The following is a 72089-nucleotide window of genomic DNA, read 5'->3' as shown; positions in this document are numbered from 1 at the left end:
CTAACTTTATTCATTATTTTATTGTTTCATTATCTAATAAATAAACACCTGCTCTGATTATACAATGCAAAATTGTTTCTACTGAAAACACTCCTTTGTAACAGCTCCTTATGCTAAGGTAAACTTACCACTAATTACTGATCAGACAAAATTATCACTTAGAAAAACTATTATTTCACTGTATTCCACCAAACTGCTTGAGATTCAAGCCAGAAGGGTGATATATGTAGTAGTAGTAGTAGTAGTTTTATTCATCCGTAGATCTCTTTTTACAAGGATATAGGACATGTCAAAGTATTTACAAGCTTAGATCAATTTACAATAAGCTAATTCGTATACACATATATTTACAGACTTCTAGTTAGACACAATCATTAGATTTTACTCCTGGTATACAATAATTTATTTACAAATAACTCATTAAATAATGTAATGCCACACTATTCACTCATATTTCACTATCAGTCACTGCACACACTATACACACATTGTTTCATAACACTTCACTCACTACACACACACACACACACACACACACACACACACACACACACACACACACACACACACACACACAGGTGATCCTTGGGCCATATGAGGGTAAGTCAATTATCTGCAAAGTAGTTATAAAGTTTTATTGTAATCAAATAGGAAACTTACAAGAACATCATTTTCCGATATAGTCTCCTTGCATTTTAATGCACTTGGTCCATCATTGTACAAGCTTCCTGATGCCCTCATAAAAGAAGGTTCTCGGCTGAGACGCGAGCCAGGAATGCCCCACTTCTTTCACTGCTTCAACAGAGTCAAAGCGACGGCTCCTTAATGCCTGTTTGAGTGGACCAAACAAGTGATAGAAGGGGAAAGATCAGAACTATGTGGAAGATGATACAGTACTTAAATTTGAGTTTCTGGAGCATTTCAGTAGTGTGGGCAGCAGTATGCAGACAGGCATTGTCGTGCAACAACACACCACCTTTTGACAGTAATCCTCAATGTTTGCTTCGAATTGCAGGCTTTAGCCTGGTAGTAAGCATCTCACTGTATTGTACACTGTTTATTGTTGTGCAGCTTTCGCCATAATATTCCAGCACTGGATCTTCTGCATCACGAAAAACCATAAGTGTCAATTTTCTTGCAGATGGTTGGGTTTTGAACTTTTTCTTGCCTTGCTTGGCGAATTTGGATGTTTCCATTCCATACACTGCTGTTTACTTTCCGGCTTATAATGATGGCTCCATGTTTCATCGCCAGTAATGATCCTGTCTATGAAGTTGTCCCCTTTGTTACCATAGTGATCCAAATGATTTTTGCAGATGTCCAAGTGCGTTTGTTTATGCAACTGTGTGAGTTGTTTTGGGACCATCTTGCACATACTTGTCTGTTGTGGATGATTTCAAAGGCAGAACCGTGACTAATTTGCAGATGATGTGCCACTTTGTTGATAGTTAATTGTCTGTCTAACAAGGAAGAGAATCATTTCACGTGAATGCTCTATGGTTTCATCATTAGCAGGGATAAATGGTCGTCCAGCTCCTACATTGTGCATTACATTTGTGCAACCATTTCAGAACTTTTGAATCCATTCATAGACATTCCGTTGCAGCAAAAACACTGTTCCCATACTGTATGAAAACTCATCAATGAATATTGGACCCTGATACGCATTCCAACAACAAAAAATGGATCAATGAACATTGTTCTTCTTTGGTGCAGACAGACAGTGGAGCAGCCATGATGCACAGTACAGCACCAATAACAAAACTAACCTAGTAGCTTAAAAATTGCAAAGATATAATAAAAAATAAACAAAGCATGCATCATGAGTGTAAAATGATAGTACTACCAAAATAAACAAAAATGTAGCTATATTGTGGATAATAATTGACTTACCCTCATACATACAAATCTTGCTTATTCTTTCCACATACACGTTACTCCAGGCAACTATGTTTACAGTTTTATTTCGTTAATGTTAAAAGAGGCTGTACCGTGACACACTTCTATAGGTAGATTATCTCCATATACTGATTGCACTGAACAAAAAGACTTGAATTATACCACATTTAATATTGAGACCTAGTATTAAAGATGGTTTTTAGTGCATATTGCCTCTGCTGTTGCACCAAATTATACTAATTTCAGAAATGAACTGATTACTTCAGATGTTAATTATAGTTTTCAGATAATCTGTACCTTCTTCTCTACATATGCTGACACCTTTCACTTTCTGTTTACCTTACCTCTTTGTCTGACAGAAATTCTTTAACCACAATACCATTTCACGTTCATCATTTTATTCTTCCATCCTCTTATGATTCCATTACTTATCATTAACATAACATAATACACATATAGCTAACACTGGAGAAACTTTTTCTAAAACATTCCTAAAGTATCCTGCTGTACAAAATCACATGAAAGTCTAAGACAGAATTTTTGTGATTCACTTATAAACAACATATAGGATAGACAACAGTTTGGCTACCTCAGGAAACATAAAAAATGAGACAGACAGCTGGGGTAAGCATTATTGTCAGATAATCAATCCAACACAGAATGTTGAACCCCCTACTTGCTTTGTAGGTTTTACTTCTGGTTCAATGACATTCTTCCAACTAAATCAATACAACCCAAGCTCATAAATATTTTAAGCTGTCATGGATTGATAATCAAACATCTGATTGGTAATACATAGGGTCTCAGGTAAATAATATTCTTAATCCAAAAATCCTGTTAGTCTTTGTGCAAGCCAATTCATAAAAGTTGTCATGGACAGTTCATACCACTCTGAAAGGATCATGATACACATGCAAAACCTCCTTTCTCTCATCATTTACTTTGCTAGATTTTTCTTTTGTTTGGACAAGGACAAGGTCAACTATTTTGAAATTAGTCAAATTCACTCATTTGTCATGCCTTCTCTTCCTTCCGGCTGCTTTCTTTTGCATAATCTCTTTAGCCAATCTGATCTTTTCATCCTGTACAACTTCACTTACCTGAGGGAAATCCACTTCTTCTCTGATGATGTTTCTGGGCCTCTCATTGAACATAAGCTCACATGGGGCTTATCCTGTTGATTTGTTCCATAAGTTGTTGATAATATTTTCAAAATTTGAATATGACCCACCCAAGCAGTGTGTTTCTTACTACAAGAAGTTCTGTGCAGTCTATTAGTCTCCTTCGTAACCCTTTCACTCATCTTACCTTGTGGAAAATAGGTAGAAATCTTTGTGTGTTTTATCTTGTGTATTGCCATACAGTGTTCAAACTTCTCAGAAACAATTGTGGACCATTGTCAGACAAAAGTGATTTTGATACACCTACATTGCAAAAGTAATCAGATGTCAACTTCTCAATTATAGTATTAGTATTTGCCTTCTTAACTGGATACAGTTTTACATACTTTGAGAATGTGTCCAAAACAATGAAAATGTATTTACAACTTCCTGTAGATGCAGGCACTGCTCCCAGAAGGTCAACTGCTAAAAGCTCTTTAGCTTTACTAGGAAGGACAGAATACATTAAGCCTTTTGATGGCACACCAGTTGTTTTTACTCTCTGACATTTATAACATCTTTCTAGTCTCTGCTTAACTCTTCTCCACAAGTAGTTAAATATTACTGTCTCCTGTATCTTAGCTACTATCTTCCTGGTCCCATAATGTCCATAAATCTCATGCAAGTAGTCAATAAATTTATCACCATGTTGTTCAGGAAAGCATAACTTCCAATCTTGACCATTCAAAGTTTTCCTCCTAAACAACAAACCTTTATGTATTTTTATAGTACTGTTTCACCTTTGGCATGTTGTCTGAATTGTAATACTGCTTAACCAGCCTTAAATTTGGATCGTCATTCTGCTCCCTTCTCATCTGCTTGCAAATTTTTGTAACGAGCTTCTCATCCTTCATTCCCTCCAAACAAAACAACCTTACTTGTTGTTCACGGTTCTCAAATCTGTCAGTAACCTTTGTCCCTGCTGGCATCCTACATAATGCATCAGCCACAATACTGTCTTTTCATTTTATATACCTCACCTCCAAATCAAATGGTTGCAAATACAAAGCTGAGCTAGTTAACCTGTTGTGTTTCAGCCTGCACTTCTGAAGGTAATTCAAAGCCTTACGATCCTTATTGACTATGGCTGTAAGTCCAAGCAAATAGTACTCAAATTTTGGAATCCAAAAATAATTGGCAAAACTTCTTATCCTGAAATGTAATAATTCTTTTCATGTGGCTGTAATGTTCTACTAGCAAAAGCAATAGTTTTGTGTTCAGCCCCATCTCAGTAGGTACTAACTGGAAAATTCTATCCCCAAACCACAAAAACTTGCATTGGTACTCATACAGAAAGGCAGTGAAAAATTTGGATTTCCTAACATCTTACTATTTACTAATTCTTTTTCCAAACAGTGAAATGCCTCTTCACACTCCTCTGTCCAGTTCTACACCACATTATTTTTCAACAAAATTATCAAGGCAGGGATTGTTAAATGATTGATCTGATACGAACTTTCGGTAGGAGCCAAACAAGTCAAACATAGCTATAAGATCCCTCTTGTTCCTTGGAGGTGGGAAATCTGCATAGCAGCAAGCCTTTCTGCATCAGGCTGTGCACCTTCCTTGTTAATACTGTGACCCAAAAATGAAATTTCCTTCTTAACAAATTCAGATTTACTTACTTTCAGTTTCATACCTCCCGTGTACATAGCTCTCAGTACTTCATTCAGAATCTTACAGTGCTTGAACCATTCTGCACTCACTACTAGGATATCATCTACATAGACCATTATTTCATTAGTTAATATCTCACCTAGCACCTTGTCAATTTTGAAGTCAGAAATTTACATCCATGGAACTTTTGCAAAATTTCATCTATGTTAGGTGGTCTGTCACTCTCCCCTACTACAATTTCATTTATCTTCCTGGCATCCAGAACCACTGTTCTTCTTCTTTACAATCACAAGTGGGTTATTATACCAGCTGGTTGACCTTTCAGTTATTTCCCATGAGACCATCTTTTGAATTTATTTTCTCACCACCTCCTTTTTTGAAAATGGAATAATATAAGACTTCTTGAAAAATGGTTCATGGTTCTTAAACTTTAATTTCCACTCAAAATATTTTACCAAATCTGGCCTGTCTGAAAATGCCATTCAGTTGCTCAGGAGAATACCTTTTAGCTCCTCTCTTTGATTATTTGTAATACCTTCAATATCCTCAATTGTCTTTATTATTTCCAACCTTACTCTCTCATCCTCTTCTTCCTCAATAGCCTGCCCATGGGTCAAAACTGTTAATGGCAAATCTAATTCAGTCTGCACACACTTGTCTATACCTTCCAAAAATGGTACTTCATACCTACTTCTGTTGCACTTAAAACTAAACTTACCACTAGCAAAATGAATATTAACACACAAGAAATTGGTCCCAAATATTACATCAATGCTGAGATTTTGAATCACCAAGAAATTGCACTAAAAAAAGTGGCCCTGCCAATTCTACAGTTAATAATACCTCCCATTTCACACTCTTTGGTAGCTTATCAGTAGCACTGATAATTTTTATTCAAAAAACATGCATTACTATTATACCTCCTGTGTTCTTATTAGATTCAAAAACTGCCTGTAAATTGCCATTCAAATAACTACCACTGTCCAGTAAACACTTAACATGTATACCTTGTACACTTGCTCTTATTACAGGGTGTCACACCTCCTTTTTACATACGATACAAAAAAATCCTCATTATTGCTTTCTCTGGAAAAACTATCATCCTCCTTACTAAAATAATTATCAGACACAGTCAAATGATGGCATGGTCCTCCCACTGTGCTCTTAAATCTGTAATACTATTAGACAAATTAAAAAATGCTTCCCCTCAGGTTTAATACTATTTGACAATGCTTCTGTGGTGGCTTTAAAAAAAAAAAAGATTGGGCTGTTTACAGCTCACCTAATTGAGTGCACATCAAGCTGCATTGCACTGCTGATGCATTCCATATAGGCTAGGTGAAGTAGTGATGAGCTGCCACATACTTGTCACACAGCCAACTGACTGGCTGTTGCACTGAGAAGCAGATCTGTGCTGTTGTCTTACTGAGTGGCTGCTGCAGGGATAACTTTGGAGATCACTGCTGCAACTGTAGTCTCGAAATCACAACACAGAAATCTTCTGTTTCACCTATGAGATTGTTATTCACATAGGCACCAAAGGTTGCTTAAGCACACAAATATCTATCACTGTTGACCATGGTCAACTATTCTTCTTGTCTCAGCTTTTAGCGAAAATTTTTCTCCGTGTAAAAATCTTTGCAGATGCCTCTTTATTACATTACATTGTGCACAGAAATTAGAGTCATCTTAGATTTAAAAATCTAGTCAATTGCTGTGCTTCATTTCTGACTGTATCACTATTAGGCATAAGAATAATACAAATATAAACATGACATGAAATGTATATTCTTCCGCCTATGCTGTTGTCTCACACTAGTTTCATAGTTTATTAGGTAGACAGAATTTAAATGAGATAGCAGCAAACATGAAGCAATAATGGCAAAATGTTTATATTTGTATTATTCTTATGGTGAAAGGAATACCGAATGTGATTCACAATTCAAGAAAGTGCCTATTAGCAACCATCTCTTCTCACAGGTAGGAAAAAATTCAGAATGTAGAGTTGGCCATATTGACAAGTAGAGTTGGCCATATTGACAAACATCCCAAACAGTCTTGCCAGTCGGATTTTCGTAGTACATTGAAATGCTGCTACATTTGAAGATGAACAAATTATCTCTGGCAGTACTCTGCAAGGTGGAGAAGAAGCAGAGGTGAGGGAAGTGTTGGGGCCAAAACAGGTGATGGGGAGGTGGGAGAGGATGTCAGTATGGAGGGTAGGTCTGGGGGAGGCAATGAGAATGGAATCCTGTCTAGGAGTGAGGAGAGAGATGGGGGCACCAGGGAAGTGTTGGCGGAGGAGGAGGGAGAGATTCCAGGCCTCAAGAAGGGAAGGATCGGGACGGGAGAGGAGGTATTTGTATAAAGAGGGGGTGGGAGGAGGAGGAGGGGGAGGAGGAGGCGGAGGCGGAGGGAGCAGGTCCAGGCGGGGAGACATCCATGGCATCCTGTAGGGGGGGAGGAGGGGGGGGGGGGCTTTTTGGGAGCGGAGGAGGTGGTGGTGCCACTAGGGTGGACATTCAAGTGTTGCATAAAGAAGACCTCAGTGCCTCAGTAGCCTAGATTTTGTATGGTGTGACACCATTCCTCCCCACTCCCTATGCTAACGTCTGGCATAACATTGTCAACATCTCCAAACACCTGGCCACATATAACCATGTCATGCCACACTACAGCCCCCATTCTCAGGTCTGTATAGAGTTGTCCAATGCAATCCCAATACCTAAGACATTCTGCTTAACAGCAAGCCAGTCATGTTCTTCATCAACTGCCTGGTATCTCATTGACAAGCCCCCTGATTAGGAATCCACCATCATGGTAACTTCCCCACCCCCCACCTACTCTCGACCCTCCCCCCCGACACGATGACTACATGGTCTCTGGTAGACCATTTTCTGAAAGTCCTTACCTTACTTAATAACATTGCCCCATCATTGACCGAGCGAGGTGGCACAGTGGTTAGCACACTGGACTCGCGTTCAGGAGGATGATGGTTCAATCCCACGTCTAGCCATCCTGATTTAGGTTTTCCGCAATTTCCCTAAATCACTCCAGGCAAATGCCGGGATGGTTCCTATCAAAGGGCACGGCCGATTTCCTTTCCATCCTTCCCTAATCTGATGAGACCGATGACCTCACTGTTTGGTCTCTTTCCCCAAACAACCCAACCCATCATTGACCCTGCATGCACATTTCACCGACGATGGACACCTGGTCATCTTCACTACTCGCCTGCCTCTTTTGACAGCAAGATTCTCACAGACCCATCCAATGTGCTCATACCCATGCTCACCCATATGGGCCATGTCATCATTGTATCTGCCCACGTCCATTACTATCATCTCTACACCCTGCACCAAACCAACCTCACCAGCATTTCTGCCCTTCCATCCTTCTTCCCCACCCCCACCCTGGTGTTCTGCACAACCAGGGGGTAGGGGGCAAGGAGGGGGGCTCTGTGGGAAAGTTAGCATTGCTGTCCAGAGAAATAGACTCACAGTCTTAACTCTGATGGTGTATGGTAGCAAGGCAGGTTGCTCTGTGACTTGAGTGTGTTACGTCATGTGTCCTTGTATGTACTCAGTTTCTACAAGACAAAGTGTGGTGTGTACTCCATATCACTGTGTCATCTGTTGTTTGCTATCACTATGTGTTGGAGTTCCTCAATCATTCTCTGAATTTACTTATCAGTTTCAGTTTTTATGGTGACCACTGTTTGCTACTGTATAGGTCAATCTGTGACTACAGCCTTTATTTGACAGTTACATTCACTGGCTTCTCCAACTCTCAAATAATTCATCACATCTCCTCCTGACTCAGACTTGATGCAACACTATACAATTTCTGGTGGTGAAGTGTGTCCAATATCACACTTCACACTCATATATGTGCTCCTTCCAGATATAACACCAAGTGTAAGCCTTTCTCAGAACAAATTAGCTTCTTGGTTCATTTCTTCAATCATGGGTAGATTATACTTTCATACCTTAAGATGGTTCAAATGGCTCTGAGCACTATGTGACTTAATGTCTGAGATCATCAGTCACCTAGAACTTAGGACTAATTAAACCTAACTAACCTAAGGATATCACACACATCCATGCCTGAGGCAGGATTCGAACCTGCGACCATAGCGGTTGCTCGGTTCCAGACTGTAGCACCCAGAACCGTATGGCCACTTTGGCCAGCTATACCTTAAGACATAAACTCCTTAAAATGAAGTACAAATGTAAGTTAACAGATGTCACGTGACATTGAATATTATAATGCTGGATTGCTTCTTCCAGTTTCTAATTTTGAGCTAGTTGTGACTGAAATCAAAGCCATATGCTGCAAAGCTATTATAGTGAAAACTGCAACTTCTCAATCACTGACATATAATAAATATCTGATTCCTTGCTAACCCCTAGTATGAAAGTTGTATCAGTAATGAAGAAGACACTGAATGAGGCTTGTTAGCACCAAATATGGCTAGCAGTTGGTGGTTTTAGTTCTACTCATACTAAACATATATTTGTTAGAGGATTTCATGTGCAAGCAGCTGCTGTATTGTGTGTAGAGGCAATGTGTCAAGATGTATCATTGTACTTGTTAGATGATTTCTATAAAATGGTGCAAAAATGGTGATTTTTCTAGTGACTGTATCTTGCAGTTTTAATGTTTTGCCTTTTTCTGAGTTTTTGAGCTTCAAATTCAGTCAGAATTGCATCATTTTTGTTTGGTGTAGCCAGTCAGTTCCTCTGTTTCCCCTGTCTTCTCTCAGTGGAAATTCCAGCAACAGCTGCTCCATTCACTCTTGCCACCTATTTTCACTGAAAAATGATGACACTGTCAAAGCTGTCACATTAAGCCTCTCTGTCACCTGTAATCTTCTAAACTGTCAATCCAGACTCCCAATTTTTTTTACTGTTACTAGTTCAGTTTATTTGCCAACAATCTCCAAGTGTTCCATGTAGGCAGGTCTCTTTCATGAAGGGTAGAAGAGCAAACGAGCTGTCTTGTTTGTGCTTAGCAGTAATTTATTGTAGTGTAGGGTGACCGGATTTCCAGTATCAATAGATAGGACAAAAGTTAGTAGATGTAAAGAATCACCATTTTGTGGAAACTTTTGTTAATACTGTATCTGTATAGTAGATTTGTGTTAAAATATTGGGTTTATACTAGAACCAAATAGATCATCATGTAATTTTCTTAATATCTGGATTAAAAAACTATCAAAATACTTTGCATTACTTATCGAATAAATATTTTGTTTTGTTGTTGTCAGATGCAAACACAATACATCACTTTAATATAATGATGTTTTAACTAGGGCAGAAATTGTTTATAACTTAAACAGGTTACTTATTTCTGAATTCCAATTGGCCTGGAACTTTCGCCATGATTATTTTCTGAAAAATCTTTGTTATATTTTGCAGAAGAAGGTATGTCATTCACAGTTTGATATTCTCAAATGGATTTTTATAAAAATCGACACTTGGCATATACTGAAAATGAATCTTGGTTAATATTATTATCTTTGCAACTTCAGTGTTAAACCTCTTCTTTTCCTGAATTCATAAATCATTTGTGATTGAAAACACTATTTCTGCAGTAACATTAGTGCAGTAATGAGCTGTGAATTCTTGCAACAGTTATCTCAATATGTAAGGAAGTTGAAAATGATAAACCTCATTCACTTCGGTTTAATCAGATTGTATTTTCATTATACTTTGGGAATGACCACATTTGCTCTTCAGTTTGTTATGCTACACATCACTTAAAAACACAACATTTCAAAATATAGGAGACAGTTAATGAGATGCAGGACAGTATATGTCCCATATTTTGACAGGACAATGCGACATTTAAGGTAAATAAGGGATGAGCCTGTAAAATACAGGACACCTGGTCATGCTGTTGTAGTGGAGCTATGAGAGGAGCCTTCCAGTCATGTAATTAATTTTGAGCTTCAATTGCAGAGCTGAGACCAACTGGAAGAGCAAATCTGAAATTGACACAGGAGAAGTATTAGGTAGATTTAGAGGAAGATCACAGATGAATAGTAGAATGGGGTGAGGGTCCACTAATAAACCTTCTGGGAATCCACAGTGTATCAGGGATTTCTCAGAAAATTTTTTTTAGTTTAAGGGCTTGTTATTTCTACCACTTTATTTTGGTTGTTCTACCTCTGATTGTATATGGTTCCAGCTGCTGAAGCAACAGTGAACAATTAATCTTTACTCATTTAAAAGAAAAGTTCAGAAGAAAATATCCTTTGATTATAGACTTTAAGAATTTGGTCAGTGAAACTGAAGAGTGGATCATTAACAGATCTGTTTTCTCTAAATCCATATTGGTGTTTGGTCAACAATTCCAATTTTTTCTAGAATTTCTGTGATTCTATTGTGCAAAGAGTCCATAACTAAGGTTCAAGTTTCAAAACACTGTAGAAAGAGAACTGCACAAAATAGTTTCAAATTTGGCCAGCTGAGGTGGCCGAGTAGTTCTAGGCGCTACAGTCTGGAACTGTGCGACCACTATGGTTGCAGGTTCGAATCTTGCCTCGGGCATGGATGTGTGTGATGTCCTTAGGTTTGTTAGGTCTAAGTAATTCTAAGTTCTAGGGGACTGATGACCTTAGAAGTCAAGTCCCATAGTGCTCAGAGCCATTTGAACCATTAGTTTCAAATTTGAACAGCATATTATTCACACAGGGGTAAATGTCACATTAAAAAAGTAAATAATAATAATAATAATAATAATAATAATAATAATAATAATAATGGAAAATGAACATTGATGCAAGTGAATAAGACCCACCATACTTGCAATGGACACTATGAGAGGGCGGTGCATGCGATGACCAAATGCTCAGCACTGCGGACACACCAGGAACTGCATTATTATTGGCCATGGAATGCTGCTGGTTGCACTGCAGTTGGTCACTGCCATAGCCAGTGGCAGCCAGTTTGCCACAGCATATGGAGCTCTGTCTGTGTCTGCAACATTGTTAGGATGCCGTGACAGCATGTAGGTGAAACATTTGTGCAACTAACAGAGTTTGAGCAAGGGATTATTGTGGGCTGGTGGAGGAAGGGTGGACATGCCACAGAATTGCACAACACATGGGGTGTGAGTGCTCCACAGTGATTTGACACTGTAGCCAGTGGTCAGCAGAAGGTGCACATGCCCACCAACCTGGGTCCGGACAGAGGCAACACACAGATGCACACTAAGACCGTCCCGTCCTACGAATTGTCATACTGGAATGCACCATCACTTCACAGTAACTTATGGACACACTTGCTCCAGGGGTATCAGTGAAAACCATTTGCAACCATCTAACCATCTCCATGAAGCACAGCTACAATCCTGCATACCGATAAGGTGTCTTCTGCTCACACTGCATCATTCAGCCCACCTCCAGTGGTGTAGCGATACATGTTTATGGAAGGATAAATGGAGATGTATCGTCTTCTGTTGTGAGAGTCCCTTCTGCCTTGGTGCCAATAATAGACATACACTTTTGTGGCATCATGCAGAAGAACACCACAAGCAGGAGTGTATATGACAAAGGAACGAAAGGCCAACAGCTGACATCATGGTGTGGGAAACAACATCCTACACTGGCCGTATTCCTGTGGTGATCATCAGAGGAACACTGAATGATACAAGGTACATTCAAACTATCATCCAGCCCACCATGTTACCATTCATGGAATGGCAAGGTGATGTGCTTTTCCAACAGGACAGTCCACATGTATCCCCTGCCACCCAACATGCTCTTGAAGAGGTATGTCAACTACCCTGGCCAGCATGATCCTTGGATCTGTCCCCCATTGAGCATGTTTGGGACTGGATGAAACCTCATCTTGCGTGGTCTGCATGTCCGGCATGAACTCTGGCCTATCTGAGGCACCAGGCGGGAATTGCATGGCAGTCCATTCTGCAAGACTACATTCAGCACCTCTATGATAGTCTCCATTGCAGCCTGCATTTCTGCAAAAGGAGGGTATGCACAGTACTAGCACTGAAATTTTGCACACTCTGCTGACTGTACTCACAAGCGTATGGCTCTGACTGTGTGATTGTGTGTTGTATACGTCCTCAAGAATGTGTCAATAAAATTTTCCCCTTCTGGGGCGACAAATTTGTGGTGTTCATTTTTCATTTTCCAAGAATGTAATAATAATAATAATAATAATAATAATAATAATAATAATAAATCCTGTGGAGGCCCAGGAAAAGAATAGGCCTCCGGTATGTTCTACCAGTCTTAAAAGGCGACAAAAAGAACAAACCACTATTAGGGGTAACCCCCTTTTAGTGTGACTAGTTGGTTCAGGACAGAACTAATGAAGCCTCGGACAAGTGCTGTCATGGTCAGGGACGGCCCTTGAACCCTATGCCCGTCCACAGTGGTAACGACACTGCTAGCCACATGGAAAATGATTTAAATCCAAATAGAGGTGTTTTGCAGGATATGCTTCCTGCAACCACCCTAGAAGGAAAACAAAGACAGTGGATGAGATCATCAGATGAATTTAACTGACACCTCATGTTCTGTTATTACCAAGCAACAAACTTAGGAACCAACACAACCGGATACAGATCACAAGTATATACAACATTTATAACCAGATACCCAGAATTAAAATTTTTAACAGAACAATGACTAGCTGACCAGATCCATGTAATAATCAAAAATAACAGGATACCCCAGTCAGAATTAGAAAACATCAAACAACAAGTACAACAGATATTGGAACAAAATAAAATGCAATCAGAAGAAGAAGAAAATACAGTAATGGACTCCAACATCCCAGAGCAAACAAACAAAGGACAACACACATCAATTAAACAATCAGAGGAAAACGAAATCTTATGACAGCCACCAGAACAAGCACAAATAGAACACGAAGTGGCACACATGTTAGATATAGAAGAAAAATTTCAGCTGTCATATATAGAATACAAAGACACAAATACAGACATTAGACCATTCTTGCATAGACCACCAAATAATCCACAAGTCGAAACAACAATAACAACTATCAACACAATCATACACAACAAAATAAATGAAAATACAACTATGGAAGAGTTACAACTACTGGTTTATATAGGAGCACTCATTACACTAAATATACACACTAGGCAGAGATCAGAACCAACCAACGCACAGAAGAAACCCACAAAACCAGCATGGTGACACAGGCTACAGATCAGAATAGAAAAACTGAGAAAAGACATCGGACAGCAAACAAAGCTTATAAGAAATGAAATATCAGACAAAAAATGAAAAAAAATGTTAAGTAAAATCTCACAACAAGAAGCAATAGAGCAATTAGATGAAAAGAAGCAGAAATTACAAGCATTGGCCAAACAACTTAGAAGATACAAAAAAGGTGAAAATAGAAGGAAACAAAACCAAACATTCAACACAAACCAAAAGAAATTTTACCAGACAATAGATAACACACACATTAAAATAGACAATCCACCATACATAAGAGACATGGAACACTTCTGGAGCAACATATGGTCAAACCCGGTACAACGTAACAGATATGCACAGTGGATACAAGCAGAAACAGACACATACAAGATGATACCACAAATGCCTGAAGTGATAATTTTGCAACATGAAGTCACCCGAGCAATTAATTCTACGCACAATTGGAAAGCTCCTGGAAAAGATAAAATAGCAAATTTCTGGCTAAACTTCACTCCAACACATTTACATCTAACTAAATTATTTATCAAATAAATGATGTAAATAAAATAGAAAGAAACTTCCACATGGGAAAAATATATTAAAAACAAGTATTCCAAGACTTACCAAGCGGGAAAGTGCCGTTAGATAGGCACAATGAATAAAACACACACACACAATTTCGAGCTCTCTCTCTCTCTCTCTCTCTCTCTCTCTCTCTCTCTCTCTCTCTCTCTCTCTCTCTCTCTGTCTGTCTGTCTGTCTGTCTGTGTGTGTGTGAGTGTGTGTGTGTGTGTGTGTGTGTGTGTGTGTGTGTGTGTGTGTGTGTGTGTGTGTGTAAATTATTTACCAGTTACATTCCCAGATACACTTACACAAGGAATAACTTATCTGAAACCTAAACATCAAGCAGACACAGCAAACCCAGCAAAATATCGCCCCATAACATGCCTACCAACAATATACAAAATATTAACATCAGTCATTACACAGAAATTAATGACACATACAACATAGAACAAAATTACAAATGAAGAACAAAAAGGCTGCTGCAAAGGAGCATGAGGATGTAAAGAGCAACTGATAATAGATGCAAGATGACATATCAAGCTAAAACTAAACAAAGGTCACTACATTATGCATACATTGATTACCAAAAAGCTTTTGATAGTGTACCCTACTCATGGTTACTACAAATATTGGAAATATACTAAGTAGATCGTAAATTGATACAGTTCCTAAACATAGTAATGAAAAATTGGAAAACCACACTTAATATCCAAGCAAATTCAAATAATATCGCATCACAGCCAATACAGATTAAGCGTGGAATATAACAAGGAGACTCATAAAGTCATTTCTGGTTCTGCCTTGCTCTGAACCCACTATCGATCATGCTAAATAATACAAATTATGGATATAATATTACTGGAACATACCAACACAAAATCACACATTTGCTATACAAGGATGATCTAAAACTACTGGCAGCAACAAATCAACAACTCTACCAATTACTAAAGATAGCAGAAGTATTCAGCAATGATATAAATATGGCTTTCAGAACAGACAAATGTAAGAAAAATAGCATAGTCAAGGGAAAACACGCTGAACAAGAAGATTACATCTTGGATAACCACAGTGACTGCATAGAAGCAATGTAAAAAACAGATGCCTATAAATATCTAGGATACAGACAAAAATAGGAATAGACAATACAAATATTATAGAAGAACTAAAAGAAAAATATAGACAAAGACTAACAAAAATACTGAAAACAGAACTGACAGCAAGAAACATGACAAAAGCTATAAATACTTATGCTATACCAATATTGACCTACTCATTTGGAGTAACACAGACCTAGAAGTACTCAATAGACTTACACAATCACAATGCCACAAATATAGAATACATCACATACATTCAGCAACAGAAAGATTCACATTAAGCAGAAAGGAAGGAGGAAGGGGATTTATCGACATAAAAAATCTACATTCAAATAACTTACAGGTTTGCAGTCGGGTGACGTCGTTGACCACTGCCGATATTTCGACAGGAGTACACCCTGCCATTCTCAAGGCACAAATGCAAAAAGGAAGCAATGTGCAAGGAAATTTAATACCTCGGTTCACAGAGGAGAAACAAGGAAGATACCACACACAGTAACCAACAATTAAACAAGTCAAAGATAACCACCATCAGAAATGTAGATAGTTACTATTATTCAACAGGTGAGGTAGCCCTAATTCTGTCCCTCTGTTTTTTGATGAGAGACATGGCCAGATTCCAAGCAGCATTTAGACAAAATCCACTATCTCTGTTTATAAGGTTGCTTGATAGTTTGATTTCAACTGCTTCCTTAATAAAACTATCCCAATAGCTGGACGTGCAAGCCAGAATCTCCGTGTTGTTGTATTCCATAGGATGACCGGTGTCGAGGCAATGTTCTGCAATAGCGGATTTGCTCGGCTGTTGTAAGCGTGTGTAATGCTTATGTTCAGTACACCGGTCTTCCACAGTCCTGATTGTCTGACCAATATATGACATGCCACAACTGCAAGGAATCCGATAGACACCAGCCTTACGCAAACCGAGATCATCTTTTACGGACGCTGTCAATTGGATTTTGTTTCCAAGGAATTATTTCAGCTTCATTTAATGATGGCATCTAATGTTTCTGAATTTTCTTGGGATTGGGTGGACGGTGCCTCTTGGTCGCAGTCTGACTGGGAATTTCAATCTGTATCTGATCATCATTCAGACACAAAAGATGTATTCAGTAGGTTGTTTACATCAGTTGTCATATGATTTAATGGCAAAATTTATGTTTAAATACCTGCATAATATAATTCTTTTGCTTTTTGTCTTCTAGGTATTCATAACTTCTTCCAGTTTCTTTTGGAATATTGATAGATTACTATCTGATATCCTGTAAATGCAGACATTGATTTATTTTTGTTGACTGATCTCAAGAACACAGTGCTTGAAATGTTTCTCAACATTTGGGCTGCCAGTTTTTGTGAGTTCACAGAACTGGGTACCTTCTCCTACTGAAATCAAGCAGCCACCACCTCTTTTGGAAGTTCTCCAATAGTATGAACTAGTATTAATGTTTCTAATATGGGTTAGTCTTATTTCATAATTATTAAGCCCGTGTTCCATAAGGCATAATACAAGCACATTTTCTCTCTCTCTCTCTCTCTCTCTCTCTCTCTCTCTCTCTCTCTCTCTCTCTCTCTCTCTCACACACACACACACACACACACACACACACACACACAACTGCAGCCTCTGGTAGCAACAGCAGAGCAGTGCATGATGGGAGTGGCGACTGGGTGGGGGTGAGGAGGAGGCTGGGGTGGGGAGAGGAAGTGATAGCAGGGTAGGGGTAGGGGACAGTAAAGTGCTGCTAGGGAGCACACAAGGACAAATTGGACAGAGGATAGGGCAGCTAGGTGTAGTCGGGAGATTAGACGGAGGGTAGGGTATTATGAAAGGGTAGCGGAAAAGGAGAGAAGTATAAAGACTGGGTGTGTTGGTGGCATGAGGGCTGTGTAGTGTTAGAATGGGAAAAGGGAAGGGGTTGGGTGGGTGAGAAAAATTCATGTTGGTAGACAGTTTGTTGGTTGTCATGTCCACGTAGAATGCCCCACAGTGCTTGCAGCTTAGCTTGTAGATTACCTGAGTGGTTTCACATGTAGCCCTGCCTTTTATGGGATAGATGATGTTCATGACTGGCCTGAAGTAGGTAGTGGTGGGAGGATGTATGAGACAGGTCTTGCATCTAGGTCTATTACAGGGATATGAGCCATGAGGTAAGGGGTTGCGAGAAGGGGTTGTGCAGGGATGGATGAATGTATTTTGTAGGTTTAGTGGATGGCAGAATACCACTGTGGGAGGGGTAGGAAGGATAATGGGCAGGACATCTGGCCTTACCTCATGGCTCATATCCCTGTAGCAGACCTAGATACAAGACCTGTCCCGCATATCCTCCCACCACTACCTACTCCAGTCCGGTCACAAACATCATGTATCCCATGAAAGGCAGGGATACCTGTGAAACCACTCATGTGATCTACAAATTAAGCTACAATCACTGTGCTGCATTCTATGTGAGCATGGCAACCAATAAATAGTCTGTCTGAGTGAATGGCCACTGACAAACTGTGGACGAGAAACAAGTGGACCACCCTGTTGATGAGCACATTGCCCAACATGACATCCTTCATTTCAATGACTGCTTCACAGTCTGTACCATGGGGAACTCTCCCACCAATACCAGCTTTTCGGAATTGTGCAGGTGGGAGCTTTCTTTGTGACATATCCTATGTTCCCATAATGCTCCTGGCCTCAAACTTCGTTAGTCATTTTTCTTACCCATCAAGCTCCTTCCCTGTTCCCACTCCAGCGCTACACAGCCCTCATTCCACCAATTCACCCAGTCTTTTTTCTTTCCTTCTTTTTCAGTACCCCCCCTCCCCTGTCCTCCATCTAACCTCCCAACTGCACCTAGCTGCCCAACCCTGTTCCACCTCATCCTTGTTCACTCCCCAGCAGCACTGCACTCTCCCCCACCCCTACCGTGCTATCCCTTGCTCTCGCCACCCCAGCCTCCTCCTTAACCCCATCCAGTTGCCACTCCCATCACGCATAGCTGTTATTGCTTGTAGTGTGGTTTCAGCCAGCAGAAGCTGCAATCATGTGTGTGTGAGTTGCATTTGCATGCATGTATATCCGATATATAGTAAGTAGCAACTTTCCTTTTCATAATATTATTACATTCCATCCTGGATTTTCCTTGCTTGATTTTTGCATTTATGAAGACAGTCAACTCCATTTCCAAGAGGTTACTTTTTATTGACTTTGTGTTCTAATATAAAATACAGAGGGTTGTGTTAGTATTCACTTTAGGACTTATGGGTACTTGTGTGTTTACTGTTTTAATAACAGTTTTATTTGCATTACTGTTTTGAGGAGCAGAAGAGCAGTAGAAGAGATGTGGTTCACAGTAGCAAATATAAACAAGTGCTTGTAGCTCATACTTTAGAGCTCATGTTTCTGGACATTTTCTTCTTCTTGTCTGTACAATTTCCGCCCAAAATATGGAAAGCAAAGAGCCTGCAGTAGAAGTGATTGACCATCAGTAGTGTGAAAACAATTTTTTCCTATAACTTTTGATGTCGTCATTTCCACATCAGGGTCCCTTACTTCAGAAGGACGCATTTACCCTCTCAGTCATCCTTGAAAGTGCATAACTTCATTGTGGAATAGCCCTGTATAACATTTCAACAGTGTAAGCAAAGTTGTTATTATATTTGGTGTTTTAAGCAATTTACATTAAAAAACAACTTGCACAAAATCATTTAAGGATGACAGGATGCACAGCACAAAACAAACACATTTTTCATAATTATTTTTGTAAATTACTGTCTTTCAGAACCAAACAGTACATTATGTGTATTGTTAACAATAAAATTGCAATACACATATTTTGATTTGAATTAATGTTTCATTTACCTGAAATTAATAATAATTCCATTCATCAATCCTAATTAAACTATGCAACATACATTATGCCATATTACAATTAAAGCTAGTGATCAAAACTTGTTTATTTAATGAACAACTGCCTACCTTGCTTAATAATGCTTGAACAAAAATCCAATTAGAGTGTTTTCTCTATTTTGAAAATGTCATTAAACAATAATATTAGGGTACGTTGAAAATCAAGATGTGAGCATAAATATATAATCATGTGATAAAATGATAGTGAATTGCAACTTTTAATATTAAGATGTATGCTATAATATGCTGCAATAACTGAATCTCTGTATGTTAGGTTACAATATGTAGCTTTGAGAGATAAAATAGTGAAGGCAACAGTAAATAAAATAGTTAAAAACACAAGAACTAGCAGCGATCTTTCTGTAGCACAGGAGTCAATGAATTAAACCAATGAAATGAGAAATAAAATGCAGTGAAAGAAGCTTATGAAAGAAAATACAGGTGCCTAGGAAATTAGATTGACAGAACATCCAATAGCGCTAAGCAGAAATGGCTAGAGGACCAACGTTAGACAGTAAAAGCTTGCTTGACTAGGGAATGATAGAAAATATTAAAGAAGCTTTCAAAGATGAGGGAATCAGTTGTATGAATATCAAGAGCTTAGACTGCAAGCCATTAATCAGTAATGAAGGAAAATCTGAGAGATAGAAGGAAGGTATAGAAGGGTTGCACAGGGGAATTGAACCTGAAATCAAACTTGAAAGCAATATTATAGAAACAGGAGGAAGAAGTAAATTGAGGCAAGATGGGAGAAGTGATACTTTGAGAAGAATTTGACAGAGCACTGAAAGACTTAAGTCAAAACAAGGGCACTGGAGTAGACAACATCCCATCAGAATCTTGAAATACTTGGGAGAGCTATCCATGACAAAAATACCCCATATAGTGTACAAGACATATGAGACAGGCAAAATACCCTCATTCAAAGAAGAATGTAATAATTAATATTCCAAAGAAGACAGGCGCTGAGAGCTTTGAACTCTACCAAACTATTAGTTTAATAGGGCATGTTGCAAAACAATCTCTCAAATTATTTACATAATGAAATAAACTGGTAGAATTGAGATTGAGGAAGACCAGTTTTGGTTCTGGAGAAATGTTGGAACAGGTGATGCAGTACTGACCCTTAGACTTATCTTAGAAGATAGGTTGAAGAATGGAAAACTTAAATTTATAGCACTTGTAGATTTAAAAAAAAGCTTTTAACAATGGTGACTGGAATACTCTCTTTGAAATTTTAAAGGTAACAGGGATAAAATGTATTAAGTAAAAGGTTATCTACAACTGGCACAGAAACCATACTACAATTAAAGAGTCAAAGACCATGAAATGGAAACAGAGGTAGAAAAGGGAGTAAGATACGAGTGTAGCATGCCCCCAGCATAATTCAGTCTGTACAGTGAGCAAGCAGTAAAGGAAATGTTTGGGGAGGGAATTAAAAGTGAGGGAGAAGAGGTAAAGACTTTGAGGTTTGGCAATGACATCATTTTGTCAGAGATAGCAAAGGGATTGGAAGAGCAGCTGAATGGAACTAAAAGTGGCTTGAAAATGTATTTTAAGATGAACATCAACAAAAGTAAAACATGTCTGATGGAATTTAGTTAAATCAAATCAGATGATGTGAGAGAATTAGATTAGGAACTGAGACACTAAACGTAGTAGATGAGTTTATGAATTTGGGCAGCAAGATAACAGATGATGGCCAAAGTAGAGAGAATATAAAATGCAGACAGGTTTATGAAAGCTTTAAGTTTTGCTCTTTTGGAGAGTGAATTTACATTAAAAGTGGCTAGGTCAATTATGTTTCTGTGTCTGATTTTATGGGTTTGTTGTTTTAAGCTAGTTTAAGACTGCTCCAAGCCATTCTTTGTAGTGTTGTAGGCCCCCAGAATATAATATATTTCACTCTTAAAAACAGGACAACATGTAACTTTAATTAACTTCCTAAAGGAAAAAATATAATAATAACAGCAATGTAAGAAACAAAATTTACTGGTGAACATCCTTTAAATTCAGAAGGATTCAGAATATCTAACAGAAAACCAGGAAAAAGAGTTATGAAGAATGCACTCCGATTTGGAACAGGTTTCATTGTGAACAAAAACATATTAAACTCAATAACAGAATTTAAATCAACTAATGAAAGAGTTTCCCCACTAACATAAAAACCATAAAACGAAGTTTATACTATTTTAAACTTACAGGCACTAACAAATCAGAAAAACAGAACAGAGAAACGGCAAAGAAAAAAAAAATTTGGCAAAATGTGTCAAACATCCTGTATCACATTCCTACTAGTTGGAGATTTTAGTGCACAAATTGGCAAAGAATGTCAACACAGATCCATAGTAAGGAAATTCCCTGCACATAAAACAACTAACAGAAGTGGAGAAATTATCTTAAATTTGTGAAGACAGCATAATATAGTAATAAATCTACAGTCTTCAAAAAACTTCCTAGAAAAGAAATTACATGGGTATCATCAAATCTGATTTGTGATGAAAAAGAACTTGATCACATTGTTGTAAGCAGACATTTTGCAGTGGAGGTTGTCAATATAAGAGATGCCAAAAGCACAAGAATAGAATCTGATTACTACTGATCTATCATTAAATTCAGGGTGAGTTATAACAAGTAAATTGAGAACCACCAAACAATCAGAAACTGTTTTATAATAGTTAATGTACAAAAAGTTAAATTTTACTAGTGAAAGAATAAAGTTTTTTGTTCTTCAAAATCATAAGAAGTATTATGTCCATTTTACTTGTAAATTGAGTCATATATGTTATATATATGCAATAAAAATTTCATTGTTTTATCACTTGTAGTTCTTGTAAAAACTCAGCTATTCAAATGGTAAAATAGAATAGGCAGGGGGATAAACATTGCCTTAGTGCAAGGAACTATTGCAAAATATTTCAAAATAATTTATAGAAGTATGGTATACACCATCAAGTTTACAATTGATAGATCCAAAAATAAAGCAGACTGCATTAATAACACTGAGAACTGCGGAATATTTGCAGACTATTTCAAAGAACTACACAAATGCAATCCACCAAAAGAATAATTTCATTTTGGTAATGTAATCCAAATACAACCAGACTCAATGCCACCAACAATAGAGGAAATTGGAGAAATCATAAAACAAGTTAGAAAACATCAAGTATCAGGAGAAGACAATATAGATGTTGAACTGTGGAAACAATTAGTGACTACATTACCCTATGTCTAACAGAAATCATTAATGAAATTTGGACATCAAAGAGCTTACCATCAGAATGGATATCAGTATTAATGCATCCACTACATAAAAAAGGAAAGAAAGCTGATCCTAACAATTATAGAGGAATATCCTTCTTCCCAGTGACATACCGGCCTTTCAAAGAGAGCCGAAGGAATACTTGACCCACAACCAGAAGAATATCATGTGGGATTTAGGAAGGGAAGATCTATGCAGATTAAATTCGAAATTTAAAGAATTTAGTGTATAGAAATAAGGAAAATCAGTAACTTGAAACACATGATGACTTCTGTAAATTTTGAAAAGGGCACACAACTCAATGGTTAAAAATGCACCAAGTAACATTATAAAGAAATTTGGACTTGACAATAGACTGATGACCATGCAGTTTAGTCCCTTTACTCTAAAAAAAAGTAGACAATAAAACAACAGAAATAATTAAAGAAGCTTTCACAAACACAATTCTGAAAGTACATTTTATGGGAGAACCATCAAAATCTTTTGAAATAAAGTCAGGAATAAGACAGGGGGATGGTTTATAACCTCTACTTTTCAACTACACATCAGAGAAGGTTGTGAGAGACTGGAGGAATTTCACAATACTGAGGATGTTCAACTAGGAAAGAAACCCAAGTAAAATTACCATAGATTGTCTAGCTTTTGTAGGTGAAATGGCATTAGTTACTGAGTCACTGGATACTGTTAAAGAACAAATCACAGAACTACAGAAACAAGCAGACAAAATAAGACTAAAAATATCACTTCAAAAATTACACTGCATTACAAATATCAATTATGGTTTCCCCACCCCCTCTTAAAATTCATAACACCACAATATCTCAAACAAACTGTTTTAAAAACCTAGGAGAATGGCTCTCTCTCTCTCTCTCTCTCTCTCTCTCTCTCTCTCTCTCTCTCTCTCTCTCTCTCTCTCTCTCTCTCTCTCTCTCTCTCTCTCTCTCTCTCTCACACACACACACACACACACACACACACACACAAAACAACATTAAAAAAGAAATAAAAAGCCATGGAAATAAAAGAAGGAATATGGAAGACTACTCATTTACTATCTTCCAACAAAACATCAGAAGTGTCATTCATAAAAATGATGCCCTTCTAATATCCACTTAGGAGAATGGAAGGGCAGATGCTGTATTGAATCTTCCAACAAAACATCAGAATTGTCATTTATAAAAATGATGCCCTTCTAATATCCACTTAGGAGAATGGAAGGGCAGATGCCGTATTGAAAACTGTATCGGTAATGCTTATCAGAAGACTGTGTGGAAATCACTAAAATCGAAAAGATACGTCTTGATGGATATAAGAAAATATTGCACTATAATAGAACAAGTAAGAGGAAAGGGGGTAAGTGTCCAACTTCCACGTTCTGCAAAGGCCTTGGATGCCCAATACCTTGTCACCTACTCATGGTTTCATTGCACTTCAACCACTTTCCACAAATACTTACAACATTTGCATGTATAAACCCAGAGAGCTGCACTGTTTCTGAAATGTTCATTCACATTTATAATCTACCTTTTGTCAAAGTTGCTTATGCTAGTGGATTTCCTGATTAGCAGGCTATATTTTCACTATAATCATTCATCATTCATCTCTGCTCTACTTATATACTTTCCTTACTGTACCATGTGCCTCAACATCACCAAATACGTAGCATTGCATCTTGCAGTTGCCAGTGGTCATAATGTTTTGCCTCATCAGTGTATAACTTAATGTTTGTAGCTCAATAAATACTTCCTCTGAGTATTTCTATGTGATGCATATTTAATTCATTCATCACTCATTGACAAGCATGCTCTGTCAGTCCTGCAGTATTCCACTGTTTTGAATACCAGAAGCAGTATCTTACTTGTTACAGAAAAAATATACTAATTTTATTTTAAGATGTTTGTGATTCAAGTAGTAATGGGTAAGGTCACCTGGAACCCTGGATACAGAGAAGATTATGGCCCCTTCTCCCCCCCCCCCCCCCCCCCAAAAAAAAAAGGAACAAAATAAGAGAATCCATCATCATTTAGTTCATTTTCTTGTATGAAAACTGATTTCCTAAACTAGTGTGTGCTGTGCAAGCCTCTGTAGCTCTGCACGACTATTGCATCCTACATCCATTTTAATATAGTCATTTTATTACAGTACTTCTTTCTGTGAAGAAGTTAACTGTCTATCTGTGTTGATTGGCTTTTATTAATTTATTTTTCTTCACGTAGTTTATGAACATTAAAATCATGTTGACTGACTTTGTAGTGTAGTTTTGTAGTCCTTGGCGCAAGCAGTAGCCAGAAGCAGGATTCTTGCTTTGTGGAGAGCATCTGCTTTAATACTCTTATTAAATAATGGAAAATCCAGGATGGAATGTAACAATATGAGAGAAGGAAAGTTGCTACTCACCATATAGCAGAGATGCTGAGCTGCTATAAGCACAATAAAAAGATGCACACAATCATAGCTTTCGGCCATTAAGGCCTTTGTCAGCAGTAGATACACATACACACATGCACGCACACGCACGCACACGCACACGCGCACACACACACACACACACACACACACACACACACACACACACACACACACACACACACACACACACACACACACACACACACTAACACAAGCACAACTTGCACACACACCTGCAGTCTCAGAGAGCTGAAACTAAACTGCAAACAGCAGCACCAGTGCGTGATGGGTGGGAGTGGTGACTGGGAGGGGGTAAGGAGGAGGTTGGGGCGGGAAGAGGGGAGGGATAGTATGAATGGAATGGTGGACAGTGAAGTGTTGCAGTTTAGTCGGGAGGGTAGGGGAGAAGGTGCGCAGGGGGGGGGGGGTAAGTAGCAGAAAGGAGAGAAATGACTGGTTTCACAGTTTCGCAGGTAGCCCTGCCTTAGATGTGATAGGTAATGTTAGTGACCGGACTGGAGTAGGTGGTGGTAGGAGAACATATGGGACATGTCTTGCATCTAGGTCTATTACAGGGGTATGAGCCATGAGATAAGGGATTGGGAGCAGGGGTTGTGTAAGGATGGATGAGTATATTGTTTAGGTTCGGTGGATGGTGGCATACCACAGTAGGAGGGTTGGGAAGACTAGTGGGTAGGACATTTCTCATTTCAGGGCACGGCAAGATGTAATTGAAACCCTGGTGGAGAATGTAATTCAGTTACTCCAGTCCCGGATGGTACTGAGTTACGAGGGGAGTGCTCCTCTGTGGCCAGACTGTGGGACTTTAGGAGGTTGTGGGAGACTGGAAAGATAAGGCACGGGAGATTTGTTTTTGTACAAGGATAGGAGGATAATTACAGTCACTGAAGGCTTCAGTGAGACCCTCGGTATATTTAGAGAGGGACTACTTGTTTTTGCAGATGCGATGACCACAGGTGGCTGTACGAAAGGGACTTCTTGGTATGAAATGGATGGCAGCTGTCAAAGTGGAGGCATTGCTGGTGGTTAGAAGGTTTGATACAGATGGAGGTACTGATGTAGCCATCTTTGAGGTGGAGGTCAACATCTAGGAATGTGGCTTGTTGGGTTGAGTAAGACCAGGTGAAGCAAATGGGGGAGAAGTTGTTGAGGTTCTGGAGGAATGTGAGTAAGGTGTCCTCACCTTCAATCCAGGTAGCAAAGATGTCGTCAATGAATCTGAACCAGGTGAGGGCTTTAGGATTCTGGGTTTTAAGGAAGGATTCTTCTAGGTGGTCCATGAACAGGTTAGCATAGAATGGTGCCATGCAGATGCCTATAACTGTACTGTGGATTTGTTTGTAGGTAATGCCTTCAAAGGAGAAGTAATTGTGGGTGAGGATACAGTTGGTCACGGAGACTAGGAAGGAGGTTGTTGGTTTGGAATCCATAGGGCGTCTGGAAAGGTGGTGTTCGATAGCAGTAAGGCTATGGGCATTAGGAATGTTAGTGTACAGGGAGGTGGCATCAATAGTAATGAGCAGGGCACCGTGTGGTAAAGGGAGATGAACTATTGAGAGTTGGTCGAGGAAATGGTTAGTTTCTTTTATATAGGAGGATAGGTTCTGGGTAATAGGTTGAAGGTGTTGGCCTATGAGAGCAGAGATTCTCTCAGTGGGGGCACAGCAACTGGCCACAATGGGGCGTTCTGGGTGGTTGGGTTTATGGACTTTAGGAAGCATGTAGAATGTGGGAGTGCGGGGAGTGGTAGGGGTAACTAGAGTCACCACTCCCATCATGCACTGGTGCTTCTGCTCGCAGTGTAATTTCAGCTCTCTGAGACCGCAGATGTGTGTAAGTTGTGCTTGCGTGAGTGTATGTGTGCGCGTGTGTATATGTGTCTACTGCTGACAAAGGCATTAATGGCCGAAAGCTATGATTCTGTGCATCTGTTTATTGTGCCAATCGTGGCTCAGCTCAAATGGCTCTGAGCACTATGGGACTCAACTGTTGTGGTCATTAGAACTTAGAACTACTTAAACCTAACTAACCTAAGGACATCACACACATCCATACCCGAGGCAGGATTCGAACCTGCGACCGTAGCAGTCGCACGGTTCGGGACTGCGAGCCTAGAACCACGAGACAACCGCGGCCGCCACGCGGCTCAGCATCTTCCCTATATGGTGAGTAGCAACTTTGCTTCTCTCGTATTGTTAATCGTCTTATTTTGTTGTCCTTCCTGACTATAAACACTCCCACACAAAACGAGGGAAAAATTACTGCCTATATGCCTCTGTATGAGCCCAAACCTCTCTTATCTTATCTCTGTGGTCTTTCCGCAAAATATAAGTTGGCGGCAGTAAAATTGTACTGCACTCAGCGTCAAATGCTGCTTCTCTAAATTTCCTCAGTAGCGATTCACGAAAAGAATGCCTCCTTTCCTCTAGAGACTCCCATCCGAGTTCCTGAAGCATTTCCGTAACACTCGCGTGATGATCAGACGTACCAGTCACAAATCTAGCAGCCCGCCTCTGAATTGCTTCTCCCTCTATCCGACCTGATGGGGATCCCAAACGCTCGAGCAGTACTCAAGAATAGGTCGTATTAGTGTTTTATACGCGGTCTCTTTTACAGATGAACCACATCTTCCCAAAATTCTACCAATGAACCGAAGACGACTATCCGCCTTCCCCACAACTGCCATTACATTCTTGTCCCACTTCATATCACTCTGCAATGTTACGCCCAAATATTTAATCGACGTGACTGTGTCAAGCGCTACACTGCTAATGGAGTATTCAAACATTACGGGATTCTTTTTCCTATTCATCTGCATTAATTTACATTTATTTATATTTAGAGTTATCTGCCATTCTTTGCACCAATCACAAACCCTGTCCAAGTCATCTGGTATCCTCCTACAGTCACTCAACGACGACACCTTCCCGTACACCACAGCATCATCAGCAAACAGCTGCACATTGCTATGCACCCGATCCAAAAGTTCATTTACGTAGGTAGAAAACAACAGCGGACCTACCACACTTCCCTGGAAAAATATAATGTCACTGTGAAACGCAGCTTCTTGCATTTCTTTTAACTGGTCCATAATGGTTAACAGATCCATAATGGTCGTGTTCGTCCAGAAGACCCAAGAAAGCAAAAGATAACCGCGCTGAGACCAAAAGGCATTCGAAACTGCTCTAAATTGTCGCCTAATGAACAAAATACGAGCGTGGGGAATACTGACCCAGCTTTGAAATTCGATTGAAGAGTTACTAACAGACAGAACACATCACTTGGCTGGGCAAATGCCCTTAGCGCCCGAAAGAAAGAAACGAAACAAAAATCAAGAAACAGTTGAAATGAAGAAATGAGTAAAGTTAGTCAGTCAGGTGAAGTCTTTCCCTATATTAAAATAATCAAAGTTAGTTTTGGAAATTATTCTGACTATACGGATCATTTAATCAACTTGAGGTAGCAGACAATGCTGTGTTCATTGTGTTTTACTCGAAACTAGATATAACACTCTGAGTTAAATGTGTAAGAAATGTATGTATCAGAATGTGATAATGTTTAAATTTATTAATGTGTTCAATAAAGACACTCTTTGCACAGTATTGAAAGATGATATCGGTAAAGAGCGGAAAAAAGTATAGCTACATCAGCCCGAAATCGAAACATACATTCATTTCAACTTCTAACGAAGTAGCTAATCTCGTCAGCCATTGCGCCATGAGTCTTCTCGAGATTGAACGATTAATATTTGTTGCGTGATGTCAAGGGTTACACTGTCGTGTAAGGGAACATATAAAAATGATACTGCTACAAATTAGCCATTACCGAAATGAAACACCGCATTAAACAATGATGACTATAGTGTCATGCCTATTGTGTATCATTCGATCGCCAAAGTTGGAGGCGCGAAGAATCAACAACAATTTCAAATGGCATGTCATTCAATACAGGGCACCTATGAGTTAAAACGCCAATTGCTCTTCTGAAAAAAATGCAGTTTAATCTGTGAAAATCATCTCTAATTGCTACAAATTCTTATAAAAATGTATTATTTCTAATGATACTTGTAAAGAAAACGTATGTTTCAAAAAGACACAGTCACAGTGACACACTCGACTTGTCGAACGAAGTTTGTACAGATACAAAGATAGCTTTGCATCGAATCTAAGTAGGAGAATGTATAACGTGTATTATTCCAATTTTTGGAATTCATAGTTTTTCCAAAACAAACTGCCTCAGAACAAAAATAGTTAAATGGTCTGTACGGCTGGTTGTCAAAACAAAATTACCCTGAATATAGCTGCAATGTTGAAGATATCCATGTTCGTTAAACACACCTACTTTAGAGAATCTACAAATTTTATGCGTCTGCAGAAGGTGTAATCGATTTGATATCTGTGTTACAGGTGCTACAAATTGGCGAAACTTAGACGTTTGTTGCTAGCTTACCTTTTGACAACCCTTGTTACTGCATCTCACGGTTTTCTTAAGAATTCGCTGACTGGGGTCGGACACATTCACGTCGTTTGCCAGTCGCCTCGTCTCAAACTGTTGCTGAGCAACGACATGCGTCGCTCCAGGGATCCCTGTATTATTGAGAACAGCGTGAGTCGCGATGCACTGCTTATCCAACGATAGATATCTGAATTTATTTTCGTTATTCGTCATTGTTACAGTGCTGCACGAAATTGAGTATATGGGTGCAAGAAATTTTTAATAATTTGCGGAGGTAAAATCACATTGCGTAGACTCTCCGTTTAGTTCATTTACGGCCATACATTATTGCGTATGAAATGTAACCAATATATCTAAATTGTATTTAAGGTTGAGACAGGAATGATATATCTTTTCGTTCTTGAGATATTGGTTGTTATATCCGCGGACGGGTCGCTCTTTCCGCGTCCGAATCTCTCCTGCGTTTCGGGAATCAAGTGATCATAAAAATCGTCGTATGTCATAAACGGTTCAAGATATCGAAACGTCGATTTTTGGAAATGACAGCACGCAGGAAGGACTATTTTATCGTATGATTAACACTCGATACGTTTTTGTAAACGCGTGAGCAGAGCGAAAACAAGACTCCGTATAATTTACATCATGAGATTTTGTCCGAATTTTCGTAGTGAAAAACAAGAGAGAAACAGGTAAACGGGGTACTAAAGTGACCAGCATCAGGTCTTGTTTTGCATTAAAATGTTTAACTGATTGAAAGTAATCAGGGTAATTAACGAAAACGTAATTAATAAGCTGAGGAAAAATTGAAATCTTTCACTAAAAGCTGCCAAGATATGTAAATGACGTGTCGAAAATTTCATTTGTTCAAGGCCTAGCTATTTTGCACATATAAAGATGCATTGGTGCGGTATTTCAATGTCAAAAAGGCTTCCTTCGAAACAAGTTACGCTAGAAACGCAAACGAGGAATCAGTGAGACCATGCAAATAAAAAATGAAAGAAATCAATCAAATATTTTATGAAATGATCTGTGTAAAAGAAATAAGTAGATCAGAGAAACGTTCTACGTGCCTTTGAATGATGATCGAAATCATGAACAGAAAATGAGGAGCACCAAACGTTTTCATAATATTTTTTATTTCATATTTTTAGACAAATCTTTATACAAAACGTTCAACTATCTTTTCAAAAATTTTGTATGCTTTACTTTTACAAACTATTTAGATTAATGGAAACGCTTGGCCTTAACTCTAACTGCTGATGAATTACGTTCGCAACATCATATATATGTAAAATTTTATGCTTCATTGTAATTTATTAGAAATTTAATGTGTGTGATATACTGGGATAGGTGTGTATACACTTAAGGATCGAGTGCTTTGGCAAGACCTTAAAAATGTACTTAGGGATGCAGTATAAACAGTGTACATAAAATTTAATATAGAGGATTGTAACTGAGTCAGTTAAAATATAAAATGTATCCAGGATCGAACCCAGGACTTTATCGTAGCATAAAAAAAATCACGAACTGTATCGCAACCGCTACAGCACAGGTAATTATTGTTTCTGATGTTTCATTTTTATGTTTATGTTAGTATTTAGGGTATTTAGTCATGTAGTTAGTCCTTCTTCCGCATTTATTGGCTGTTAAAAGTTGTTGTACATGTAAAAAACATCGGTATTAAATTTATTAATGAGATAGTCGAATGCTCTTCTGCTCATTCACGTGTATTCGAAGAATTTGTCTGATGAGCTTCGTAGTTGATGATATTTATGAAATTCTCCATGGATATTCCTCCCTTTGTAAATTTCATGCACATCATTCCTTTTCGCTTAATTTTCTTAAGTAAACTTAATTTTGTAGCCCTACTCTCCCGTTACGGTATTCTACAGTTTAGAGGCGCCGTTTTATATAAACATGTGGTTGGCTCTAAGCAGCCATCTTGTAGCGTGACAGTTTCTCGCACGCAGAATACCCGAGCTTTTCGCCCGATGCTGCTTCTTGTCACTGGAGTGTCGCGTATCCAGCAGTCGCTCGCTGTCGGTCGCTAACGTAGGACATGGCCTTAAGATATCAAGCTATAAGATGCAGAAGAATCAAATTTTTTCCTCTAATAGTTTTCTTAAAATCGGATGTTAAGTATTTTATAGCTGCCGTCGCGTCTGCTCCACTACTTTGGCATGATGACACGTGGCTGTTACTCTCTGTCGCGCGTGGTGCAGCTACAAGATTCAAACACGTTTGAATTCAAACGTCGCCAGTTGCTGTGGGAGACAGGCAGCGACACATATGTCACTCACGTAGGACACTTCTCTAACTAAAACTGCAGTTGTGTTTTGCCGCTTGAAGCTGTCACGCGCTGTCGGTCGCTTCTGTCGCTTACGTAGGATGCGGCCTAAGGTTCGTCCTCCACTAGCGATATCAAGTCACTGTTACAGAAATTAAAACATTTTCTTAATGGATATAAGTCAAACTTCTAATGTGATTGCTCTTTTACTTCGAGCGAAAATCAAACGATGCAAACATCATTAATGGGTTCATCCAATAACAAAGCAAAGATTGTTGAAAGGGCAGTTTACAAATTATTTAAAGATTTTTGTGAGTACCTTGAGTTCTTCCGGTATTATGGAAGGACAAAAAATAATTTTGACGAATTGTTGAGAATAATTGGTCCATCAATAACATATAATGACACAACATGGAGGAAGTCCATACCACAAGAATGTTTGTCACTAACTTTAAGGTAAATGCAAAAACCTTTTCACAGCCTACAATATAGTTGGCCTCCTAACTAAATAAATTATTTTGTAATCATTTTTCGACATATTGTATTCTGATACATAATAAATAAAGGTATTATCATCTTATTTAATTCAATAATGTACAATTTTATTGATACACATTAATAATTGTGGATAACTATTTAATTATATTATTGGTTTGATAGATATATATCACTCCCGCTTGTGGAAGACGGTGGCACAAAGTTGATCAAATGATACTAAAAACTTTGAGTAATCCAGTATTCTGCGAATGCACAGTTTGAGTATCAGTTTGACCATGCGTGTAGTAGTTTTGATCAGGAGCTAGTCTATGATGTCGAAATGATTCCAGATTAGCTGGTTGTGGTCGAGGATTGAAATATCTAGCATTCTTCATGATGTTTAAAATTTCAGCTTTGACGTTAGGTTTCTTTTCTTTATTTAAATTTCCTAACATTGGAACCAACATCAATTTTCATCTTTTTCGCCCACATCGCTCTCTTGTATACAGGGGACATTTCATTAATAATGCGCACTAATTTTTTTACTTACACCTTTATTTTTTTTTTCAATATCTCCTTACAGTCCTTCAGAATTGTCTCCCTGCTTCTCTATGACTGAATCTGAACGTCTCGGAAGCTATATTACTCCATCCAGGACACCACTTCTGCTCATCTGTCGAATGGCACGAGTAACAGTGGTAGAAAGCTCTTCCAGAGAAAGATAACGTCGTCCTTGCGTAGGTGTTTTCAACTTTGGGAACAAGTCGAAGGTTGGTAGACTCACGTCCGAACCATAGGGATGATATGGCAACACTTCCTATCCGTATACGACCAGTTTTTGGGCTACAACATTGCCGATATGCGGGCGAGCCTTGTTGTAGAGACTGAGTTGCCCAGCCTGAAGCAACTGAGGCTGGGTTTTGTGGATTTTTCTGCGCAGGTTTTGCATGAAGTTACTATAATACACTGGTGTGACACTTGTTCCACATAAGACTCAATCTGTCATGATGATTCCTTGGTGATCATAACCAGAAGTCATTATTTGCTCCAGCTTTTATTGAGCGCGTTGAACTATTTTTGGACGTGGAGAATCTGAAGCTCTCCACTCATTGGACTCTGATTTCAACTCTGGTTCGAAGTCTCTAATCCACATGTCATCAATAGCGACAGATCGACACAATAATCCTTGACCTTCACGATCGAGTTGTTGTTTGAGCCAGGTTGCAATGTCCAAGCGTTTCTGCTTCTCTTCAGCAGTCAAACAGTGTGCCCATCTCGCAGACTTTTTCTTCTTCTTTAAATCATTGTCAAAATACGGAATACTGATATTGGGGGGGATTCCCTTGCCTTCATAGAGTTCCTCAAGTCGCATTGCGATCCTCGTCAAGAGCATCTGCCACAAGTCCCCTCACTTCGTTCGCCGGCCGGAGTGGCCGAGCGGTTCTAGGCGCTACAGTCTGGAGCCGCGCGACCGCTACGGTCGCAGGTTCGATCCTGCCTCGGGCATGGATGTGTGTCGTGTCCTTGGGTTAGTTAGGTTTAAGTACTTCTAAGTTCTAGGGGACTGGTGACCTCAGCAGTTAAGTCCCATAGTGCTCAGAGCCATTTGAACCACACTTCGTTCGTCTGTTCACGTTTTTGGCCTTTCTGTTCTTCGGTTATCGTCTCTGTTCATACGACCACCACGAAAACGATTAACACAAGTTACACTGGAATACGGCCCACTGTAGACTCACCAGAAACTTCACTTAATGCACTGTGGATTTCTGTTTGGTTTTTGCTGCGTATAGGTTCGGTCTTGGTGTATAACCTCTGGTCTTCAACAGTCACAGTACCAGAGATCCCTGCTGGGTCCATTTCTACCTTTCGTCAATTTTGTGTTAGAGTTCATAGCGAAAAAACAAAAAAAAAAGAAAAAGACACATACTTCTTCCTCAAGCTCCCAACTGTACCTAGCATAATTTTCATTGTTGCTGCATCAAACAATCCACAGTAATAGCAACCTGTGCATTGAAAGCTCTTACTCTTCATAATTTTCACTGCGGGAAACCATTTACTTTTTTTTTGCCCTGATACTGTTTTCTATTGACCTGCCATCTCTCCTAGAAAACAGCCCTTTAATTTGTTCCACTTTTTCTGAACCTCTGCTCATGAGATAATGCTAAAAGATTAATTTTAATGAAATGGAACTCAATTATTATTTAAAGTAGTGGATCTGGTAAGTTGATTTGCTGTTTTATTTCCAGGTGCCTCGCCACAGGAAACAGTTTTAGTGCACTGCACATTGAATACCTTTTGGGCGCCGGTGTTATTGGAAGAATTGTAAAAGATACTTGTGCTTTACTTTGAAAATGTCTGTAAGCACTTCATATGTCTGTTAAAGCCGAAGAGGACCGGAAGGAGCTTGCAAAACAATTATACCTATGGACAAATTTCCCTAACTGCATTGCTGCAATTGATGGCAGACACATCAGAGTGCAGAAGCCGTTTAACGCCTTTCCCAATTATAAGAACTTGTTTTCAGTTGTATTGCTCGCTATAGTTGGCACTGACTACTGCTTCACAGCCACCGATGTAGGGCCTTATGGTGCTCACACTGATTCAAACATTCATAAAAATTCAACACTTGGTGAGATGATAGTTTAAACATTGCTCGAGCACAAACTCTGCCTTATGGAGAAACTGGGAAACAAATGCCTTTTGCCGTCGTTGGCGGTGAAGCATTAGATCAATCAAAACACGCAGTGAGACTCTACTCTAACGAAACAACTTGTGTGGAACTAAAGAATAAGCCGTGCTCGAAGGTAGTTGGAAAGTACTTTTGGCATTTTGGCCAATAAATGGTATATCTTTCAGTGTCTATTGAATGCACGAACAAAGTAAGCAGATGGTATTGTAAAAGAGTGTTGTGTATTGCTAAGATTGCCATATCTAGCTGAGACTTCTTTGGGACACTCTGAGACGAGGGTGTAGAAATGAAGTAAAAAAATTATTTTATATAATTAATTCTTATTTAGAGCACAATTACATTGAACTGCTTGCGCCAGAAGACGTCGGTACACTATATTTTTCGGAAAATTTCACTTTTTTTAGCATGTTTTTTTTCCCTCTTACGCATTTATAGAACTCCAGCACGTCAGCTTGTAAACTGGCACTGTGAGGCTGATTCTTCAGTCCCTGCCACCAGTCGATTTCATTCATCAGTCCACTGGGCTGAAATCAACGAAAATACAGTGGCGTTCTGTACGGGAACAGAAAAAATACTCACATAATTTTAGCAGTTGGCATTTGCTTTCAGGATTTTAGATTTCTCTAAGAAAGTAAATCCACCTTTCTACCATGCAGTGCTTAGATTTCCATTCTTTCGAGTCACGCTTTGTTTCTAAAAAGCTCTTAGATACATCTATTCCTGAAAATAGTTGGCGCTTGAAATCTTCACGCCATCTTCAATCACGTATACAACAGTGTTTTCAAAAATGGCTCTGAGCACTATGGGACTCAACAACTGAGGTCATCAGTCCCCTAGAACTTAAACCTAACTAAGGACATCACACACATTCATACCCGAGGCAGGATTCGAACCTGTGACCGTAGCAGTCGCGCGTTTCCAGACTGAAGCGCCTAGAACCGCTCGGCCACAGCGGCCGGCCAGCAGTGTTTTCAATCACCTTCTAGTCTGGGGTTTGAGATAGCATCATCCAATCAAATAATTCATATTTTTTAGACGAAATAGCCCATTTCTCTATGTAATGCTATGGTGTGGAAAGCCATTGTCTCTTCCTCAGATTTCGAAATCAGATTAATTATTTCTTGGATAGTGTTTTCATTCTTTAATTTGTTCAAATTAATCTTGGTTTGAATGCCAATAAAATTGGTAGTCATTTCATTCAGACATCTTTGGATGTCGATTTCTGTTTTCAGTTACCAAAACTTTATTCTTCTCCACGCTTTTTATGTTTCTTTCAAACAGAGTGAAGTTTGACTGGAGATACATGTAAATTACACTGATCGGGTTACTGAAAAAATCTGAGATTACTCGTATTTTAGGAAGCCTGTCTTCGGCGTCAAAAATTGTTTTAATGGAATCCAAAGCTTAAGAATACTCTCAACTACGGGCATTAACGACAGCCATCTTGTTTTTGAGTGAGATAAAAGAGTCTGATTATTGACATCAACGTATATGCAAAACTCCTTCAGATTGTCTGTCCTTATTGTGTATATTGAAATTGATTAAATATTTTCATGACGATTACTTCAATGTCGACAGTTAAGACTCAAACAGCTCTTGTTATAGTATTGTGCAGAATATGGGCAGGGTATCCCATTCCTTCTACATATTTTCCCAGTTATTCTCTAATTTGGTGAAACACATTCCGCTGAAGCCCTCCGAAGTTGGTATTGCTATTGTCTCCATAAAAAGCGATTAATTTATCTGATGGAATTTGCAATTGTCTTAAAGCGTCTAGGCAAAACTTTGCAGTCATCTCCGATGTTTCGTTATTTAGCGAGTGAAGCTTCAACGCTTCTAGTGTATTCCGTCAGTTCGATATAGTATTGAACAACTAAAGCAAATATCTTTTCACCCTTGTGGTTCGATACGTCGGTACCTACGCAGTAAAATGAAACTTCTTGCAATTGATTTATGCACTAGGACATGGAGCGTGGTGCGAGAATATTTTTAACCATCGCTGTAGCTTTGGTCCTGGCTGTAGACTACTTTGCGGCCACTTTGGGGTCAGGATTAATTTTACCGTTCAGTTTTAGGGTACAATCAAGAGAACTGCAGGACTGATGATGCCTAACAGCTTCACAAGCTCTTGTTAGCTCTGCAGCAGCAACGAATATTTCTTCCAGGGTATCTTCTTTAATCATGAATGTAGAAATAGGCTTTGATGTTGATGCTACGTGGAATCTATTTGTGCGATTCTACGTGGAATCTATTTGTGCGATTCTTCGTAAAAATGTGATGCCTCACATCTGCCTTATCTCCACGAGTTATTGAGATGAAACAGCTACAAATCTTACACAACGCTCCTAACCTCACGTCCTTTCTTGACAAAAGACCACTCTTTTGTGTAATCACCTGAAAACTGACACTTTCTCTTTTTATTCTTAGGCATTTTCGCAAGCTGTGATAAGCTAAGTTTACTATACGGTAAACAGTTGAGAATAACACTGTAATAAGCTAAGTTTACACGGTAAACAGTTGAGAATAACACTGTAATAAGCTAAGTTTACTACACGGTAAACAGTTGACAATAACACATCAACCATGGAAGTACACGTCACTATACACTTCACGCACTGTATACCCCCAGTAAACACTTCAAACATTACTAACTTGCACTCGTTGTTTGTATTACGTTTAGAAAGAATCGCCTTATCAATTCACCATTCAAATGGGAACTGCCTGATTCTTCGCGTAAACTTGTTGACATAAATAAAACTAACTGAGGCTACATTTACGTGTTGCCCTAACAGGTGGCGTTACTTCAGTACTTGAGCCAAGTTTGTGACAATAATTTGCAAAATCGGACAAAATCGAGTCTTGCTAGGGTGTTGGAACAAAAAGTTCCATGCTGGTGATGGTCTCGACATATCAGGACGGCTGGCAGTCCTATTTATTGCGTAACTTTGTCAAGAGAAAAGATGGAGCACGTGTTGAAGATGAATGCTATGTGTGTCTCGTGGCAGGAATATCTCGATTTGATTTACTGGCTGATTTTGCAGATGCCGAAATGAGAAACTACTTTGGGAATTACATCATTTCACCTCAAGAGTCAGTGCCTTGGCAACATGACAGTATCTAATCAATGATTGGTACAAGGTTTCATTAATTAAATAACAAATGTAAAATTCACTATTTCATAACAACAGTAAAATGACAGTTTTCTTAATAGCACCGTATGAATTATTGCAACTATATATGTTTTCTTTGTTTTGCGTTACAATACGTTTTTTCTAATAACTAATTTGTCAATTTATTTAAACTTACCATTAGTTATATTGTCTTTTGTTGCCAGTTCGTTCTAATTTTGAATCGCTTGTGTATAAACTTCAGCCCACAGTTCTTCCTTGAAATTACGATCACTATATTTCTTTAATTGTTTGTTGTGAAGAGATAAACCCTTCTCAGTTTCCTTAAAAAGCAATCCCAGATCAGTCACTGTTAATATACGTTAATGTACGTTCATCACATCTAGTAGATTAGTTGTTAAACTGTTTAAAAACGCAACGGGGGAGGAAAAATTAGAAAATAATACGAAAAAAAACCAGGGCAAGCCGACTTCAGAACTGCGACTAAACTCTTGCAAGTCTATGTCTGTTCATATGACCCATTCGTCAAAGTAACAGTGATGTCGCTACGAAAATGGGACAACTTTTTAATCTCTGCGTTTGTTTAACCGCAAATGTGCTCTTGTATTGGAAGTAATGAGTTATATTTTTACGACTGAAAAATTGCGCGGAAATCGAGAGTGGAGGCCGAGCCTAAGACGACATCCGAAGAAGAAACATAAACGCCACAAAATCTGAAAACTATCCGGTGATAATAGAAGGGGCTTAACTAGGCAGAAGCGACCGCGACAATACTCCGGTCTGTAAGATGCACCTCGAAAAAAAAAAAAAAAAAAAAAAAAAAAAGTCAGATAACTCGATCAATAAATTAAGAAAAATATTTCGCAACGTTAAAATAATGAAAGATCGATTTGAAAATGATTTGACGTATCCAGGTTAAAGAACAGTCTACACTGGGATACGAACAACAGTTGCCTGAATATACAGCACAGATCGAAAGGGTAGATCTAAGCAAAGTTACGGCCAAGTCTGTGAAGGAGCAGCAATGGCGTGCAATCATGAATTTTGCCATAGGTCTTTAAATACGCTGCAGGGACTAAGAGGCTAATCAAGAAACGGCCATTTACTTCGGAACTGTTAAGAACAGCTTCAAATTATTACTTTTTGTAGCTGGCGTAGCCGGCTTCGCTTAGGGAGTTGATAGTAGATTGTGTGGTAGTTGGAGTAAAAGGATGAACTTTAAAGTATAAGAGGTGAAATTTTTTTATTGAAATCTTATTCTAAATATTTACAATACTCACTTATAAACAACATTTTTCGTTACATTTTTCGGGGTGTACATGTACAAATTTATCGAATTTTCTAACTGAGAGCAAGCTATGTATAGTTGACCTTGAGAGGAGCAGAAGTCTTTGAGATTGGTTCTGCAATATTTTAAAGTTTGTCTTTGCGCTTTGTTGATTGTAAAAATGTCGGGTAATTTGATTGGAAACTACAGTCTATTGAACTGGAATGGCAGTTCAGCAGAATCAGTGGTTTTCTGGGATAAACAGTGTGTGTCATTATTACTTTTCAGTCATAAGTTCGTCTTCGAGAAAGTTACTCGATAGATGTTTGACGATCAACCTTGTTCCATTACATCCTTTTGGTGATTTGAGTTTCCTGAGAAAGATGATCGATACGTCGAAAGCAGTGTAATGGTATTCCTGGTACTTACAAAGAGTTTAGAAATTTTGTAGAGAACTTCATACTTTCTTCAACGTTTACCATCGTATCGATCGATTTGTATATTCTCTCTTCATCGGGAATTTTCATTTGAATATTAAAGTCGACAATATTCTTTTTAGTTGTCAAAATTGCCGTTTCAAATAGCCAGTCTCGATTGGCATAGTTGCGAACAACGTTTAGATAAGTTTGGTCGATGAGATCGTTTTCAGGAGTGGCTATGTTGCAGAAATCACTGTTGAAGTTAATGAGGTCGGTCGTCTGGTCAGGTGCCTTCGCCTATTGGTAAAAGTTGTTGAGCAAAATGTGCCGTTGTTTCGTCTTTCGATAGTTCAGCTCTCATAATTTTTTGTTAGTCGCACTATTTGTATGTGTGGTCAGAGATGTGATTTTTTAGCATGCACTTATCTTGTCTGCTGGTGTTTACTGAGGGATAACTGGAAGTGTTTGTCGATAATCTCCAGAGAATATGAGTAGAGCTCATCCCATCGCTTCAGAATTTCCTCGCAAGTCTTGCAATGTTTTGTCCATGATTTCCAAAGATTTTTTATGTGCTATTGTGCTTTCGTCCCAGAAGATAATTTTAGATTGCTTTAGGAGTTCACTCTGTCCAGATGCTCTTGAGATTTTACATGCTGGGTATTGTTCTTTGGCTATATTCAACGGTAGTTTTAGGGCGGAATGGCTATACGTCCTCATTCCATAAATGTGTCTGCAATGCCAGGTGACGCCAATGCAAATCGATGTGTTATTTAGGACGTATTTCCGCCAGCAGTAGATTTATTAGAAACTTTTCCCGATTCCGCCTGCCGCGTCCAAGTAAATAATTCCGCCAGTGTTGTTGTCGAAACGGCCCAAGACAGCGTTCTAAATTTCCTTATGATTGTCATTGAGGAGTGTTTTGGTTAGTTCATTGGTTGACTCGGGAGGATGGGACCGAACAGCGAGGAACCATCCCGGTATTTGCCTGAAGCGATTTAGGGAAATCACGCAAAACCTAAATCAGGATGGCCGGACGCGGGTTTGAACCGACGTCCTTCCGAATGGGAGTCCAGTATGCCAAGGAGTGGCCTGTTGTGAGCAACGTATTGAAGTAGTTTGTTCATGTTGCAGCATTTTTCCTTTGGAATTTCCAAATTTTGCACACTGATAGCATCCTTTCGTGGTGTTTGTATTCCAAGTTGTATTAGGCGAGTAAATGTTTCATTGATGATGTATTCGTTGAATTCGATGGCCAGCTCAGGATGATCTTGTCGGATTTGGTACAGTATTACTCATACTCATCACTCATATTCTCTTTAAAGGAGTTTCTTAGCTGTTTTGGATTCGATGGGTTACATTTTTTTGGAATTATGGCGAATAAGTCTTTCATTTGTTCAGCTGAGGCTGTGAGAAGGACATCTGGTAGTGTTAATTCCCAGTGGTTGACTGTTCCAGTAGTCCTAAGCGTTGACATGCTTCTCTGGAAGCCTGGCATACGAAACCGTCAACGGTCTTGACCTACGTGAAACTTGCTGGTCCTCGTATTTCGTGTAGCAATATCCGTAGATAGTAACATTCGGCGTTGTTCGAATGTACCGTGTATACTCGGCCTAGTGCGTCAGTTTTCATGGCTCCTGGATTATCTGAATTCCTTGCTTTTGTCGTTTAAAGTTTTTTCTTCTTATGTTCCACGAATAATAGGTAGGGATGTCGACATCATGTTCCAATGTCGCCAGTGTTTCCTTTGTTTTGTGATTGCACCTCGAATGTGGATGTATTCTTCTGTGTGTAGTTCCTTCTGATTCAGACTTATGTAAAGCATCCGCCCCGCTTCTGTTTTTGCATACATATCTACGAGGAATTGTTGAAATAAACGGCGAGGTTGAGAATGTTATTGTATGATTCATTGTCTGCGATGATAAAGCGGTACGCTCAGAATTCCTTGGAAGTGGCTTTTTGTTTATTTCTACGCCTGTTCCCGGTTGAATTTGTTTCACATTAAAATGATATCCGTCCTCTCAATGCACAAATATTAATGGATATTAGAGGGCATGATATGAACGGTGTCTCTCTGCAATGAATTGTAATCTTTCTCTTCTTCGTTGTACAGTTATGTCACGGCTTGTGTTTTGTCGTTTACAATGACGATGGCGACTTCGTCTGTCTGAGGTGCATTAAATCGACGTTCATGTTCTCCGTGTGGCCTTTTGTCGGCTCAAATTATAACTATAGTAACCAGAAATCATTCAGTCTAGTGCTCTTTTGAATATGTAGATCAGTTGATTGTATTCGTGTAAGATCCTCTGTACATCTCGGACTACTACTCATCTCAATTCACTGGCATTTGTACATCGCTGATCAGTTTCTGTTTCTTTATTTCCGATGAAATATACTTGCAGAAATTTATGGTCTACGTTGCGTAGTGGTAGTAATGATTACATGTTGTGATTGATTTGTACCTGGATGAAAAAAAAGAAGCGTAATCGATTTCATCTCTGTTAGTGTTAATTGAAGTGACACCGAAAGAACTCATTCAGTAGCAGGCATTAAACGCTTTTATATTTTGAAGGAAGTGTTTCGATTGTGGAGTTCCTCCGGTAATGTAACGTAGAAATTCCTGTGGCGGTGTTTCTAGTGGTGATAATCGAATTTTTCCATTCATGCAAAAGAATCCTGGTGTTTGTCGACGGAATTTTTTCGCGTTGCAAAACTGGCAGATGTTATCCATTTTTCCGGTTACGACGTGTTTGTGTTTGTTATATTCTCTTGTCGGATCGTAGTGGAATGCTTCGTTTCTTAGGCTGCATTGTTTACCTGTCCTCGTCCACGCTTCTCGTAGAGTAATATTTTCATGGTTGGCTTGAGTTCGCAGTCTTTTATTATAAGACTGTGTTGCAATTCTTGATTCTTCAGTCCGTTCATTTGGTTGTTTTTCGGTTTCTCTGCTTCTCATCGTGCTCATTCTCGTTCGTTGGAAACTTAAACGTGCTTCGAGCTCTTCGTCTGTTTCGTTTTTTCAACATATCCTCCTCTTTTACGCTTGGGAATTGTCTAAAATATAAATCAAATCAACTTTTTATTAACAAATACAGTAAATACACTTTACACACTCTTCACATTTTGTTTTCGATTTATATTTAGTTACTGTAGCACTTTGACTACTCATTCTTCACTGTTTGTTTTTATTCACTCACTGCACTACTTTTTCCGTTCATCCCTTCGTGACTCATAAGAAACTGACGTTCGAACCCACGACGGGTCTTGCTTTATATACCCCTGCGAATAGGTAGCGTCACCAGTGGCGAATTCCAAAGCAACGAAGAAGTCTTAGAATGGTTGAAAATGTTACAGAACACTCCACGACATTCGAGAATTTTCTGGAATATTCGGTAATGATCTGGGATGTTTCGGGTTTGTTCCCGAAGATTCTGGATTCTTCCCGAATGTTCCAGACTATTCTCGAACATTCCAGATCATCCCGGAACATTGTGGAACATTCCGGAACGTTCTGGAATGTTGTGGAAAGCTCTCGAATACTCTAAAATGTTCTGAAATGTTCTAGAGTACTGTTGAATGTTCTAGAAATTTCTAGAGGGCGAAACAACCCAGCCCTTATATCTTCTTCAGTTAAAAACGGGAACCTACTTCATGGATGGGGAAAAAAGGGCTACCATGCCATATAACTCCCTTGATCGTACCGGGACTCGTTTATGAGTTTAGTGGTACTCACATTGTGCACTTACTTTTATAATATATGTTCATTTCGAATTGATACATTAGGGTGTTTTTTTTTTGTTTACGTGTATTGTTGAGCCTTACTTCTTTCCAAATTTCGTGTTTCTGGGTCAACGGGAAGTACCCAATAGGTTCTGATGAGTGAGTCTGCTAGTATTAAAATATGTGACATAAATAAGTTTATCTGTTGATTGCGTTTACATAGAAGTTTACATTTATACACTGTCAAGGGAAAGACTTAAGTATGCGACAAATTTCACCTTTATTTGTACAACCGTTCCAGAGAAAAAGGGGTCTTAGCAGATGGATAGAGGGCAGTAGGACAACAAACGGCAAAGAAATTATTATTTTTTATTTGTGATGTAATTACAATTTCAGAATTTTCGGATTTTTTTTTTCTTTATTTGTATGGTGAAACTTTGCTTCTGAACAAATTTTACGATTCTAGATCAACATTAAGTTCCCTTTAGGTTTCGATGAGTGAGTTTTCGAGTTTCAAAATATCTGACAAAAACAGCCTATCTTTTGACTGCATTGACTTAGACGCTTACATTTATTGCATCGCCAAGGAACTGTAGAATTTAGCGTGTGACACAAATATCAACTTGATACGTTTACTGTTCCTGAAAAAAAAACAACAGATCTTAACAGAAATTAAAAAGAAAAAGAAAATCGTGTGATATAATTACAAATTCACAAATTTTGGGTTTTTTCTTTTACTTGTGCCGAATTTCATGTTTCTAAGTCAATGGGAACTATCCTACAGTTTTTATGAGTGAGTTCTGAGTATGAAAATGTGTCATAAATGGTGTATCTCTTGAATACATTAACTTAGAAGCTTCAATTTTGTACACCACCAAAGGACAGTACATCATAGGATGTGACACAACTTTCAACTTACTGCGGCTGACAGGTCGTGAGAAAAGGAGATTTTAACAGTTGGTAAGACAGACAGACGGACAGACTGACAGCAAAGTGATCCTGTAAGGATTCCATTTTCACCAACTGAGTTACGAAACCGAAAAAAATGACAAACGTTTTTGAAATCGCAATTGTCAAGAATTTACATAATGTTTTACTTTCTGCTTTCCAAACTTATTACCTACCTTTTCAAAATAAATGATTTAAAGAACATGTGACCCCTAGACAAGGTGTGATGTTGGAGTTAGCTCCAACCCCCCTTTCCTCCCCCCCCCCCCTCCAATGATTTGGGGCTCTTGTACGCTCACGGTGCGCCTGCCGTTATATGCACGACTGGATACATGATTAGATTACTGCAGATAATGAAATGATGCCGTTATTCGATAGTGTTGATGTAAACGAAGTTGGATAGAAAAGTGATCTCAGTCTCAAACGCCTATTAACATGATCCTTAGCGAGGAATGTGCTTTCAGGAACGGAGTGAGCGTAAGTTAGTGGAAAAAAGTTGGACGAGGCAGCTGTATGCTGTTCACAAAGAGTGCAAAATCTTGCAGCTGCGTTGTCTTCACGAGATATGATCTCTTATCGCTGTGCTCCAGAACTGCGAAAGAACAACGTATTGATAAGATAAGCATCGAGGCCGTTAAACACTAGAAGCAGGCTGCAGATATCAGTAAGATTTTTCGCCAACTGGTAAGAAGCTTGGACGTTTGGACTGGTTTTGCTAGTTTGACTGTAATGAAAGTTAAAAATTGCTTGTATGACTTTCACATCACTAGTGTCCGAAAGACCAGGAAGGCACGCTGTTTGAAAGAATGAAAGCAACTACAATGATGACCCAAAAATTTATGATCACTGTCCAGCGGAAGATTGAATGCCGCCTGGAGGCGTTGCGGATACATGACACGTTAAGGAGAGTACACAACTGGAGCAGAAGTGAATAGACAGCCATTTCTAGAGACGGTACGAGCCTAAAATACGGAAATTCAGTGGCGTAAGCGACGCCGACAAAGAGCAGACTGTTACGTCCCGGCGCCTGCGAACGATCGTGTCGGAAACGACGAAGCTGGTCAGCTGTTGATGTGCTGCTGTCGTGGGCACCATGGAATGTGGTTGAGAAGCGGCAAAATCGCGAAGAGGCGACAAGGTGTTGGACGTTCACGCATCTGGCAAGCTGGAGGTTGGAGGGTTTTCCGCTCTGTGGAACAGCGTAGACGGTCACCTGTGGCAGATCTACCAGCAGAGTACAATGTTGTTGAAGGTACGAGCGTTCTGGGGCACACCATTTACTAAACATCGTCGGACATAGGGTTCCGCAATAGACGACACCTACTTGTTCCCATGCAGATCCAGCGACATCGTTAATCACGATTGCAATATGCCAGGGAAAGTCTAGATTTGACTATGGAACAATGGAAACGTGTCGCCTGAACTGCTGATTCACGTTTATTGTTACACCAGGTCAATATCTTTGTACAGATATGCCACCATTCAGGCGAATGGCTGCTCGGAACGCGCACCGCGCTATGGAGGCAGGCTGCTAGGTCAGTGTTATGCCATGGGGGACATTCATCCGGGCTTCCATGGGACCTTTGCCAGTGATCGAGGCACCAAACGGCTGTAGACGACGTGAATATTATTGTGGATCACCTGCACCTCTTCATCTTGATGCCATCGTCCAGCACGATAAATGCCCACGTCACAAGACAGGATCGTGCAACAGTGGTTTGAGGAGTATGATAGTGAACTGAGATTGATATCTTGACCAACAAATATGCCTGATCTGAACCAGATGGAACACATCTGAGATGCCATCGGGCAGGAGCTCTCGCCCGTAAATCATAGGCCAATATTTTATGAAAATTGTGTGAACAGTGCATAAAAATTTGGTGCTACATACCTCTGATAGATGAGTTGCACGTTAAAAAGAGAGCGAATGTGTGTGCATTCTAAAATTTTTGGGAAAATTTTTAAAGGTGCTGAGGAAGGTAGAATGAGGTAGCTGGTACTCCACTTTTCAGTCATTCTTCTAATAGACAGGAGCATGCATAGTCTCCTTTTTTGTGCACCGATAGGAGCATTTTTCCGCTGGTATGGAAAAAATATTAGGCCATAAAACCTAGTGTAGAAAATTCTTATAGCCTCACTAGCAGAAATTAAAAACTGTATATCACGTAAACCAACTGAAATTAAGAGAAACTTGTTTTGCCATATGGTAATTCTGTAAAAGAAACGAATGTACGCAGGAAACAATTTCAGCTATATTCTAATAAAACTTACAGGCAGTGCTCCTTGTATTATTAAACTCTGGATTAACTTTTAATAGATTATTTATATCGGCAAAAGCCTGAAGCAACGGTAATCCGGTTAGTTCAGAAAGAATACAATAACACCACTGACTATATGCCATAAATTTTTTGTCTTCATTCTCCAGAAAACAGTGGCTGATTGTGGTAGCCATGACTATTTTTCTTCTTGTCTACCGCTTGCTGCACCTACTTTGACTTTCGTAATCCATCATCCAGGAATCAGGATGTGATGATGAGTGGCGGCTCGGACGTTCTTTTCTTGCAACAATTTTTCACAAAATGATTAGTAAACGCCTTTTTTCCAAACTTATGCCCTTCTTTCATCACTTAGCAAACATTTGAAATTCATTGTTCTAGCTATATGTTTAGAATTAATATTTAGGGGCAAATAAAAAACCAGATGTAACTGAACTGTTACACGGTAGTGTGTAACAAAATATCGATAACACCAAGCGAACATGGAGGTTGTATGACCGCGTTCTTTGCAAGCCTCTACACTTGAACGAAATGGTATTTTTCAGCTTACAGTACTGGGTAAGAAAGTTATACTCTTATCCTCATGATCTGTGTGGTAGAGCCCATTCAGGTGGTCGAGCTTAAAGATGAACGTTACAGAAAGTTCACATCAACTCTGCCAAGTACTCAGACCTCCAATCAAAGACTGAGAACCTTCCAGTGCTGCAGACACTGTCGACAAGTCTTACAAATATTCTAACACGGTGACAAAGGCGTCATCAGCAGCAGCTTAAGACTAGACGGCGACTACTATTGACAATCAATTGCCATGTATTTCTCAAAGTGCTATGGCGGCAGTCCACGCTAACTGCTCATCAGCCGAGATGTCTTTGACGGAATCCGATGAGATGAGGTGCTGGAAGGACTTCTGACAAGCAACTGTCCATCTCTAATGGCGTGAGCAGTAGGGCTACAGCTCGTAAGTCATATCTGCAGACATGGGGCAAGGCTACACGACACCGCTATGACAGCCAATACCCAACAGTCACGCCATATGACCCTAAGATTGAGCAGTTCATCCTCCACACTTCGTTTCACGCCATTTCTGTCTGAAGTGTTGTGCCACGTTTGTAATTTGAATAAAAATGGTTTTAAATGGAATCGAGCTCAGTTGTAGATGAATGTATACTGTTCATGACTGTATGAAGTTTTCTGTTAGTTCATCTGTCATATGTATTACATCATCCACAGATGACGATGAACCAACAGAGAGGAATATAAAGAATAATTAGACTTCTTTTCACCCTATCATCTGTACTAATTCTGGTGAAGAATGTGGACAATTCTGGGGAACCGTAAAGAGCAATAAATGATTAAGAGCGTTCCAAAAACAGTTTGCTAATAATGCAGTGTAATTGTTTCCAAGCAACTAGACACCCTTCGTGCAAGGATAAAAATTATGGATAAAATTTTGTAGCTATTGCCTGTTGCTGCAGTTTAAAAAACAGCAAGGGAGACAGTAATGGTTGTGGTGTTGTGCTGTGCTTTGGTCCTCTGCTTGTTTTCATTTTTCTACTACTCGTAAAACCTTGCGGTTGGGAACTATCGACATTTTTCACGGTCTCTATCCTGATCGAATCTCAGCACATACCTTTCAACCTTAGCAATTAAGTACCATAAGATTTCACACACATTTGAACATTTCTGTACACCACAAAGAGCACGTTGTATCGCCGCAGATGCATGTAGTCATCCATTGCCCCGCTGGAAAAACACTTCATCCTCCTGTTGTGGAAACGGCAATAGCACGTGTATAACAGTCGGTGCAATGTAGTGGGCACTCGTTACTTTACCCTGCAGAAACAACAAGTGTGATGGCAAGTTGTAACTGATGGCCTGCCACACTATGAAGCCTGGGATAGGGCCTTCTTGTCATGGGACAATGAATTCTGGGCTAGGCAGACCACTAGGTCTACGCCACACACATGTATATCCATCACTTGTACACACAGAGAAGCTTCACTCATTACTGAAGACAGCAGACTACCATTCCAAACTCCAGTCGACTCTCTCACGACACCTCATTAGTCAAACTGGGGGCTGTCGTGGTACCAGCGGTAGCCTGATGATCTTAAGCCACTTGCAAGTATACAATTCTCAACGATCCATGACGATGACACAGCAGGTGCAACAAATGCCTTGATTTCGCCCGTGTATTATGTTTGGTCGGACACTGCTGCTCGCACAGTGCATCGATCTTGACGTTCGCCTGTTCGACACGGGGGTTCAGAACCTGGTCTACGGGTGTGGTAATGCTCCACAGACCACTGTTGAAAGCAGCGACATACGATAGATACATTGTGCCCGACATGTGCAGCAATCTGTCAACATGTCCATCCAGCTTTCTGCAGGCCCAGCATGCGACCCCTTTCAAATGGCTTAAACTGTTCCACAGAAATACATAATTGTTGGTGGGGCATGGTAGTACCTTAGAATGAATGTTACAAGCATTGCTCACTTCTAAACGCAACACAGTTACTGCCTGCATAGTCAAAACAGAAGAGGCACAGACGGACTTCCTAAGCATCATTTCAACACCAGTGACTGTGACAAATAAATCACTAACTCTACAACACTTTATTATGTACGTTTATACCCTAGTGCCAGTAAAGGCAGTCCTTGAGTGCTTTGCATTTTTTCCAGCAGTGTATTATATAAATACAACAAACTTGTATTACAAACCACTGAGAATACTTCTTAAATAAAAGGGAGAGAAATACGTATGATATTAAAACAAACAGCTTTCAATTTAGTTACAGAGGTGGATAATGTCTCCAGGAAGATGCTGATAATGTTGTCGCTGTGCTCTCCTGGAAAGTTTTGTCGCTCTTGACTGGATGAGGAGAGGGTGGTATGGCAGGTGGGTGGCTGGTTTCCCCATCACAGCAACACAAAATGCACACGTGATTAAAATACACTTTATTACAGAAACCATTTGAGTACTTAACTTCAATGATACTGATTCTTGAATCTTGTCCATGTCCATATCACAACAATATACAATGACTAACGTTCCCTCACAGGTAGATAAGGTGCAAGCCGACGACTAACACTGTGGAATACTAGAGCATAGTCCGACATACTGGGTTGCAATGTGAACTGAGTCCCGATGCGACGTACTGAGGTACGGCGATTGAGCGATCGAGACAGCTCAGTCGGTGGCGGCGGCCTATTTGCACGCTGTCCACGGGGAGCTATCGGCGCGTAGCCTGGGGGCGTGCCTTGGTCTTCAATTGTCTAGATGCTCTCAGTTCAGTGCCTACTATACAATGTTTCCTACTGCCGACCAGTGTGCTAGCTCCCCCTCCCCACCCCCGCACCCCCGAAACGCCTACACGAACGACAACGGGGGTTGGGGAGGTGGGAAGCAGGAAGCTAGACCTAGAGATGAGCCGCGAGTTGTATCGGTGGAGGACGGCGTTTTCCCGGCTGTACCCCGCCATCTGGCTTGCAAGAGCAGAGGATCGACTTACCGAAAACATTGCTCAGGATACCAGGATACATGTCCGGTCCTGAGCGTGTCTCCTGGGGCGATGTCGGCGACGGCGACGACGGAGGCGAGGGCACGACGGTCATTGACTCGACCAGGGTTGCAGTGGCAGCACCAGCGGGCAGATGCGAAGGCCACTAGGAACCTTGAGGCAGTGAATCTGGGAAAGACAAATACGAGTTCTGGTGACGGAGCTTAAAACCATACGGCCCTCCAATTAGGTGTATATATGCTATGTGATCAAAAGTATACGGCACCTGGTTGGAAATGACTTACAAATTCGTGGCACCCTCCATCGGTAATGCTGGAATCAATATGGTGTTGGGCCACCCTTGGACTTGATGACAGATTCCTGGAGACATCGTCCACCTTTCTCAGGCATACGTTCAATCAGGTGCTGCAAGGTTTCTTAGGGAATGGAAACACATTCTTCACACAGTGCTGCACTGAGGATAGGTATCGATGTCGGTCGGTGAGGCCTGGCACGAAGTCGGCATTCCCAAACATCCCAAAGGTCTTCTATAGGATTCAGGTCAGGACTCTGTACAGACCAGTCCATTACAGGGATGTTATTGTCGTGTAACCACTCCGCCACAGGCCGTGCTTTGTGAACAGCTGCTCCCTCATGTTGAAAGATACAATCGCCATCCCTGAATAGCTCTTCAACAGTGGGAAGCAAGAAGGTTCTTAAAACATCATGTTGTGATAGCCTCACGCAAAACAAGAAGAGGTTAAAGCCCCCTCCATGGAAAAATCATCCAAACCATAAAACCACCGCCTCCGAATTTTATTGTTGGCACTACACACTCTGGCAGATGACGTTAACTGGGTATTCACCATATCCACATCCTGGCATCGGATCGTCATATTGTGCACCGTGATTCGTCACTCCACACAACGTTTTTCCACTGTTCAATCGACCACTGTTTACGTTCCTTACACCAAGCGAGGCGTCGTTTGGCTTTTACCGGTGTGATGTGTGGCTTATGAGCAGCCGCTCGACAATGAAATGAAGATTAGATGGGTAGATGGCGTAGCTAATGAGGATGTAATGAACAGAATTGGGGAGAAAAATTCGTGGCACAAATTGACTAAAAGAAGGGGTAGGTTGACAATACGTAATCAGAGATGACAAAAAGTCATGGGATACCGATACACACATTTATAGATAACGGTAGTGTCGCGTACGCAAGGCATAAAAGGGCAGTGAAACTGGCGGATCTCTCATTTGTACTTAGGTGATTCATGTTAAAATGTTTTTGGCGTGATGATGGCCACACGACGGGAATTAACAGACTTTGAACGCGGAATGGTAGCTGAAGCTAGACGCATGGGACATTCCAGTTCGTAAATCGTTAGGGGATTCCATATTCCGAAAACCACGGTGTTAAGAGTGTGCCGAGAATGACAGATTTGAGGCATAACCTCTCACGGCCTTTACTTAACGACCGAGAGCAACGAAGTTTGTGTAGAGTTGTAAGCGCTAAAAGACAAGCAACACTGCTCGAAATAGCCACAGAAATCTATGTGGAACATGCAACTAACTTTATCTGTGAAAATTTTCGTTAATATGCTATGATAACAGACGACCAACTCGAGTGCCTTTGCTGACACAACGATACTGCATGCAGCGCCTCTCCTGGGATCGTGATCATATTGGTTGGATCCTAGATGACTGGAAAACAGTGACCTGATCAGATGAGCCCAATTTCAGTTGGCAACAGCTAATGGTAGGGTCTGAGTGTGGCATAGACCCCACGAAACTTCGGAATTTCATTTCAACCAAATGATTTACTTTTCAGTTACATTTGAAATCGCAGTGAAACTCAAGGTGTTTTAATTAGATTTCCATTGCAGGAGGGATATTCAAGCAACTAATGAAAACAAAGTAATGCTTAGTTTCGGTTGGGTTTGCTGTGACATCATCCTTTCGTTCCTTTTAGTGCTTTATGATACACAACATTTTTGCCTTTTGCCCGACGCGTAAAGAAACAAATCTGATGGCTTTTCGACAAAGAAACAGACAACATACGATCGACAATGTGAGAAGCAGGAAGTTTCAAAGCCACGAACACTTAATGACTGCTCTTGTAATTTGTTTATTACCATTGGAAATGCAAGCCTCACCGGTAATCTGTTGCAACCTATTTAGAAACCTGAAGAACTCATTATAAATTTTGATGAGATAAACTTTGCGCACGACCCGAGTTACACTCCTGGAAATTGAAATAAGAACACCGTGAATTCATTGTCCCAGGAAGGGGAAACTTTATTGACACATTCCTGGGGTCAGATACATCACATGATCACACTGACAGAACCACAGGCACATAGACACAGGCAACAAAGCATGCACAATGTCGGCACTAGTACAGTGTATATCCACATTTCTCAGCAATGCAGGCTGCTATTCTCCCATGGAGACGATCGTAGAGATGCTGGATGTAGTCCTGTGGAACGGCTTGCCATGCCATTTCCACCTGGCGCCTCAGTTGGACCAGCGTTCGTGCTGGACGTGCAGACCGCGTGAGACGACGCTTCATCCAGTCCCAAACATGCTCAATGGGGGACAGATCCGGAGATATTGCTGGCCAGGGTAGTTGACTTACACCTTCTAGAGCACGTTGGGTGGCACGGGATACATGCGGACGTGCATTGTCCTGTTGGAACAGCAAGTTCCCTTGCCGGTCTAGGAATGGTAGAACGATGGGTTCGATGACTGTTTGGATGTACCGTGCACTATTCAGTGTCCCCTCGACGATCACCAGAGGTGTACGGCCAGTGTAGGAGATCGCTCCCCACACCATGATGCCGGGTGTTGGCCCTGTGTGCCTCGGTCGTATGCAGTCCTGATTGTGGCGCTCACCTGCACGGCGCCAAACACGCATACGACCATCATTGGCACCAAGGCAGAAGCGACTCTCATCGCTGAAGACGACACGTCTCCATTCGTCCCTCCATTCACGCCTGTCGCGACACCACTGGAGGCGGGCTGCACGATGTTGGGGTGTGAGCGGAAGACGGCCTAACGGTGTGCGGGACCGTAACCCAGCTTCATGGAGACGGTTGCGAATGGTCCTCGCCGATACCCCAGGAGCAACAGTGTCCCTAATTTGCTGGGAAGTGGCGGTGCGGTCCCCTACGGCACTGCGTAGGATCCTACGGTCTTGGCGTGCATCCGTGCGTCGCTGCGGTCCGGTCCCAGGTCGACGGGCACGTGCACCTTCCGCCGACCACTGGCGACAACATCGATGTACTGTGGAGACCTCACGCCCCACGTGTTGAGCAATTCGGCGGTACGTCCACCCGGCCTCCTGCATGCGTACTATACGCCCTCGCTCAAAGTCCGTCAACTGCACATACAGTTCACGTCCACGCTGTCGCGGCATGCTACCAGTGTTAAAGACTGCGATGGAGCTCCGTATGCCACTGCAAACTGGCTGACACTGACGGCGGCGGTGCACAAATGCTGCGGAGCTAGCGCCATTCGACGGCCAACACCTCGGTTCCTGGTGTGTCCGCTGTGCCGTGCGTGTGATCATTGCTTGTACAGCCCTCTCGCAGTGTCCGGAGCAAGTATGGTGGGTCTGACACACCGGTGTCAATGTGTTCTTTTTTCCATTTCCAGGAGTGTATTTGGAAGTTGTTGTGAAGAGGAATGCGAAACATAGTATACGTGTTGTAGACTATAGCAAAAGTAACATCTGTGTGATGGTTGCTGCAGCGGCAGATTGATGTGCCCCCTCCCCTCCTCTCATGTAATGTACAAGACTAAGCACATTGACCTGGGGCGACTGAAAGTGGCGTTAGTGGTTCTGCATACTGGATTGATGGATGTAGAATTTTCTGTTAGTGGTATGATATATTGCAGGAGGACAGATGAACCCACAGTGGTCATTAGTGACAATCTGTCAAGTCGCTTAACGTTAAATGTTATCCAAGAGTTTGAAGCAAACATCAATCGTTTTATCTTTCTTCCGACAAACTCTGCTCGCATATGCCAGTCTCTCGATGTGGCGTATCTTCGTCCTTTAAAAAGAGACCATGACGGCAAGTTCTGGATTTGTGGTATACAAGAAACAGGACCACTTCCCAAAACAGAATTTTTTGGGTTGCTGAAAACTGCATTAGAAGCCATAAATTCTACTTCAGCAGAGAATGTAACATCAGTTTTAAACCTTGTGGCATAGTCTCTCTAAAACCATTGAAATTTGTGACCAAGCTTCCTGAAATCCTTGGACAGTCTCACTTACTGAACATTTGCAGAAAACCCGTGAGAGTGTAACATCACTAAAAGACTGAATATATTACCTTGAGAAGATGTCCGATGTGAGGAGTTGATGTTACAGGCAAAGAAGACGGAACGATTAATATTCCTGGCAAGGGAGGATGTCATGGAAACTGAAGGAAGAATAGCTTTCTGAAATTCATTATGACCAAGGAGACCATGTCGCCATTTCTTTCGGTACTGACAACATCGATAGATATTATGTAGGAAAAATTATGGAGTTAGATAGCTAGATAAATACGTTGTGTGATCAGTTTTTAAGGAAAGAAGATGACAAGAAGAACACACATTTTGTGCATCCTGATAGTGCTGACATTCAAACTGATTTCATATGAAACGTTATTTGTGAAGTAAGGGTGAAATAATTGAGGAGAGGTCGATGTGGTATCTCAGACAATAATTTAAACAATGTGGAGTAGACAAAATTGCCATAGGTGATAATACAACAATATTATGTTGTTGCTTTTGTGTTAAAGTTTTAGAAGAATACTGCGAGAGAAAGAAGGCGGTGGAAGCAGGTAGATGACGCAGCGCGTGGTCTACAGGGCCTGTGATCGCTGAGGAGAAGAAGAAGAATTTTAACCTTAAAAGTACTTTTTATTTAAATATATAGCATTATTTCTTCTAATAATTGTACAATGATCCTTTTTCTGCCTTGAATGGGATAGAGTGGTTTAAACACGAAAATATATTGGCGAACTACTTTATCTCATATAGTGGGGTAAATCGGATTAGTCTTTCAAAATTTTTATATTGGTAACCGTGTCCTGTAAAAATGTGATTTTAGTGGCAACTGAAAAATCATAAATGTAAAATAATCATAGTTGATATTTTTGAGGTTTCTTGTTAATATGCAAATTCTATTCCTTAAGAAAATATCAAATTATAATCCACATTCCCCCGGTTTACAGTAACAGCAATGCCTCCTCGTGTATTTCAACGCGACATTTGTCTTTCTTGCAGCATTACTGAAATTCACAGTCGATCGATTCGCTTTTAGTAACCGGTGACATCCCATCCTATGCACATCATCATCGTTTGCAGTTTTTCTTCTTGGGTGCACTCTGAGCGCGTTTGTGATAATCGATTTCAAAAAAATGGTTCAAATGGCTCTGAGCACTATGGGACTCAACTGTTGTGGTCATTAGTCCCCTAGAACTTAGAACTACTTAAACCGAACTAACCTAAGGACATCACACACATCCATGCCCGATGCAGGATTCGAACCTGCGACCGTAGCAGTCGCACGGTTCCGGACTGCGCGCCTAGAACCGCGGGACCACCGCGGCCGGCATAATCGATTTCAATCAATTTCATTTCGCACTTCACGTTGCTCTGCGGTTCGACTAAATGGAAAATTCTTTGGGTTTGTGGCATTGTGAGTTCTGCGACCGAAATTTCTCCGTCTTAATGGCGGCTTTGCAACGCGATGAAATTGTGTTATTTAAAATCATTTATGTCGATTGCGACGCAACGTGTGATGTGAATAATTACAGGTCAGTTGAAAATGGACAGTTGATTCACTTTTTTGTTGTTACTGTACTGATTAATCGTTTTTCAGTACTTCGTAAGTAAATCTGTAAATTTGTTTGAGATAAAACGACGAAACCTGATTCATGTCACGAAACGATTGCGATGAACTTATGACACAAATCACAGTTCAGCCGATAACGAACAACTGAATCACTTTTTCGTCAAAGTGTAACAGATAAGCTTGATTCAGAATTTGATGGTTTGCGCAAGTAGTAACAAAGTAAATTGGAATTGGAATAGAAATAAAATACCTAAATTTGTTGGACAGATCATAAAACAACAGAAGAATCAAAATAAACGTAATTTGTTTTAATTTAGGCTGGAATTCGTTTTTCGAGTGGTTCCTCCAGATCTCCCAGATTTTTTTTTAGTTGAAAAAATACAAGTGACTTATTTCTATCTCCGTAGCATAACGAGCAAAATAAATAAATAAAAATAAAAAATCATAAATAAATAAATAAAATAAAATAAAATAGAGCTCAACCAAATACACTACTGGCCATTAACATTGATACACCACGAAGATGACGTGCTACAAACCCGAAATTTAACCGACAGGAAGAAGATGCTGTGATATGTCAATGATTAGCTTTTCAGAGTATTCACACAAGGTTGGCACCGGTGGCGACACCTACAACGTGCTGACATGAGGAAAGTTTCCAAGCGATTTCTCACACACAAACAGCAGTTGACCGGCGTAGCCTGGTGAAACGTTGTTATGAGGCCTCGTGTAGGGAGGAGAAATGCGTACCGTCACGTTTCCGACTTTGATAAAGATCGGATTGTAGCCTATCGCGATTGCAGTTTATCGTATCGCGATATTGCTGCTCGCGTTGGTCGAGATCCAATGACCGTTAGCAGAATATGGAATAGGTGGGTTCAGGAGGGTAATACGAAACGCCGTGCTAGATCCCAACGGCCTCGTACCACTAGCAGTCGAGATGACAGGCGTCTTATCCACATGTCTGTAACGGATCGTGCAGCCACGTCTCGATCCCTGAGTCAACAGATGGGGACGTTTGCAAGACAACAACCATCTGCGCGAACAGTTCGACGACGTTTGCAGCAGCATGCACTATCAGCTCGGAGACCATGACTGCTGTTACCCTCGACGGTGCACCACAGACAGGAGCGCCTGCGATGGTGTACTCAACGATGAACCTAGGTGCACGAAAGGCAAAACGTCATATTTTCGGATGAATCCAGGTTATGTTTACAGCATCATGATCGTCGCATCTGTGTTTGAAGACATTGAGGTGAACTCACAATGGAAGCGTGTATTAGTCATCGCCATACTGGCGTATCACCCGGCATGATGGTATGAGGTGCCATTGGTTACACGTCTCGGTCACCTCTTGTTTTGCATTGACGTCATTTTGAACAGTGGACGTTACATTTCAGATGTGTTACGACCCGTGGCTTTACCCTCCATTGCATCCCTGCGAAACACTACATTTCAGCAGGATAATGCGCGACCGCATGTTGCCGGTCCTGTACTGGCCTTCCTGGAAACAGAAAATGTTCGACTGCTGCCCTGGCCAGCGCATTCTCTCAGCAGATCTCTCACCAATTGAAAACGTCTGGTCAATGGTGGCCGAGCAACTGGCTCGTCACAATTCGCCAGTCACTACTCTTGATGAACTGTGGTATCGTGTTGAAGTTGCATGGGCAGTTGTACCTGTACACGCAATCCCAGCTCTGTTTGACTGAATGCCCAGGCGTATCAAAGCCGTTATTACGGCCAGAGGTGGTTGTTCTGGGTACTAATTTCTCAGGATCTATACACCCAAATTGCGCGAAAATGTAATCACATGTCAGTTCTAGTATAAGTATTTGTCCAATGAATACCTGTTTATAATCTGCATTTCTTCTTGGAGTACCAACTTTAATGGCCAGTAGTGTATATCGCTCCTACCGTCAGTTAGGTTCGAGAGTGCATACAAAAATTATGATTCTTGCAGTTTGTGTTAATTTCTGGCTTTCCTGTATAACTGTTACCAATATCTTATCCTGAAAACTTTCCCAGGACCATAAGGAACAAAATAAACAAAAACTACGCATATCTATAATTAGAATCCTCAGTTATGGTCTTGAATTCACACAAAAATCAAATAGAAAAAAGCACTTTCTGCCTTTCCAGAAATTTACAATTTTTCCGGACAATTTTTCCCGTTTTCCTTTCCCTAAAAATCTTATTCGGGTTATTACGAACTTTAGAAACAAATTATCCGAATCGATCCAGCCGCTCTCAGTTAATGTACTTATCGACCAGTAACATTAATTTTTATTTATATAGATAGAAGTGGGCAAGGGGAAGGGGGGATTATAGTCTCGAGACACTATAAGGTAAATGCATCGGCTGAGTTTTGTAGATCGACTGACAATGGTTACTGAATTAGGGTACAACAATTTTTAATTAAATTTGTTTATTACTTAATTCCTCCTCATTTCAGAGATGCTTTTAATATGGTTTGCTGCGACTTACTACATGTGTTTAACTTACATTACACTTTTACTACATGTATCTGGACACAGTTCAAACATTTGACGCAAAAATTCGCACGACAGACGACTCGCGTCCGGCCTAGTCCACAATCTGAGTCGACCAATGTTGCCAGGTCCAGTTTTTTCCCCGAAAATGGGAATGAAAAAGAATATATGTACATCTTAACGTAACTAACAGCGAATGGTCATAGGAAGTTATATGATTTTTACTTACCATTCCCGGCATTCTCTTATCCCCATCGTTTTTCTAATTCTACCTGCATCTACATCTACATGGATACACTGCAAATTCGCATTCAAGTGCCTGGCAGAGGGTTTATCGAACCACCTTCACGGTTCTCTATTATTCCAATCTCGTATGGCGCGCGGAAAGAATGAACACCTATATCTTTCCGTACGAGTTCTGATTTCCCTTATTTTATCGTGGTGATCGCTCCTCCCTATGTAGGTCAGTGTCAACAAAATATTTTCGCATTCGGAGGAGAAAGTTGGTAATTGGAATTTCGTGAGAAGATTCCGTCGCAACGAAAAACGCCTTTCTTTCAATGATTTCCAGCCCAAATCCTGTATCATTTCTGTGACACTCTCTCCCATATTTCGCTATAATACAAAACGTGCTCCCTTTCTTTGAACTTTTTCGATGTATTCCGTCAGTCCTATCTGGTAAGGGACCCACACCGCGCAGCAGTATTCTAAAAGAGGACGGACAAGCTTAGTGTAGGCAGTCTCCTTAGTAGGTCTGTTACATTTTCTAAGTGTGCTGCCAATAAAACGCAGTCTTTGGTTACCGTTCCCCACAACATTTTCTTTGTGTTCCTTCCAATTTAAGTTGTTCGTATCTGTAATACCTAGTTATTTAGTTGGATTTAAGGCTTTTAGATTTGGCTGATTTATCGTGTAACCGAAGTTTAACGAGTTCCCTTTAGCACTCATTTGGATGTTCCTTAGTTTAAAGACTGCTTTGATGCAGCTTTTCAACCCAGTCTATCGTTTGAAAGCCTCTTCATATCTCAATAACTATTGCAGGTTTCTTCACTGAGTGCTGCGCTCAGTAGAGGTATCTATGTTGGTCGGTGAGGCCTCTCACGAAATCGGCGTTCCAAAGCATCGGATTCAGGTTAGGACTCTGTGCAGGCCAGTCTATTTCAGGGATGTTATTGTCGTGTTACCACTCCGCCACAGGCCGTGCATTATCAACAGGTGCTTGATAGTGTTGAAAGATGCAACCGTAATCCCCGAATAGCTCTTCAACAGTGTGAAGCAAGAAGGTGGTTAAAACATCTGTAGGCCTGTGGTGTGACAATGCCACTCAAAACAACTACGTTGGTTCCGCCATTTTAAACAGAATGCACCACTTCCGGACGGAACATTCACTCATTACGTTGCTTCCGTATACTTCGCACAGTCCACGATAAATTTCTATAGGTTTTAGGTTTTTGCCAACATAATCCGTATCAAGAACTGCACCTCACAACTGGCGGAACTTTCGACTGCAGCGCACATTTCAAATTCGAATATCGAAAAAACCAGACGCGCAGAGACGTTCTCGCTGTCATGGGTGGTTGCCGACTAAGGTGCCGAGCATGCTAAAAACCAAAACATACGCGATCGGCGCGTGTCTAGTGGCGTCAGACGGAAACGTTCCCAACTTTCTGAATAACCCTTGTATTTCTGAAGATGGTACCCTTGCAGAAATTCCACGGCTAATAAGATGTCTGTATACTGCTAACATTCCAAAAGAAGAGCCTGTTGGTTGTACACCTTTAAGATTCTTATAGTTCGTGGACGAATATCAGTTTTCCGAATTGGTTCCCAACCTTATTTTGGCATTAAGAGTTCTCTCTACTCCGTGTATTTCAGTAGCCTCATATGAGAGGACTTTTTCAAAACTGTAACTAGTTAAGTTCACTATGAGTAAAGCAGGATTCCGTAGTTTGGCATTTTTGTCAACCTAAAATTGTGTACCTTGAGGTATAGAATTTGATGACGTAGTTTCAAAAATTGCAACAGAAAAGTAGCAAGGAAGAGCTTTCAGGGTACATGTTAAAGCCATCTATCATGAAGGAAACCTTTGATTATTTTTACTGAACCATTAATAATCAATTCAATTGTTATTATGTATAAAAATGCACTTTACTTATTTATTTCCATTAATAAAAGCTGTTTACAAATTATTTAGGGTTATACTATGCTTGCTTAATCAATTGCATCAAAAATTACTTCCCCAGAAAAAGGACTTGATGTTTATGTGGACTTGGTTAGGATTGGGAGAGAGCTGTAGACAAATTAAAACTGCCCACCAAGTGGCAAAATACATAGCTACGCCGTTGGAGGAAGCTATATCCTATGTCCATTATTTGTTTCGTGTTTGAAACATATACCAGTTATTAGAGTACTGGCTCTCCAGTAATATGAAAAGTATCCCTGTTCTGATTTTGACTGTAGACGGAAGGCTGTAATTTCAGTATTGGCTGTGTTTCGTCCCAGTGCATTTCTTTGCTTAGATATTAGATTGCTTGCTCAAACGTTTGTTTGATTCTTCCGAGGTAGATAATGGTTGTTGATCTTAAAAAAGTAACTGGAATCTTGAAAAGAAAGAATTATCCAACAAAAAAATAAATTAAAGTGACATACAAGGAATCTACCAGTTTCAGACGTTTGCATAGAATTAGGACAGACAGTTCTGAGACTAAACGAGTAAAATAGCATTTTGAGGTACTGAAGCGTGCATGGTTGCAAACTGTGGTGAATTAGAAACATGTTGAAAATAAAGTGGACATATAGATGGCAAAATTAAATTAAATAGAATTAAATAGAATATGTTGAGAAAGAAGACCATCGGAAGTCATTAATAGAAAAACGATAAGGAAGCTTGGATTATTTAATTTTTTACAAATGGCGATGCGGTAAATAAAAATAACCACAAGATCTATAGAGCGCTTTAGAGGTGACAAATTCGCATAGATTAAGGTATCAGTACATAACAGAAAGAAATGACAGCAAACTGGACGAAACGAACAGTTCCAAAAATAAATTATTAAAGTCGTCCTCTCACATGAGTTCATGTTCTGTTTGTAACAGATATCCGTTGGAAATTGTGAAACTTGCTTACTCGGGCCCACATTGCAGAGTACTCGTGCCTATTCTACGAACAACGTCATAGTATCCAGTTACTGCAGGTGATAAGAAACACTCCGCAGCACAAAGCCGTCTTGACTACGCTACGCGAAGAGCAAAGCTCAATAGCTTTCGACTTAAAGAGTCAGTCACGCGAAACATTTTGAGGACAAGTGCTCTCGTCTCTCGTTTTGTGAGAGTCAAGCTTCTACAATTACGCAGCTGAAATTTCCAGAACCGATGCAGGTGTGTGTCAAGAAGCAAAAGCGCAGTGAGTGCCACTTATCCAGGTCCCGACATTCTGTGATTTCATCATTGCGTATTCGATGACATAAACTCTTATTAGATGCTTCCCACACAGCGATCACTCAACCACAAGAAACATTTGACAAGTCTTTTTATTGGATAAACGTTCGATCGAAATGTTAAATGTACAGTGACGAGCAAGTGCGTAAATGGCCACCTATGTTCCTATATTCAATGTATTATTTTAAGCAGCAATACAGCTTCTGTCGTAATAATGTGATAGATCAGTATGGTAGCAGTATATGTTCTGGCTAGAAGATATCTGAAATCAGGTAATGCAGCTGTGCATGTCATAAGCAAGGTCACCTCTTCCCTTCCCTTCCCTCTTCTTCCCTCCCCTCCACTTCCCTTCTCTCTCCTACCCTGCCGGCCGTTGTGGCCGAGCGGTTCTGGGCGCTTCAGTCCGGATCCGCGCGACCGCTGCAGTCGCAGGTACGAATTCAGACCACATGCTGCCTAGCCACGGGCAGCGGATGTCGAAAGTTACTATGGTGCTCATGTTTGGTATCATGCCTCAGACCATGCACACGTCTTTGGATTTCAAGGCACCAAGAGGCGCCACCACCGTGTGGCTCACACGTAGAAACTCAGCCAGCCGGATTGATCGAGCGGTTCTAGGCGCTACAGTCTGGAACCGCACGACCGCTACGGTCGCAGGTTAGAATCCTGCCTCAGGCATTGATGTGTGTGATGTCCTTAGATTAGTTACGTTTAAGTAGTTCTAGGGGACTGATGACCTCAGAAGTTAAGTCCCATATTGCTCAGAGCCATTTGAACAATTTTGTTGTTGTTGTAGAAACTCATGGTCTGCAAAATCGTTACACTTACGGCATGTGTGCATTAGAGTCAGCGATCATGTGCATAGCAGGTGACATTCTGTGTATGCATGTTGATGTTGGCTATAAAAAAGCTGTGCTGGGCAGCTCCTGTTCCACTTAAGTCTGACCATCATCACTGATGACTACTGTGGCAGTATGAAGCGTCAGTCTGACTCCACAAATGGTAATGGAGGTGGTAAGTGTTCTCATTTGTCAGGTGACAGGTACAAGGATCCTACAAGCATACCATCACCACTCTTCGATGATGACGCCAGTGACTGCTTCATCAATGTTCTACAGGAATAAGAATGTCAGTATATATATGTTTATCATCATAATGATTTATGTTTACAAATAGAACTTATAAGATCCTGCCACACGGGATTAACCGAGCGGTCTAGGGCGCGGCAGTCATGGACTGCACGGCTGGTCCCGGCAGAGGTTCGAGTCCTCCCTCGGGCATGGGTGTGTGCGTTTGCCCTTAGGATAATTTAGGTTAAGTAGTGTGTAAGCTTAGGGACAGATGACCTTAGCAGTTAAGTCCCATAAGATTTCACACACATTTGAACATTTTTATAAGATCATATTCCTTTCTTTCTTTCTAGCTGATACGAATACCAAGAGTCAGTAGGATATTAGCATACCATCACAGCTTTTTAATTATCAAAACATGGGTTTCCTAATGGACGATTTGTGGTATTGTGATGATCTGAATACTATTGGTGAGCTTTCACAACCATCAATCAAAAGCTCATAGTATTTTGCTAGGATTGTGGAGAATCAGATACATAGTTAGTATTACTTCTTTTTTTACAGACAGAATTTTTTACTCTTGCATGCAATAATTATGATACATCTATTTTGTTCGACATGTGCTTAACAAAAATATCACGACAGAGGGGAATGTTGAATTAGAAGAAAAAATATTATATATATGTGCAATATGCCAGAGGATGAAGATGTGATGATTATGCATGCGTAAAACCACGTGTTGGACTTGGCAACTTTGATGAGCTTTTATGTAAGCACCAGATATTATGATTATTATTGATGAATGTATATGAATATTGTGTGTGGGTGTTATACTCATCAATCTCACTTCTTCCTTTGCAGGTGTGTTGGAACCTTGTGAATGTGGGCTGATAAATCCACAACCAGATCCAACTTTGATGCCCTCATCAACACCCTGTGAGGTCCCTCAACAATGCAGCCAGATGCATCGATGATGCACTTGCTGCAAGAGGGCCCATCAATGGTGCATTCCCCAACAGCTCAAGAAGATTCCTTGACACTGTGGATGAGCCTGTATACAATGATGAGTCATTCAACCCAGCCTGGCCCACCATACAAACATCGACAATGTCATGTAATTAGCAGCAGCAGTCTTATAGCACTACAACTCTAATGCACGCTACCATGTCCTACCGCTTCCCTCAACGCTTGTCCAGCAGTTTTGGAAAGGGGGTTCCCTACAATGTTGCAGCATTAGAAAATTGTAGCGAAATGCAGGAAGATCTGCAGCGGATAGGCACTTGGTGCAGGGAGTGGCAACTGACCCTTAACATAGACAAATGTAATGTATTGCGAATACATAGAAAGAAGGATCCTTTATTGTATGATTATATGAAAGCGGAACAAACACTGGTAGCAGTTACTTCTGTAAAATATCTGGGAGTATGCGTGCGGAACGATTTGAAGTGGAATGATCATATAAAATTAATTGTTGGTAGGGCGGGTGCCAGTTTGAGATTCATTGGGAGAGTCCTTAGAAAATGTAGTCCATCAACAAAGGAGGTGGCTTACAAAACACTCGTTCGACCTATACTTGAGTATTGCTCATCAGTGTGGGATCCGTACCAGATCGGGTTGACGGAGAAGATAGAGAAGATCCAAAGAAGAGCGGCGCGTTTCGTCACAGGGTTATTTGGTAACCGTGATAGCGTTACGGAGATGTTTAGCAAACTCAAGTGGCAGAGTCTGCAAGAGAGGTGCTCTGCATCGCGGTGTAGCTTGCTGTCCAGGTTACGAGAGGGAGCGTTTCTGGGTGAGGTATCGAATATATTGCTTCCCCCACTTATACCTCCCGAGGAGATCACGAATGTACGAGCGCGCTCGGAGGCTTTCAGACAGTCGTTCTTCCCACGAACCATATGCGACTGGAACAGAAAAGAGAGGTAATGACAGTGGCACGTAAAGTGCCCTCCGCCACACACCGTTGGGTGCCTTGCGAAGTATAAATGTAGATGTAGATGTACAATCATCAATGACCCAACATATCCCACCATTATATGTGAGACAGTTCTACACTGTGAGGTGACGCAAGCCTACTCCCCCCCCCCCCCCTTCTCACCCAAGGAAGGCTGTGATGCTCTGAAGAAAAGCATAGTTAAAATCTGGAAGAACAAAGTTGTCAAATCATGTGGCGAGTCAGTTATAGAGCGAATCGGAACTTTTATCAAGAGTTTCATGCTGGGCCATATGTAGGAAAGAGGGTCTGGTAAGGTGCTTAGCTGAGTGCCTCGGTGTTCTGCACTCTCCTTTTATTTCATATGTAAAATCATAAAAAGTGCAAATAACGCAGTACTGAGATGTAATCTGTCGGCACAGAGTAGTGCATTATCTGCTTTCGTCTAACGCGTGCCTGAACTGCTCAGTGCGAAAGGTGTAACAAGTGCCAGAGATGACTTACTTATGCAGACGCCACTAGGTGCAATACTGCCATTGACTTCCTTATTATTCTTGGCCTTTATGTAACTGGTATGTATAATAAACATTAGAAGGAAAGGCGGGAAGGATCACTGCTGATTCCGCGTAAAGTCGCGTAAAGTCCAGTTGCAGCAGACAGCACTGATCCCCACATCTTTCCTTTCCTCTCTTCCCCTCTCCACCTTCAATTTACATTTAATGTATCATAGCTGTGGATTCTGCGTGGTGTCTGTTGTTTCAGATATGTCCGAAAGAACAGACACCTCACAGTCATATAATTAATTGTACATATTCTACACTGGAGTATTTCATGTTAATTGTCATGTCCATCTCAAGAACATAAGAGAAATTTCATGTCTGAAATTAAATGGAAATCAAAGTATGATGTTAAATGTTTGGAATGTGCTGTGAGAAGATTAATCATTACATGTATGAAATTAACGTGATTCTTCAGAATTAATTTTTGGCTAGCCAAAAATCGCTATCATCGAGTGACTACCACACTGTAGACTGGGGCTGGATGTAGTTCGGTTGCTTGGAAGAATTTCTACATGGTCGTAATATTCCTCTTGTCATCATTGGACAATTTAACTTGCAAATCACATTCACATCGATCCACAAACTACAAATTTATATGTGAGCCCATGATCTATCTACATGGTGTAGGATCTGTGTTTGTCACACTGCAGAGTTTCAGGGGATGCAGCAGCTTCCTGAGATCAATGTAAAAGATGACTAACTTCAGCAGATAAGTGAAAACTGTGTGTCTTGTTTGAGTGACTAAGAGTTAATGCTATAGGGCCTATCAACACATTATGCAGTAGAATGGTTCTGTTGCTCAGAATTAAAGATCGATGATTGCATTTTTATGTCAGTTCAGAATTTTATCTTTGGGCATTCCGTATAATTATTTGTGATTCACAGCAATGACCTCTATCACTTAAAAGATAAGTTCATTTTCAAGAGTTACCTTGAAGGTCAAATCTGTTAACTGGCAGTACAAGTTGGTGAACTATTGATTCAAGAGTTGAAATGTCCAGCTACTTCGACCTTTATAATTTTCTCAGCAATAATTGGTTTGGTCTGTGTGACTTTGTACTTTGTAGTCCAACCTCATTAAATTTCACCACTTGCAGTCCAAACCACTTGGTCATATGCATCATGTGTACTTTGTTGAAGATACATACAGTTCAGTTGAAAAATAGAAAACTAACAAATAAGCAGACACATATATATCAACACATATTTTGATACAGAGAGAGGTAGCGTAACATGTTCTTGAAGTTTTGATCCACTTAATGGGATAATACTGTATCTGTGAGCATTACAACTCTGAAGTCGTTCCACACCCTGTCAAGGTCCAGGAGCTACCAAAATTCTAGAGACAGAATCCAGATTACTTAATACACGTTTATAGCCTGGTTGTAGATAAAAGCAAGCCAGAAGATAAGTAAGAAGATCACGGTGTGTAGAAAGAAGTAAAGTATAATGCAGCGGTCCCCACTAATTTTCCATAGCAATTCATCAGCATCCCAAAGACTTTGATTTGTTGCTGTTCTCCAAGGGAGAGAAGCATCACTACATCCGGATGAAAAACATGTCCCATCTACTTTTCGCCCAGTTCTCGAAACATTGTGGTATGTGTCAACTCTTTCAATAAGAATAAATATCTAGGAAAGCATTAGACTGACTGCTCAAGCCAGAAACTGGTACGTGAGGAAATATGTAATAAGGATAAAAATTTCACAAAGAATGCCCACCACCAGGAATGCCGCCCCTTCTTCTTATATGCTGACTTCGAGAGTTTACTAGTTCCTGTAGTACATTGTGAAAGTAATAGCACAGCCTCACAGACATATACCATATTCAGAGGCGTGTCTAGTTGTTCAGTTATTTCGATTTATATGTTAGAGATAATCCTGCGAGATCTCTCTGAGCTCGAAAAAAGTGTTGTGAGTGTGGATGAGATTTATTGGAACAACATTCCCATCACCAACTCACAGGAGAATGCTGCAATCTACAATCGGGCAGTTGACTAGTGCTACCATATTGGTGGGCTGCCGCTCAACAAAGGCGCGGAAATTCCACATAGAGATCATTGTTTTCTAACAGGGAACTTCTGTAGTGCAACTCACAATGAAATACCAACTGCCAGGAAAGATAAGTATCTTCGTATGTAATTTGAGCAGGTCTGATGCTCATTTTCTTGTTGAGCACTTGGGTTATTTCACCTCGGAATATGATAAAATCAGTGTCATACCTAACACTGTAGGAAACTACATCTCATTTTCCGTGCAAATCACGTCAAAACTAACACTCCACTTCCTCAATTCAATATACCTGATGTGGATGTGCATATCATCAGAGCTGCATATCTCCATGATGTGAAGTTTCAGCTTATGACAAAGAAGGGGGTATCGTCTGATGAATATTTGGATTCTATGGAGAGACTCAACAAAATAACTTTGCCAGACATAACCACATTCAACAGCAAACTCACAGTCACTGACAATGGAGTGGAAGATGGGCATGCACTGTATGTGTGGCAGGAGTTCAACATCTCTGATTTAAACTAATGTGGTAAATTTTACATGAACACTGACATACACCTGCTCACAGACATTTCAGAGAAATTCCAGTATAGATTCATGGACACTTACGCTCTGGATCCTGCCTTCTGTTATACCATGCCAGGGCTTTTGAGGGGGACACAATGTTAAAAAGAACATTTATCAACATAAAACTGCTGACTAACGTTGATATGGTGCACTTTTTCGAATGTGGTATTCAAGGATAATTTCGCCGGTGTGTGCACAGGTACTTCAAAACCAATACGAATAAACTGCGAGTTTACAAGGAGTACAGGCCTTCTGACAAATTGAGTTACATCCATTAATTGGATGCAAACAACCTCTATGAGCGTGCCATGTAATAATCTCTGCCACTTAGAAGATTCTAATGGTTTTTGAAGAGAAAACCGCCCGACTGGGGAAAGAGATCCAACGTATGATCACTGATTCTGGTGAGCGATGTGTCTTAGATGCAGACCTGGCACATATCACCAATTTTCATCACTTGCCGCAGTGCAGTACGTTCCTGTTTTCAGACTGTTTGCTTGAGTGGTTGTGTGTATGGATGTATAAATAGTAGATGTATGTGTGTTTGTTGGAATAGACAAATGAAGCATTTGTCGTGTGTGTACGTGTATGTGTGTGAATTAATGCACACTATGTATATGTGCAAATTGTAATATTATGTGACTATGCACACTACGTGTGCATACATACATGTGGTGTTTTCTTCACCTCTTGCAGCTAGTCCACCTATTTCCCATTGTTGTCTCTATTGTTTAAAAACCAATCAGACAAAAAATGCTTAAAAGTGTAAACATTATTTTAAATCCATTGACTGAATAGGAAACAAGTGTATACAGACCTTTTGGTTTTAAAAATTTGTATATCATTAAATGTAAATGTTGTATGATAACCAGTAATTAAATGGGCACATTGTATGAAGATTATTTATTAGTATTAATTTTTAAAAAAGTGTGTAGATGATATATTTAGGTAAAAAACAATTACTATACTGGTGTATATAAGTAGTCATTTACGAAAGATTGTTGATAAACCATTAGTTTTTGTCAAACCACTGTTGTTATTTACAAATACCTCACTTATGGAGTTTCTGTGACTAATGTCTTTAAAACTGATGGAATGGAGTTGAAGAAAATAAGACAGTCTAGTATGAAAATATTATTATTTATCATATTTTTTGATACTTTAGTAAAAACTGTACACTGGGTGCAATAATTCATTACCTTCAACACAAATTCAATGAGTCTTTTTTTCCACTGCGGAGCCGTGATGAAGGGAACAAGTGTGTGTATCTGCGGGTCATCGTCCTGTAGCACTGCTGGGCTGCACTGCACTACTGGGGAAAAATAACAACGTAAATATAAACAAGTATATTATTAATAAAATTAATAACAATGGATAGAGAGCTACTTACTTTCCGGATGTGGTTAGCAACCGTCCTCTGAATTGTGCAATTCACTCATTTCAAAAAGGAGAGGCAGTTTCAGCAAAAGAAGCTGACTGTCTTGGAGAGCCCATACATCTTTACTTCTTTTGACTACAATGCCGTTATATTCTCACACATACATCTATTGATTACTGGGCAACCCGAACTGTTACTGTTATACACCCTTCCATTATAGTGTATTTTCATTCTTGATGTAGAAGGCCTGTAATGTCTCCGGATGCAAATCCGATTGGGAGCGTTTGGTCGTATATTAAGATGAAGTTTAAAGTAAAGCCAATATTTACTTTGAAACTGCTGTCATATCAAATCAGGACGATATGGAGATCGTTACCGAGAGAATATGCAGAAAATCTCGTGAAAAACATGCCAAAAAGGTGCCAATAATCGATAATGGCGGCGATTTGATTAACTATTAGGTAATTGTGCCGTTAGTAATTACACTATTTTCATGTGAACATATATTTATAATAGTGTCTTTTACGTCATACAGCTAACAGCGTACACTTTCTAATGAGGCTGACTGTACATTTAGAGGCACCAGTGCCTATAACTTCGACGCTCTGTAGCATGGTTCAATGACGTTTCCGCAGATGGGTTCCCATGTAAAACTTGATCTACTAAATCCCCTCTACAACCTCTAGAAGTGTTTAATATGAATTGTGAAACACCCTGTATAGAGGCGTTTTTTAAAAAATGTTATGAATGTTTGAAAAAACTGTAAGACTGTATTCAAAGTTACCGTTACTGAGAAAAAGATTAATAGAACAAAATTAAACGTTCAGGAGTGAGTTATTTGTTGTGAAGTTCCCTTCAAATATAATAAATAAATGTAACAACTTCCACTAGACGAATGTACCTAGATCACTTGAGATCTAATACGCCCATTTCTTTTTCCTAAGATCCTTATGTTGTAATCTATATTACTGTGCCAGATATGATGTCAGTCGGGACCATACAGAAATGATATATAAAGTGAGGATTAAGTTTTTCAGCATAATGTGCAGACATTTCTGTTTCAATGTCGCCATAATCGTCTTTGAACTTTCCCAGGCAGATCTGTTTTTATACACTTCTAACTATAAAACAGTGGCGAACTAATTTCTTAACAAATGGTTCCATACTGCAGCAGAGTATACGCACTAGTGAGCAACTCGTAGCACATGGTCTTGGAAAGTACGATCCATATTCGAATCCCAGTCCAGCTTGTAACTTACCAGGTGTGTTCATCAAACAGTAAAAAATGATTGCAAAGTAAACAGTCGACTCTTGATACATCCGGTGAGTTTCCTGTGATTTACTACCATATCTGAGGCAGCATGTTACGTAATCGTCGTTATACTATTACTCTCCTACATATAGTAATGAAAGAGGAAGAATGCTGCTTTAAACTCACGAACAGATATAAGGCCACACGGATGTTGCAGCGACCAAGATCTCCAGTTACCATTGGCAGCAGTGTTTGCATGAGATGTCAAATAGTTCGAGCTCCAGTTGCCAGAGATCCTGGGTTTTGGTTTGTTCTCTGCGTGCTGTACAAAATTCCATGAATTCTACATAGCTCGATGATTTCTTGGCAGTTATAGACAACCTTGTCATAACTGTTCTCTAGCACTATCTAGTCTCGAGTATTATCAAGTATCTTTTCTGTGTTTGTTAGTTAACAAATGTTATTCATTTCTGGTACACTAGATTTCATACTTCGCACGATTGGCTGTGAATATCGAACACACAGATGTAGTTGATCGGACGGCTAACATCTAGTTGTGCCGACACTGGTGACAGCTACATGACCTCAGCTTCTGTGATCACGCTACCTAACTAGTAGAAGCAGGACTAACTTTCAGGAGTGAACAAAGAACTTTCACGATATGCAGGGCACATCGCGCGCTGAAGGCTCGCTCTCAATATGGCGACTTGCTATGAGGTTGCCTCCATTCTGGCATCATAAGCCTATGTTACAGTTTGCACAGGTAGACGCAAGCTCTCATTACCCCGGAATAACAATGGATTCGTCCAGATGTGTCTTGGCAGTCAGCCACCTCAATCACGATTATGCAATTGAAATCGAAGATGTAACAACTGCACCTCCTGAACGAGATTCCTACGACAAACTGAAGACAGAATTAATTTGCAGGATCTCCTCCACGCTAGAGTGCGTGCGACACGTTAGCGCAAGAAGATATCAGTGGCAGGAAGTCGTCACAACATTTCAGTTACTTAAGCAGTAAAGTCAACGCGAGCATTATACCTGATGCCTTACTGTGTACAATGCGTACTAACCATTTCCAACCCACGTGTAAGCTGTAACAGCATGTCAGATGGAAATGCTATTGGGCGCTGTCGCGGACCTGACTGATAAGATACAAGATGCAACAGCGCCGACTTCGTTAAATAAAGTGCAGCGCCATGCAAGAGTTCTTTGTCTTCAGCAGTCGTCGCGCAGATTAC

Source organism: Schistocerca gregaria, chromosome 3 (assembly GCF_023897955.1).
Source record: "Schistocerca gregaria isolate iqSchGreg1 chromosome 3, iqSchGreg1.2, whole genome shotgun sequence".
NCBI lineage: Eukaryota > Metazoa > Arthropoda > Insecta > Orthoptera > Acrididae > Schistocerca > Schistocerca gregaria.
Note: the sequence above shows the minus strand (reverse complement) of the source record.